We start from the raw sequence: 72,089 nt of genomic DNA, 5'->3' as shown, positions 1-72,089 counted from the left end.
AACTTAATGTGTTTAAGATCCATGATTTGTCGAGGTATTGACCGAAATAAGTTTTCGGACAAATGTAACTCTACGAGATATTCCATCTTACAAAATAAATTATCAGGTAAAGCCCAAATAGATTTTTTTGACATATCTGAATATTCTAAATATTCTAATTTCTTGAAAAATGCTTGTAACATCAAAGAATATTTATTATCGGCAGGGTAAATAGCCGAATACAATTTAGCGTCTCTCCATTTCAATGTTTTGATTTTTCCGCTATCTATCGTATCTTCTTGGCCCAATGTCAAATGATAATGACCATTTAATAATAATGTTTCCAAGTTATTAAAGGAATTCTTTTGAAAGAATAGACTACTGAACGACGAACCAAATGATATATCTAAGTATTTCAAATTGCTTCCTTCTGGAATTAAAAAAAACTCTTTGAAAATCATAACCTAACACATTACTTAGAAGTAACGTTTCAAGGTCCGAGGGAAAATAATGACGTCAGAAGATTTCTTTTGTTGTTTCTCATGGACAAAGTTTTGACCCGGGTTGTTGTACATCGAGGGATATCGAATTGGAATATATGAATAATCAAAAGTTTTGAAGTTTTTAGAATTTTGAAGAAAACTTTTTAATTCATCCATTTGTCTTCCTTTTGAAAACGCGAACCGGTAACCTTTGAAGAAAATATTTTTTGAACATTCTGGTCTCTCAAACGACGGTAACGAATTTTCGTCAAAATCAACTATCCCGTTGTCGGATAAGTATAACGATTCCACACAAATAGTCTTCAAGAATGGCATCATGCGTTTTGTGATTGTCAATACGTAAGGATATTTCTCATTATTGAATATAGCACAGCTTAATCCGCTGAAAATTAGTGTAAACTTCTTACCAGTATAAGGAGACAAGATATATAGAGCCTGCAGATGCATACACGTTCCTTCCAGATTTAACTTGGTCAACCTTGGAAATGGGTGTAGAATGTCAATGTGCGTGTGAACAAAATGTAAACGGCATCCAATCAAATTAAGTTCATGTACCTCTGAAGAAAAGTTTTCGAACACATTTTTATTAAGATATTTTAAATAACAACGTTCAAAAGTCAACGATTGAAGTTTTTTCAATCTCTGAAATCCTTTCCCAAAACTTGGATTTGAAGCCATGTCTAATTGCAAGGACGATAACTCTTCTAATACAGCAAATGCGTTATCAGGGTAGTGGTACACCTTTGTATCAACCGGTTGTTTTATGTTTCGTCGAATATCTAGCTTGGTTAAATTTATCAACGGAAGAAATATTTCAGAACTATAGCTATGCAACAAATTCAGATTGTTCTCTGACATATTCAAAACGTTCAGTCTTTTCAATCCAAAGAAAATGTTTTCTTCTATATGATGAATCTTATTTTTCTTAAAGATCAATTCTTCTAATAATCTGTATGGTCCAAAAGCATTATTGTAGATATTTTCAATATTGTTTCCACTAAGATCTAGTATGATGATATCAGTTGGAAGAAATTGTGGAACTTCCGTTAATCCTATATGTTTACATTCGACTATCTTGACCTTGCCCTTTGTTTTTACGTCACATTTTAGAGTTATTACGAATGGAATCAACACAAAATAAGTAATCATTCATTTATCAAAATGCATATTTAAAACGTCACGTATTTGTGTGATTTTTCCTTTTTTTTTTATGTGTATACAAATAAAACTTTTCAAATCCCTGAAAGAAATGTTCAATATATATAAGATGCGGGAATGAGTGTCAATGACATATATAATTTAACTTAAACGTCTTTGATAAAACAGTAAGGTTTAGGTTACTGAATAGTTTAGATTATGGTAGACCTTTAATTTGATGATATTTCGTAACGACTTTATTTTTTAACAAAGAGTAAAAGGTATTATTTCCCTGTATTTGTTTCACTCAAAAGTAACAGATGGTCAGCAAAGTAAGATTTATCTTTTTTTTTTCTTTAGGTTTTTTATAATTGTCAATTGACTCCTTTAAAACGTGTTTTTCATCAGACTGTCGGCATTCCAATGGGAACAAATTATGCCCCACTTCTTGCCGACTTATTTCTTAATCATTATGAGGCTGACTCCATACAGGGAATTCTTAGGAAGAAAGATAAAAAGTTAGCAAGATCCTTTAACTCTACTTTCCGCTATATAGATGATGTTCTTTCACTAAATAATTCAAAATTTGGTGACTATGTTGAACGCATCTATCTCATCGAACTAGAGATAAAGGATACTACAGATGCAGTTAAGTCGGCATATCTTGACTTACATCTAGATATTGACAATGAGGGTCGGTTGAAAACAAAACTTGACGACAAAAGAGATGATTTCAGCTTTCCAATTGTGAACTTTCCATTTCTAAGTAGCAACATTCCAGCAGAACCTGCATACGGGGTATATATCTCCCAATTGAAACGATATTCCAAGCTTGCATTTCCTATCATGATTTTCTTGATAGAGGGTTGCTGCTCACAAGGAAGCTATTAAAGAGTTCCAAATGGTGAAGTTGAAATCATTCCTTCGTAAATTTTACGGACACCATCACGAGTTGGTTGACCGTTATGGAATAACCGTTTCACAAATGATATCGGATATGTTCCTTACGTCGTTACTACAATTCCATTCCCTTTTATGAATGGGACCTACCGAACTAGACTATTTCCCGGATTTGTTATCACATAAGCAACACGACGGGTGCCACATGTGGAGCAGGATCTGCTTACCCTTCCGGAGCACATGAGATCACCCCTAGTTTTTGGTGTGGTTCGTGTTGCTTATTCTTTAGTTTTCTATGTTGAGTCATGTGTTCTATTGTTTGTTTGTTTGTCTTTTTAATTTTTTAGCCATGGCGTTGACAGTTTATTTTCGATTTATGAGTTTGACTGTCCATCTTTCGTCCCTCTTTTAGGAGTAATTGTCCTTTACAAACATGTTTTCACAATTTGTTCATCTAGTTTGCTTACTTTAAAACAATCGTCTCCTTTAAAACTCGTATAAATTTAGTGTTGTATTTCCTTGTATGTCAAGAAACATAGCCATCACGACTAAAATTGAATAAAGGTGTAAAATGTGGGGTTTTTTGTTTTTTTTTGCTTTTGAAAAAACTGTAATAGTAAGTTCAAAGATAAGTTAATATTGGTATAAAGAGACCCTTGGTTAAAAAAGGATTTTGAACAGCCTTTTTGTAAGGCGGTCTTTTAATATCAAAATTAAATTCTTCATTGAAATTTTACTCACTTACAAACCGTAAAAAAAAAGCATAAGAAAAGTACAAAAATACACTTGCAAAAGCCTCATTCCCTTGAAATGGAAGAGTGTTCATATATTGAACTCAAATCTTAAATGACAGTTAAACCATACTCAGACTCGTAAATACAAATAACAGTTACCTTATTGCTTAGGAAACGGACCGATTTAGTAGCAGTACATGATTTAATTATTTATCTTTTGATTTTGGGCAATCAAATTACACTATAGCATAGCTGTTTTTGAAAATTCACGGATAACTATATATTTTTGAATTCCAACTATTCAAAATAACATTATTTTACTTTATAAATGAGTAAATCAAAACCCTATACCGACCCATTTACAACTGACCAACTGTCTGCACAAAAACTTCTTGTTATATATGCTAAGAAATTTTGAGAAAAGTGTACATGAACGCTTTATTTTTATGTGGTAATGTGAATGCAATGTAAATTTTAAAGATAAATGTAAAAGTAAAAGATGTTACATATCAACATTTACAGTGCATACAATTTGTACATAATATATGTAATGTGAATCATTTTAATGTTGAAAAAAAAAACTTGAATTATGACTGTTTCAAACTAACTCATGACAAAACACATTGTGAAAAATACATGTATGATCACTGGAACAGGCACACATGAGACGATGATGTACACAATAATACAAATTCACTTTTACACAATAGAACCACTTTATGCACTAACAAATATACCTTTTCAAAAAAAAAAAAAAAAGGGAAAAGCAAAAAAAATTTATCCAAATAAGAAGCAAATGTCAAATGTTCAATTTTGATAAAGGGAGATAACCCAAAGTAACACCAAGATCGAAAGGCAAAGTACACAATTAGAAAAACTCTAGTCATTGAAAATATATTTTTATTAGAGCTGCATTGTACTAAGTCTAAGTAGGGTCTGGTTAGCTCTTGTTATACGTGCTTGTTATGTACTTATTGTGTTAAATAATGTCATATTTTTTTTTTATATATTTCTTACTTGTATGATCTTGTATGCATTTACATGTACATTGTACCAGTTTACATTTTCAAATATTAGCCATAGTGCTACCTACTTCTCTGCTTTAACAGCAAATGGGATAAATCACTATTATATTAATCAACTGTCAGAATTTAGTCAATAAATTCTCATTTATCTTTTATGACAACTTCTATTTTTCTTACCTTAATATAATGTGGACTGTACAAAGAGAGACAACTCTTTTCTTACAAATTTTCCATGTACACTTCATACATTATAAATCCAAAATTATTAAGTTACTTTTATCCATATTTTTTCATTTAATTAACAAACACAACTGATATATTGAAACTACATTGTATCTAATAAGAATTAAGCCTCTGATATAATAAGGATTAAGATGATTAATAGATTTGAAATCTATTTATATAATTATTCGTGCATAAATGACAGTGCATCATAAGCCTATAAAGGCTGGTTGGTATAAATATACATGTTAATTGACTGCTTATGTTTAAAATTGTAATATATTGTATTTCATGTATATGTACAAAGTTGTACTTTAAAAATAAAAATATCTATCTATCTATCTATATGTTTGATGTTTTTATGGAAAGCCTCAGCTGTCATATATTAGAGATTTACAAAACGTTATGCTGAAGCTTAAAATGTAAAGTTAAGACAGCGTGAATTTGAATTGAGTCATCAAAATGCGAACTCTGAATTACAATATAAGTTGAATCTGCGCAATGTTGACTTGCAATGACAAGTGCTGTAGTCGTGATAGTATAATGATAAGTCACGATGTTGTGATGATATGCCAAACACACGTTACGTTGAGTTTAAAGTAAATGATGTGAAGTTGACGTTGCATGATGTTAGCTTGCAGATGGATAATGCTCAGTCATCCACTTCGTTTGCTATGATAACAAATAAATTGAACAGCTACAATGTATGGTGCTGACTTGTTATTGATAAATGTTTAGCTGAAATAGTACGATGTTATCTCATTGTGATATTGCGATAGGTTTATTATGCAGTCTGTTGATTTAAAACACCATGATGTACAGGTGTAATACCACCATTGATTTCCCCTATTAGTCTTTGTTAAATTTGCACTTTTCAAAAAATTGTGCAGAATTTATCTTTGTTTCAAATAAAGAAATACTTGGCATGAGTTAAGTTTTATCCTGTCCAGTTCTATAGAAAAAGTTTCACATAACATTTCATTGCATATAAAAAAAAATAACCATCATTGGAAGTTAACCAATCAAATTTATCCCCTTATTCTATCTGTGTACAAGGTTTAGTCACCATGTAACCTCAAGATTACAATTTTTTTTTTTATAGAAATCACAAATAAAAAATAATGGTGTTTTGAAATACCCAAGACATATGTTTATGACACAGAAATAGTTTTACTGCAATGAAATGAAGGATTAATTACCTACAACGGTCAAATTCAAGGGAATATTTTTTTAGTCCTACTTTCGTATGCAACCGGATGTGACGTACCATGATTTGGTGGTATTACACCTACAGTTGAAAGTACATGATGTTAAGTTAAGATAACACGATGCTACACCACTATATATAATTTTGCTATTTATCCAATTTTGAAATATAAGGCTTTTTTTTTTAAAACTTGATAAATTTATTTCCCCAGATTACTTGTTGTCGAATAGTTCAAAAGAATTCTGGGTGCTCTATTTTTTTGTTTTTTACCCATGTTTTTAATATATTCAAATAAAATTCTGGCAGCTTATTTAAACCAGGAATTGAGTTAATACCATCAATGTTCATATGAAAGATAAGGAAATTCTTGCCAAATTTATTAAAATAAAATAATGGTATTACTTTCCAGTTGGCAAAATCTCCATATATTAATATTTTAATCCACCCAATTTTTAAAGATTCTATGTATTTATCTATGTCAATCATTTTAAACCACCATCGAGCAATTCATAGATTAATACATTACGTTTAACTTTTTTCTGTTTTGCTTTTCCATAAGAATTGAAATACATTTTTTTTAAATTTATCAATATATTCTTTTTCTATGTGAGAAACAGATGCTAAAAAAGTAATATTGGGTAGAATCAGTGATTTAATAACTGTTATTTTTCCCAATAAGGTTAGATTTCTTTTCTCCCAGTTTTTAATTATCTTCTCAGATTTTTCTAATTGTTTTTCAGCATTGAGCTTTTGACAATCATTTTTATTACCACCAAAAAACCTCCTAATCATTTTACTGGTTTGTTTGTAAAGTTTATGTTTTCTTATTTTTCTTTACAATGTTTGTGTTTTCCTAACCATATGCCTTCTGTTTTTCATCTCTTTAATTTAAGTCCTGATAATGTGCCAAAAATTTCAATCACATTTAAAACTTTTGAAATGTCTTTTTGTGATTTTAGAAAAAGTGTTGTATCGTCTGCAAGTTGGCTGACTTTTAATGAATGTGTTTTTCCATCTATCTTAATTGCAAAGCCTTTAATGTTATGGTCATGCCTTATGTTACAGGCTAATATCTCTACTGCAATAACAAAAATTAATGCACTGCACGGACACTATTGTCGTGTACCGCGTTGAATGTTTATGGGTTCAGATATCCATCCATTATTTATTACTGAGCTTTTTATATATCTCCATATAAAGTTTTAATCCATTTAATGGTGAAGTTGAAATCATCCCTTCGTAAATTTTACGGACGCCATCACGAGTTGGTTGACCGTTATGGAATAACCGTTTCACAAATGATATCGGATATGTTCCTTACGTCGTAACTACAATCCCCTTCCCTTTCATGAATTTGACCTACCGAATTAGACTATTTACCGGATTTGTAATAACATAAGCAACACGACGGGTGCCGCATGTGGAGCTGGATCTGCTTACCCTTCCGGAGCACCTGAGTCAGCCCTAGGTTTTGGTGGGGTTCGTGTTGTTTATTCTTTAGTTTTCTATGTTGTGTCATGTGTACTATGGTTTTTCTGTTTGTCTTTTTAATTTTTAGCCATGGCGTTGTCAGTTTGTTTTAGATTTACGAGTTTGACTGTCCCTTTGGTATCTTTCGTCCCTCTTTTAAGCATAGAGTTTTGGAATCCAATTTTTTTTAAAGCTAAAAACATAAAATCCCATTCTAAAGAGTCGAATGCTTTAGAGGAATCTGAAAATAGTAGTGCCCCCTCTATGTTAAATCTTTCTGCATAATCAATTATATCTTGGATTTGTCTAATATTATAACCTATATATCTATTTTTAACATAACAATTTTGATCCTTATGTATTATATTTGGTAGTATATTTTTAATGCGTTGAGCCAATGAATATGCAATTAATTTTGTATCAATATTTAATAAAGTTATGGGTCTATAGTTTTTTAGGCAAAGTGGATCATTCTTTTTATGTATAAGAGAAATAACTCCTAGTTTTTTAGAACTTGTTAACTTCCTTTTTTATACGAATAATTAAATGTAGATACAGAAAATTCTTTTAAATCATTCCAAAAAGTCTTATAGAACTCAACACTAAGAAGACCTTTAGTGTTAGGCAGTTAGAAATGGAGGAAACGGAGGAATACACAAATCTAGAAGTAAGGAAGGTAAATGGAGGTAGACCAAGGTTTGTTTCAGAGGAACGATTAGAAAGTCGATAAAGTGTATTTGCTAAAGAAATTCAACATGAGATTAAAGATGGTCACTGACAATTGAGAAATGACTTTAAAGATGAAATTGGTGAGCTCTCCACAGCATTAAAGGGAAATTATCCAAATAAAAATGCTGGATACAGGAAACAAAATGTCAGTCGTAAATTCTCTTTGAAAGATACCACATGTTTTACTTGTCAGAGAAAAGTACTGTGATCTTAATAATGGGAGACAGGAAAGCCAAAACCGTGATAATATACAGTATAAAGGTAAAGATAGAATAAAAAGTAACATGGTTTCTTCTGTTCAAGAAGAGTTAAACTAGAAAGGGTTAAGCCTAATAGCCAAGACTTAACCCATGCGGTTAAAGTTGAAGAGAGATGCAGTAACACTTCAACTGAAATGTTGAATGTTAAAATTTTGAGTTGTGATAACAAAGGGGGGAATGAAGATTCAAATTCAAGTCCAGTTATAGATAAATGTATTGATAATAATTTTAAAATAGTTGACACTTTAGGTGTAGCAGAAGTTTCTGTTGAAATAGGACCATTAAATTTGTTGTGGTCAATTTATGTGGCTCCCATAGGTGATGATTTGTTATTAGGCTGTGATGTTATTGATAAAAAAGACATTACTTTTAATACAAAAAGGGGATTAGAAATGCAAGGGGTCTGGATTGATTTTGATGTGCAGAGAAGATCAGACAATGTAGCTAGAATTTTATTAAAAGAGACTGTAACTATCCCTCCTAATTCAGAAGTAATTTTAGTTGGTCATGGGGTAATTTGTGAAACTATAGATAGACAGTTCTCCTGTGAAGATTCGTAAGAAATATTTGTAAGGGGAAATTCATCCTGTTGTTAAGTTTGACAATTTTGTATATGAAGATAGACATAGTAGTAATGTTTCCAGTTCAACTGAAGGAATAAGTAATTGGTTTGAAATCGGTAAAGGTATTAGTCAGGGTGATCTGATTGAACCCCCTTATATTCCTGATGATTTAAAATGTTAAGAGGTTTCTAGTGTAGACACTATTAACAGTGGAGTTCAGGCCGACACTCCGAAGTTACAGGGTTATTTGAAGGATCTATATGACAAGAGTTGTGTCAAACTGAATAATTCTAAAGATAAAATTAAGTTGGCTGAGGTTTTGATTAAAAATCAGAATGCGTTTGCTAAGAATAAAACTGATTTAGGTACTTGTTCATTTATTGAACATAAAATTGAAACAGCAGGGGCAGCTCCTATAAGACAACCGTTGAGGCGCACACCACAAAATTTTGAAGGGGAATAAGAAAAATATTTGAAGGACCAACTTGAGCAAGGTGTTATCAGACTTTCAAAATCAGCCGGGGCATCAGGGGTGGTTCTCGTAAGAAAGAAAGATGGCTCAGTACGCTGGTGTGTGGACTACAGAAAATTAAACCAGTTTAGTGTACGGGATGCATACCCACTTCCTAAAATATCTATGTGCCTTGATTGTTTAGCTAACGCAAATTTATTTTCAGTCTGCGATTTTCAGTCAGGTTATTGGCAACTTCGTATGGCGGAGGAAGACAGTCATAAAACTGCTTTTATAACAAAGTACGGGTTGTATGAGTATATAAAAATGCCCTTTCGTCTTAGCAATGCTCCTAGTACATTCAAAGATGTATGGAGTTGATTTTTCGCGGGCTTCAGTGGAAAACATTGCTCTTTTATTTAGATGACATTATTATCTATAGTTCAAATGTAGAAGAGCATTTTCAGCGACTTGATGAAGTTTTGTCAAGATTGGAAAACTTAGGGTTAAAATTGAAACCATCTAAATGTGATTTTTTGAAAAATGAGGTTCACTACTTAGGACATGTCGTGTCCAATAAAGGAGATCATCCTTATCCCAAAATTGTAGAATCTGTTAAAAATTGGAAGACTCCAAGCACTGTGAAGGAGGTTCAGCAGTTTATTGGCCTCTGTAATTAATATTGACAATTTATTATTTTGAAATTTAGTGAGGTTGCATCTCCATTAAGCAGACTCACTAGAAAAGATGTTTCTTTTGTATGGAATCCAGAATGTCAGACTGCTTTTGAAAATCTGAAAAATGCTTTGTGTAAAGCTCCAATTTTGTCATATCCTTTACCAAATATACCTTTTATTCTGGATACTGATGCTTCTAATGTTGGAATTGGTGCTGCATTGTCTCAAGTTCAAAATGGAAAAGAAATGGTTATAGCATTTGGTTCCTAGAAACTTGATAAACACCAACAAAGGTATAGCGTTACACGGCGTGAACTTCTAGCTGTCATTACTTTCATACATCAGTATCGACATTATTTGTCTGGTCAGAAATTTCTGTTACGTACTGATCATGGCTCACTTAAATGGTTTTTTGGATTTAAAGATACACAGGGTCAAGTTGCACGATGATTGGAGTTTGTTTCTCAGTTTAGTTATGAAATACAGCACAGACCAGGAGTAAAACATCAGAATGCTGATGCCCTATCTCGTAAAGATGGTGAAAATCTATTATGTACACATCAGAAAGATGGCCAATATAAAGAAGATTGTAGTACTTGTCAATCTGTTGTAAATGACTGGTCTGAATTTAATTTTACGGTGGATAATGATGGAAATATCAGTCAAAATACATTTTCTTGAGGAGTAAGAGCAGTGACTCAAAGTCAAAATAAGAAACTGATGCAATCAAATTGATTAGATGGTTATACAACCAACGAAATTGAAACATTTCAAAGAGAGGATAATGATTTGAAATTTATACATCAGTGGACGGATAATAATATTGTATCTAAAAGGGATGAAGTAATGGCAAACAGTCCATCTGTTAGGAAGTACTGGTTAAATTTTAATCTTTTACATAAAGAAAATGGAGTTTTATATCAAAAAAGGTTATAACCAAATGATGGGATTTCTTATCAGTTATTAGTACCTAAGATTTTGAGAAAAGAAGTTGTTAGTAGTTGTCATAATACTTTATATGCAGCTCATTTTGGAGTTAATAAAACTCTAGAGAAGGTTACATCTAATTTTCATTGGTATAAGATGAATGAAGACATCAAAATACATATAAAAGGTTGTTCAGTTTGTAACAGGAACAAAGCTTTAGGCAAAAGGCAAAAAGCAGCTCTGTAAGCATACATAGCTGGTTACCCTATGGATCGGGTTGCTTTAGATGTAATTGGTATTTACCAAAGACAAAACGTGGTAACAGATTTATTTTAGTCATTGGGGATCATTTTACACGTTGGATGGAAGCGTTCCCACTTCCAGATCAACAAGCAGAACAAGTTGCTGAGAAATTGGTCCAAGAGTTCATTTCCAGATTTGGTACACCCCTTGAAATACATACAGATCAAGGCAGAAACTTTGAAAGCATAATTTTCATGGAGATTTATAAATTATTTGAAATTAAAAAGACAAGGTCAACTTCTTACAGACCCTGTTCTAATGGTGTCATTGAAAAATTCAATGCTACACTTGAGAAAATGATTCAGAATTTTGTTAACAAAAATGTAAATGACTGGGATGTTTACATCGGTATATTGATGTCAGCTTACCGAAGTATGATACATCCCGCTACTGGATTTACTCCAAATATGATAATTTTAGGTAGAGAAGTAATACTTCCTAATCATATAATTTTCCCATTCCCTGAACAAAGTATGTTCACAAATAATAATGATGTTGAAAAGTTGCAATCACAGCTTGAAGAGATATATCAGCTTGCTCGTGAAAATCTTAGTGCCAGTGCTCAAAGACAAAAGGTGATGTGTTTGTACATCTTACTTTACTGAACATTCTTGCTGCTAACAATTATCTATAATGAACTTGGCCCAGTAGTTTCAGAGGAGAATATTTTTGTAAAAGATTACTAAGATTTACGAAAAATGGTTAAAAGTTGACTATTAAGGGCAATTGCTCCTAAAGGGGGCAACGTACCATTTCGATCATATTGACTTATTTGTAGATCTTACTTTGCTGACATTTATTGCTTTTTACAGTTAACTCTATCTATAATAAAATTCAAGATAATAACAAAAAAACTGCAAAATTTCCTTAAAATTATCAATTCAGGGGCAGTAAACCAACAACAGGTTGTCCGATGCATCTGCAAATTTCAGGGCAGATAGATCTTGACCTGATAATCAATGTTACTTCATGTCAGATTTGCTCTAAATGCTTTGGTTTTTGAGTTATAAGCCAAAAACTGCATTTTACCCCTATGTTCTATTTTTAGCTGTGGCGGCCATCTTGGTTGGTTGGCCGGATCACGCCACACATTTTTTAAACTAGATACCCCAATGATGATTATGGTTAAGTTTAGTTTAATTTGGCCCAGTAGTTTCAGAGGAGAAGATTTTTGTAAAAGATTACTAAAATTTACGAAAAATGGTTAAAAATTGACAATAAAGGGCAATAACTCCTAAAAGGCTCAACTGACCATTTCGGTCATTTGACTTATTTGTAGATCTTATTTTGCTGAACATTATTGCTGTTTACAGTTTATCTCTATCTATAATAATTTTCAAGATAATAACCAAAAACAGCAAAATTTCCTTAAAATTACCAATTCAGGGGCAGCAACCCAACAACCGGTTGTCCGATTCATCTGAAAATTCCAGGGCACATAGATTGTGACCTGATAAACAATTATACCCCATGTCAGGTTTGCTTTAAATGCTTTGGTTTCAGAGTTATAAGCCAAAAACTGAATTTTACCTCTATGTTCTATTTTTAGCTGTGGCGGCCATCTTGGTTGGTTGGCCGGGTCACGCCACACATTTTTAAAACTATGTACCCCAATAATGATTGTGGCCAAGTTTGGTTTAACTTGGGCAAGTAGTTTCAGAGGAGAAGTTTTTTGTAAAAGATTACTAAAATTTACGAAAAATGGTTAAAAACTGACAATAAAGGGCAATAACTCCTAAAGGGGTCAACTGACCATTTCGGTTATGTTGACTTATTTGTAGATCGTATTTTGCTGAACATTATTGCTTTTTACAGTTTATCTCTATCTATAATAATGTTCAAGATAATAACAAAAAACAGCAAAATTTCCTTAAAATTACCAATTCAGGGGCAGCAACCAAACAATCGGTTGTCCGATTCATCTGAAAATTCCAGAACACATACATGTTGACCTGATAAACAATTTTACCTCATGTCAGATTGCTTTAAATGCTTTGGTTTCAAAGTTATAAGCCAAAAACTGAATTTTACCTCTATGTTCTATTTTTAGCTGTGGCGGCCATCTTGGTTGGTTGTCCGGGTCATGCCACACATTTTTTCAACTAGATACCCCAATGATGATTGTGGCCAAGTTTGGTTTTACTTGGGCAAGTAGTTTCAGAGGAGAAGATTGTTGTAAAAGATTACTAAAATTTACGAAAAATGGTTAAAATTGACAATAAAGGGCAATAACTCCTAAAGGAGTCAACTGACCAATTCGGTCATGTTGACTTATTTGTAGATCGTATTTTGCTGAACATTATTGCTGTTTACAGTTTATCTCTATCTTTAATAATGTTCAAGATAATAACCAAAAACAGCAAAATTTCCTTAAAATTACTAATTCAGAGGCAGCAACCCAACAACAGGTTGTCCGATTCATCTGAAAATTTCAGGGCAGACAGATGTTGACATGATTAACAATTTTATTCAGTCAGATTTGCTGGGTCCGGGTCACCGGACACATTTTTTTAACAAGATACCCCAATGATGATTGTGGCCAAGTTTGGTTTAATTTGGCCAAGTAGTTTCAGAGGAGAAGATTTTTGTAAAAGTTAACGACGCAGGACGACGACGGACGACGGACGCAAAGTGATGGGAAAAGCTCAATAGGCCCTTTGGGCCAGGTGAGCTAAAAATTAGCAACTCGAACCCCACAAAACACTGGGGGGATCTCAGATGCTCCGGAAGGAATATCAGATCCTGCTCCACATATGGCACCTGTCGTGTTGTTCATGTTATTACAAACTCGGTATATAGTCATATTCTGTAGGTCACATTAATGGTGAAAAGGGAAGTGGATTGAAGTTACGACATAAGGAACATATCCGATATCATGTGTGAAACGGTTATCCCATAACAGTCAACAAACTCGTGATGCCGTCCGTAAAATTTTCAAAGGGATTATTTCAACTTCACCATTTGGAACTCTTCCTTGTAAGCAGCAAGCCTCTATCAAGGGAGTCATGATAGAAAATACAAGTCCGGGAATATCGTATCAAATTATAATTCTGGTACCTTTGATAACTAATTATTATCCTCTAGACATGTTTTTTTTTAAATTTTAGTTTTATGAAGCCATGATTATAGACTTGTACAATGTTGTGATGCAAAAATGTTCATGCACTTTCATGAAGACCAAAAAAAAAAAGATCACAAATTAAGATTCAAATCATAATTTATAAAATACGTTCTCCCTACCCCTGCCGTCAATGAACAAAACAACAATTTAAACAATTTCAATCGTTCGAAACGCTTTTCTTTATATGCCTTCAATAAATGTCGCGATGTTGTTACAAGCAACAGGTACTGAAATAACGATAGCAACAACGTTGAATGTATTTCAAAGCCACAAAACTACAGGACAAACAAATTCAGGGACAATGTTGTATTATATTGTTTTATAAATTTTGATATTGTGCTATTTTTATTTCTTATTCATTTTTGACAATGCGAGAAAAAAAATGTTATAATGATCTTTCAATATTGAGAGTAAACGTTTTCTCCCGGCTAGAATTCAAAATAGCAAAATTCCATGTAGATTCCTTTAGAAAATGCACTATTTCAGAGATACCTCCCCTTTAAATTCCAATACAAAAAAAACCAGTAAAAATCAAGCTAAATTTATTCACACTTGTAAAAATATTAATATTTATAAGTTATAAGCTAATAAATTTGTTCTTTTAAATGCAAATTCACATTTATTAACTGCATTCCTGCATCAATTTTTGCGAACTTGATTGAACATCAACCTTAGATTCTCTGTTTTTCACAATGGAAGATAGCGAAAGACACCCAAACCACATTAAATAACGAGAGTGATAATCAATGTTCACAAGTTGTTGAACCTCTTTCTTTTATGGTCATAACTCTCAATGTGAAAAAAAAAATCCGCCAAATGTTGATCTAGTTTTTTGCACAATCTGAAAAGACGTCATATGCCTTTTCTTGTGTAAATCTTTAATATTAGAAATACTAAGAATTTTTGTACGCCTCAGAATGTGCGCACATTTTTAGAATGAAGCGCTTACGCGCATCAAACATAAATGGACTTGGGTCAACGCTTTTACACCCCAATGCAGTTACAAAAAGAAGCATTCAATTCTTTAAAAATATCAGTAGCTAATGAGTACAAACATGATTTTAAATTATAAAATATATCATAGTTGGGGAAATACACAAGGAAGTGTTACAAGATAAAACTTTTCCAATTTCACATAAAAAGCATGGTATGAATAAATTTTAAGTTGTAAAAGAAACTAAATAACATGTTTTTTTTAAAGGAATCATGAAACCTTATACAGATCAAGGACATTAACACCAAAGAAATTTTTGAACCTTCATGATTTTAAATTTATAAAAGTGTTCCTTTCAATTTTTAAGAGACACCTGTCGTTCTAACTAAATAATAATAGTATCATACAATCTAATAGAGCAAATCATTGCATATCCACTTTCTCAATTTTTGCCATGTTAAGTCATGATCATGACAGTCTTCTGGCCACTGGATAAATAATACATAATTCCAAATATGAGTAAGCCCTTCAGGAATATCTTTTAAAGTTATATCTTTAGATATGACTATGACATTTTCAATGTTCTGCATACTTATTTCATGTTTCACTCTATCAATTTCAAACAGACAGTCTTGCGAGTCTTTAAATATTGGAGTTAGTAAAAATATAACATGTCTACTGTTTTCTATGCTCTCTGCCTCTGCATCATAAAATGAGTGTCCGACGTAAAAGTCGCGATCTTTTACGCATATTTTAAGTTTCCATTCGTCTTCTAACTTTGGAATGAAGTAGTTCTTTATCCAAGGTATGCTATCCCCTTCATATGAAACAAAAACATCAAAAGCGTAATTTTTACCGTATTTCTTTTCAATAATTTTTCGGAATATGCGGTAAAACAATATAGCTATGTTCCATCGTCTACTGTATATAAGAAGTAGCACAGTCACAATACAACCTGTTCCTAACAAAATGGAAGAAACCATCAGCCATATTGAATTTCTACAGCTGGAAAACAAATCATGCATCTGAGCATATGCTTCGAGTACGGTTATAAGAGTACCGTTTAAAAGTGTACATTTGTATGATCTGCTGTCTAAATTTACTTTGGTTTCTTGTATCCACTTTATGAAATTCAAATTATCACAATTACATTCAAATGCATTGTCAGCAAGAAGAAAATATAAACCATGTTTCTGATTCATTGCATCCGCCCAAACACGAGTTTTATAATCCACTGTTGGTAGTAAGTTTTTACTAAGGTCAAGGCTTTTAATATCCTTTTGAGAGATTATCTCTCTTGGAATGGCCTGAAATAAATTCCTAGACAAAGATAATTCTAATAGATGATTAATATTAAGGAATAAATGTTTTGGTAAAATATAAAGACTATTATCTGACATATCCAAATGATTGAGGTATTCAAATTTTCTAAAAAGTGCTATAAATCTTTTAAAAAACATATCATCTGAACGAGCATGCATTATATGAAACAACCTAGCACTTCTCCACAAAAGATATTTTACATTTATAAAATTAACAAGCTCTATTGTGTACAATGTCACGTGATAATGACCATCTAGGACTAAAGTTTCAACTTTGTTTGTTGCGTTTACTTCAAACAGGACAGCATTATTTGAATAACCGAACGATATATCAAGATACGTCAAATTGCTTCCTTGACGTATATAAAATATTCTAGTTATATCTTCACATATTATATTACTCATAGCTAATTTTTCTAAAGAACGTGGTAAATAAACTAAACTGTTAGAAACATGATAGTCTTTTCCTTGGTGATAAAAATCTTTTTCTTTCAGCTTAAACCGAACTGGAATATAAGAATAGTCAAATGTTTTCAATGTAACAGATTTGTTAAAAAATGATTTTAACTCTTCCATATGTCTTCCATAAGCAAACGCAAACCTGTTTCCTTTAAAATATAAATGTTTTAAACACTCTGTTCGATCAAATAACAATAGCGAGTTTTCATCAAAATCAACTATCCCGTTGTCTGATAAATCTAAAACTTCTACACAAATTGTTTTCAGATATCTCATCATGTCACTAGTGATAGTTAACGCAAACGGATATTCTTTACTATTGAAGATAGGACAGTTAAGACCTCGAAAATTCAATATTTCAATAGTTTTACCATTATATGGCGACAGCATGTTAAGAGCCCGTATCAGATGCATGCATGATTCTTCAAAATGTATTTTGGTAATATTAGGGAAAGGGACAAGAGCATTGTTTTCAACTTCCAAAAAATTTAAATGACATCTAGTCAGTTTCAATTCGTCTAGATTCGATGAAAAGTTTTCAAATGTATATCCGCGAAGATATTTTAAAAAACAAAATTCAAACGTTAACGATTTCAGATTTTTCAGCCCTTGAAATCCTATTCCGAAAATCGGATTTGGAGCCATATCTAATGCTAAGAATTCTAGCTTTTTTAAAACTGCAAAAGCTTGATCAGGATAATGGTATAAATCCACTGTTGGTTGATTCGGAATATTCCGTCGTATATCCAGATTAATTAAATTTTGCAACGGCAAAAGCATTTGTGGTGTATAGACATATCTTAGGTTCAAAATATTTTCACTCATATTCAAAACCATCAATCGGCTTAATCCATAAAATGCATGATCCTCAATAATGTGAAGTTTGTTTTTAGCCAACGATAAATTGTGCAATAAACTGTAATTTTCAAAAGAGTAATTACTGATATGACGAAATTTGTTTCCACTAAGATCCAGAACGGTGATATCACGCGGGAGTGACTGTGGAACTTCGCTAAAACCTCTTTTACTGCAGTCAGCTATCTTCACTTGTTCTGATAAATGATCATGAACTGTAATGTTACAGTCTTGAGTATATACTAAATTAAGTAACGTGAAAAGGCCCGGCACTATATGACAAATACAGTTATACATCCTAATAATTGTGTTTAAACCCAGACATATTTAACTTATATCGTTATAATTCCATATTTAATACACGCACACATGAAAAAAGACCACGAACAGATCACAGAATCATTTGTGTTGTGGCTTAAATTGATTCAGATGTCAAAATTGTATCTGTCCACAGTCACGGTAAATAACTATCGTACACTATTTCAATTTAAATATCTTGGCAAACCTACTCTTTGATATGTGGATTGACAAAACCTATTAAAGGGATCTACCATACGCTTTAACTAATAGCATTTAATACCTTTCTTCCGGGTAACTCTTTTTATGTTAATTTCAAAAAATTATGTAACCACGCAGGTATAGAAATATAAGCATCATTCGTAAAGCGCTTGACCGAGTTCAAATACAAAAAAAAGACAAATCTTGTCAAGTTCTTGAATATGATTTTCAGATATACTGGTATTCCCTGTCAATGGATTATCTACATTTTTGTGAGTGCATGTATCTAATATATCATAATGAACTTTTGTCATTTTGTTTGTTAAGTTTCTTTTGTTACCTTTTCTGACATCGTACTCGGGCTTCTTCCAAACTGGGTTTACTATGCACCATATATATCCTAATGAACTTTAAATGTATCAGGATACTTACGGACCATCAGATGACGATGAAATATTGTATATAAAAAAAACAAGAAAAAAAAAGAAGAACAAGAGACCAAACTTCAAATAAGGTTGACATTGATTGTTGTCCTCAAACCATAACCAATTCAAACGTGATTATTCCAATATTTCATTGTTGCATTCCCATCGCAAAGTGGATCATATCCTTTGCCCTGTCGTTTGGCGTTTAAATATTGCCATTGATATATGTAACGCTAATGTATATTCATTTTATCAATTTAGGAAAATGGCAGTTGTTATCTTATAATTCGTTTCTATGTATGTTGCATTGACGTTTGTTTTTGTTGCACTTCAATATTTATTGTTCCGTTGTTTTTTTTTATATAGCTGATGTGTTTCCCTCGGTATTAGTTTGTAACCCGGATGTATTTTCTCTCAAACCGACCGTGCAAGGGCTGTATAGCCAGTCAAGGTCGTTAAAAACTTCCATTTGTTGTTTTCTCTCAACCGATTGATGATTTTTGAACAGCGGTATACTACTGTTGCCTTTATTTACCGAAGTCATTTTCATAAGTGTGTCTTGACATAAACAAAACCGCTTTAATATCAAGGAGATTCTAAGTACTAGTAACTGAGAAGTCTCTGTGGCCGAGTGGTCTTAGTAGTAAAACTGTTGTATTACTAGCCTGTTAAGTCAAGTGTCAAGTGTGTTCGACTCAAACCTTAATTAAGTAGAATTGTCAGGCTCGAATCGAAAATTAGTGATTATGGCTGAACACTCCGTCTTCCTCAATCTGTAAAAATTGATCGGCAAGAAATACCGTATTTTTTTGGTGTGTGTTTATATTTCGCTCTGTTCCGGTCTGTTAAAGAAAAGGGAAAATATCGGGGATATATATTAAGTAATCAGATTGAATTAATCATGCATGTGTAACCTATACATTGAGAATGGAAGGCGTATAGCTGTTATCTGCATTGGATCTGCAAATGACAGATTATCGTAGACTTTCAAGACTTTTTCAGTAATGATCCAGATGTTGTTTTTTTTAATACTGAGATATAAACATAAGATGATGTGGTATGATTCCCAATAAGATAAAAAAAAATACACCAAAATTGTTTGTTCGCAATTCAAAATGTAGGTTTGAAATATCTTAAATAAGGAGCAACTATTTATTAAATTTTGTTCTGCATACGAATCTTCGTTTGAAAGATAAAAACGTAAGTAAAATTTATATTTAAGATATCAGTGAGCGGTCTCTTTAGTGTTTGAGTTATGCCGCTTTGTATAACGTTAATTTTGAATGATGATTTTTTTTTAAAATAATAATGCTTTCTTTAACTATATTTGCAACAAAGTGACTAAAACTTTCGTTATTTTCAAATTGTATAAGTAATATTGAGAATTACTTAGTTAAAAAAGAACTATAAAGATAACACGGATTTTTTAATGGATTTCGTGTGTTGGTGAATTTGTCAACCTTTCAGATGAATGAACTGAAAAATAATTTGGGAATAATAAACACAAATGCAAAAACAGTATAATCTACATTTAAAGCGAAAATAGATATTCATGTTGGAAGATATTGTGAAGCTTATGTGTTGTGGTTTTTTTTCAATTTCAACCTTTAGTTTTCACGATAACAATTGATTATTTTCACTTCATTTAAATTTTGTTGAATAGACTAATATTTTCTTTGTTCCGTTGCATATTAATAAATAAAATCATCATAGATACTAGGACTAAATTTTATCTAAACGCCAGACTCGCGTTTCGTCTACATCAGACTCATCAGTGACGCTCGAATCCAAAAAAGTTAAAAGGGCCAAATAAAGTACGAAGCTGAGGAGCATCAAGGACCAACATAAAGTTGTCTCTTAAGCAATCCGTTAACAAATCCTTTTTTCAATCAAACTTTCTCACCTATGAAAATTGCAAAACAAAAATTGTGTTTCAGAGACAATAACTCCATAAAGGATCTTAATGAGATTATTTGAAAATTTGCTGCCACTCAACTAAGCACGCGGAACTAAAGAGTGTGACATAAGGCAAATCTGCTCGCAGTGAATAAAAAGTATAATATTGATTCATTTATTTCCGTGGGTACCAATTTTCGTGGATTGAGGAAGAACTCTAGTTCCGTGGATATTTAATTTCGTGGTTTTGCCAAAGTCTGCTGATAAGTTAACTATGAAATTTAAATTCGTGTTTTATCGTCATCCACGAAATCGATGGGAACTGTTGCCTTTTTTCAAAACTACCTATACCTTTTTTTTATTGGGAAAATATGCTTCGTTTTCATCAAATTGGGAAATTTAAAATAAACCATGAATTTGACTGAAACTTCAATTTACACACCCATTTCTAAGAGTCAAATCCTGCTTTAAAATAAGACTCCATTTTGTCAGTGATAATACATAAATAGACCCTCAAATGTGCACAAATAGCCATTTTAGGCAAGAAAATTGTTTAAATTAGTGTTTTTCAGTTTGTATTTATGCACAATTACCACTGAGACTGCACTGTTTGGGAAAAAAGTTGTCTTTTTGGGAAAAACTTTAAACCATTTTTTTTCGAATTGGAATTCTTCTCTAGGGGAAAAAGCCTTTATTTTCCACTAATTTAAGGCAAATAATATCACTGACTGGTACGTCTCAGATTTAAAAAAAACACATTGGAGTAAGTATATAATACAATGTTGACAGCTGTACCCTATTTTTGCCTTTTTTATACCTTTTATGTCTGTTTATTGTGTTCATACATTGTTGTCAATATAATGGAATTGTATACGACTGTCATACAAGTGTGAGGTGTGGCTAGCTAAAAAACCAGGTTTAATCTCCTGGACCAACTCTCTACATAGGAAAATGCCTGTACCAAGACAGGAATATAACAGTTGTTATCCATTCATTCGATGTGTTTGAGATTTTTAGTTTGACATTTGATTAGGGACTTACCGTATTGAATTTTCATCTGAGTTCAGTATTTTTGTGATTTTACTTTTGTGTACACCAAAATAATATGCCTAGCTCTTCTTTAATGTGTTAATCCATCTGATTGTATGCACGGTTATATGTATTGGAGAAATAAAAGCATGTTTGTAACTTATATTTGAATTTTGAAAATTTTATTGAATTCTATGGACTAGATTTCATACAAGAACACAATTGATCACAATTCATTTAAAAAAATCTGTTTGATAAAGAGGTTTGATATCCGGTTCGTCTGCTGATTCCACGTGCATATTTGCAATGTCGTCCCTAGATTCAGGTGGTTTGTCAATTATGTCTAAATCTAATAAGTGTTCAAAATCATCCTCACGTAGACTATGCAACCAATTAAATACTTTCAAATTTCTATGTGCTCGGTTTAATGATTGGCCTCGATTCCACCATTCTAAGTCTCTGATTTTGATTTCGTGATATCTGGGTCGACCCATTCTTACCTTTATGTCTGTTCGGATCACATTACTAAGGTATGGGGATATTCTCATTTTCTGGATGATTTTTGGTTTAAATCCGTAATCATCATCAACAAGATGCGGGAAATCCTCGCATCTCCCAACTGTTTTTTGTAATGCATTATTTTCACCGTAACCGGTAACACGTTCCAAAGCAGACGTAGTTGTTTTAATCCTTTTTTGAACACGTGTAGTTAGGCCACGCCTTAAATCCATCTCCAGGATTTCCTTATCCCCTTTCCACATAGTTTCCGGTTTTTCGTATGTAGTTGCAGGTGATATTGAGCGTATTGACGGCGTTGTACATGAAACATTTGAACTGATTTCTGAACGCGCGGATGCTAACCGTGAATGAGTAGATCTTCTTCTAGGTCTTCCACTTCTACTTTCCTGCCTTTGACGCGCCATGGCTAATTGACGTTCTCTTGCTAGTTGTTGTCTAGCCTCCTCCAAATTTAGACCCTTACTGAGAGGTTTATGTCCGGCAGATAAAGTACGTAACTTTTTCTGTTGTCGTGGCAATGGAATATTTATGTTTAAAGTAGTTGTACTTCCACTTTTCTTAAGTTCTTTGTTGTATCTTATTCCACTTTGTTTTCCACAATTGAATATCATTTTTCGCTCGTTGGGATCCATCAACTCAAATGCCTCTGATTCAAATTGACCCTTATTTGTACCAAACGTATCAACCTGAAGTACATTTTGAGCTCTCATAAATTTTTCAAATGCGCCTAGACTTCTCTTATTAGCAAGTTCTACCCATTTACTAGGAACAGATTCTGGCGATTGTCGTTCTTTTATTTCATTTTTATGTCTCCCCCTTTTCTTAGATTTCAAACCTTGAAAAGTAACAACATCGGACTTTTCTTCAAGAGACGAAAGTTCAAATAAAGATGAATAGTGAGTTGAAATAGAATCGTCACTAGGTGTACGTTTCAGACGTCCAGTTTCATTTCTATGTTTTTGATGGGGACGCTTCCCTTTCATTTCACTCACCGATCGTCGAAGTTTAAAAGAATCGTTTGGACGTTTTTTAAATTTTGAATCTTTTTCCATGGAGGTTCCCTTTCTTTCGCTTTTAGACCGTTTAATAACACTTGGAACACGCCTGGTTCTATCTACACTAATTTTCTCTCTATCTTTTCCTAATTTTCCAGAGAATATTGGTTGCAAAGCAGGTTTGTCCATTGGCTCGATACTTTTTATCACATAGTCCGACATCCATGACTGTAAAGCGCGCGAAAGTCTGCCTTCGTCAGTTTCCTCAATACCCATCTCAGAGAAAGCCGATGGAAGCCTGGTTTCGTCGAAATCGTCAGAATAGTACCAGGAAAGGCGGGAACTAGTCTGCCATGTCTCATTACCGTATCCTTCTTCGCTGCACACGTCCATTGGGTATTCATATGTATTCAATGGACCCATAATTCCATATAAACAAATAATGAGTTAAGTAATTGTTTATTGTTTTCTAATGGCAGTTTCTTTGTAAACATTAATGAAAAAGATCCAAATATATCTATTTACACGGAAATACTATTGATTGTATGATGTTACCAAACATCTATTTTATATGGTAATTGGAGAATAATTTTCTCACATCAACTCTATTGAATTACCAGGCGGTTTTAACTTTCAACCTTTTTTCAATATTGATCACAAATTAAAAAGCATTTGGTTTCATAAATCTTTATACGAAGTGTATTTAAATACCCCCACAAATTTAATCTTTCTATTCTAAGTAGGTTCAACGCCGAAACACGGTTACGACAAGTGGCGCGTGTAAAAGTTTACCAAAGTTCACTGTCATTCAAATCAGGTGGTTCAAACAATTTTGATTATATCTGTATTGACTAACTTCACTGTATACATATTAACAAATTCCATTTCTAAGCTGATAATCAATGTTTGTATTGTAATTCCCTATTGAGATTTTATTTGAATACGACGATTGTTTGTTGTTAACGTATGTCTAACGATTACTTGTTATAACAATCACTTCCAAGGCGTCGATAACGGTCTTTACACAGTAGATTTCCTCAATTAGTTCAAAGTCTTTTTTTCTTCCTGTGAAGTAAGAAATAAATATGTTATCTTTCAAAAATAAATAAATAGTAAATACATAAAATAATAAAATTTAAAGGAAATAATCGGTTATTGAACCAATCTTGCTGTATGGAAGGCCCTATGGTTACCTACTTTATAGAAAGAAGGCGATATGGTATTATTGCCAATAAGACACCGGGGAACAATTGTAAAACATAGTTGTAAATTACTTAAAACACAATAAAACAACTAATATAAACACAAAAGAAACCAGCTTGAAAGTAGTCTATATAAAGCTACAGAAAAACTAGTTCAAAGCCAAGTACAACAGCCAAGTCGTGTTGGAATCGGGACGATTGCAAATGACGTGTATTGTTGGCGTGTCACGTCTAGTTGTTTAATGCATGTTTAATACGGAAAAGAAAAACATAACAGTAAGTTTGTTCTAGCAACATGCCCTCTCTGGACTCCTTAATGCCCGCGTCACACTGTCCCGATTTTTATATACGATGGACACACGAATGCGAAAATTGTAAGTTCGTACGAAGTAGTTCCCGATCTCGTTAAAATACCAAAAAGTGACCGAAGCAAGTACGATGAATAACGAAGTCTATACGATGATGCCGAAATTATATACGATACCAAAAGATGGACATACGAAGGTTAACCGAAGACGGGTATTTAAGCTTCATATCTCAGCCGAAGCCTACACGATGGATAATGAAGGCTACGCGATGGATTACGAAGGCTACACGATGGATTACGATGTTAACGCGATGGCCATACGAAGTCTAAAAGACGTCGTGTATGTAGCTTACGATGCATTTAAATTAAATGCCGAAGTCATCACGCGTTTTAAATTGTTTGATCAATATTGAATATATATTATATTGTATTTCATTTCTGGTTTCATCATAAGACGGAAGACCGTGGGCTTGAAGGGTAAAACTTAACTCTGAGTCTGCATATAATGCCACCAAAATCAGGTAGATAAAATTGGTATGGACACTCTAGAACCAAAATGCTAAAAACGTGGTATGGTGTTACTCGTTGAGAATTATATCTTAAGCACTATTAACTTTAAAGTTCAAAGGTCGAGGTCACAGTGGCAGTTGTAATACAAGGTTATATCACCCTTGTGGACACTCTAAAACAAATATGCTTCAAGAGATTTTAAACTCATTTGATATATTTTCCCTCCTTGTAATGATTTGACATTTTTTACGTTCAAGGCCAAAGGTCAAGGTCATGCAGATAGACTTGTTTTTTTCTCCTTGAAATAGCATTATACACGGGAAATTGGTTGCTCGTTTTTTTACCTGCAGGTTCTAAAGACAATATTATAGGTGTTTCCAGTTACTGAATGTTTTGGTTGATTTCTAAAAAAAATAGTTTATGTATCAAATATGCATATTCCACTTACCATTTTCGGCATTTGTCATATACAAATATAGTGTCCATATGTGTCCCTAATACGTTACATACAAGGGAATGCCACGCTCGGCATTGTCTTGTTTGAACTGTAAAATGTGTGCACTAGTCTGAATAATCACCCATAAATATTCCCATGTTTACTGATCTATCTTAAAGGTAAGGTAATGTGTTCGTTGATGCCTTTTTTTTTAAAAGAGCTCTTTCCAGGAGAATATCATAATAATATAGACAAAAGGAAGGAAGTGGAGAAGCAACAAATGCGGCAAAATATGGCATAGAGAAAACAAAATGGTTATGGAGTAAACATTCGTGTGACAACAACTCAGACGATACATAAAAAATCAGAATAATGAAGAAAAGTTCGTTTCTCTATATACGTGTACCTGCAGTGTTGGTGTACGAGGCGCGTTTATGATTTTCATTATGTTACTTGATATGAAAAATTTACAAAAAATAATATTTTACTTGTAAAAGTAAATCCTGAGCCCGTAATAACGGATTTTCTTGTTCCATTTGAATTAATAGAAACAACTATGTCGCCTTTCTTGTTCTCATATAATCATATGATATAAGCTCCATGTTTTGTGAACGTCTTTCTTAACTGTCGTAAAAGACTGACCAGTGCATATCGCGCATGGCACTTTAAACGTATTTTAACTTACATTAAGATGGATTTATTGCCGTCAATGTTTCATCTTGTCGCCTTCGTACTTTTATTCGATGGCAATACGACGGGATTACGAGGTATTCACGAAGTCGTGTTGCCATCTTAAGACCTTCGGGTAGCTTCGTGATTCATTCGTGTAGACATCGTAAAGTCAAAATTGCCCGATGGAAACGATGGAAACACGAATGCAATATGCATTCCCGGTGACCATACGATGGTGAGGATGGTGATACGAACTCAATACGAACCCTCAACATCGGACGCACCTTCGGGGATTTTTTTAACATGTTAAAAAATTCAGAACCCTTCCCGAAGTTGTCTCCGAAGGCTAGAAAAAGTGGCCGATGGTTCTACGATTGTTAAAGATGGCACTACGAATAGCCCGATCTGGGTACGATCAGTCCCGATTTTGAAAATTTCCATAATCGTGTTACAATCGGCGTAAAAATCGGGACAGTGTGACGCGGGCATAAAGAATTGTTGCAAGTATCTTTCACGTGCAGATAACGTTGTCCCCCTTATTATGGCACATCAAGTAGTCTAACGTCCCCATTACGCCCGACGTTGCTTCGTATTTATACACCCTTACTGCATAATAGACGCCCACTTTATTTAGGGATTTAGTGCCAAGCGTGAGAATTCCAGAAATTAACATGTGTTGTATTTCTATACCCAGCCAACGCTTTCGATAAAAGATCTTTGATAAAATGCCCTGTACTAAGTCAGGAATATGGTCATTGTTATATTATAGTTCGTTTCTTTGTGTATTACATTATACATTGTGTCGTTTGTTTTTTCTTATTTTTGAGTGTAAATTCACATTGCGATAAGACGTGTCACGGTACTTGTCTATCCCTAATTCATGTATTTGGTTTTTATGTTATAAATATATGTTATATTTGTTATTCTCGTGGGATTTTGTCTATGTGTGTTACATTTTAGTGTTATGTCGTTGTTCTCCTCTTATATTTAATGCATTTCCCTCGGTTTTAGTTTGTTACCCCGATTTTGTTTTTTGTGCATGGATTTATGAGTTTTGCACAGCGGTATACTCCTGTTGCCTTTATTTGACAATAACAACAACCAAATATGGGAAGTTTGATGCAATGATATATTTTACTTTACTTATAAATTTCCATTTTGCTTCTCATTTCGTATTGCTTTTACGTTATTGTTTATTTGTTTCATACTGGTTTAACATTTCTTATTGTTTATGAAAATGAAGGTGTCAGTGCATATCCGTGGAACCGCATGTTGACGTCACGTATGTTGAATTTATACATTGTTTTTGTAGTGTTTGGTCATGTTGATGGTCAATCCCCTAGGCATTTTTTATGTAATACTTAACTTAATATCGGATCAACGCGATGTAGTGTTTGTCCTTGGCCAATAACAACCTGCTTAATCGAAAAACTGTATTTCAATAATCATATTTAAGTTTTAATCTTTTAATATGATGCATATCATTAAAACCATTTGAACTCCCCTGGTTGATCGACGGAATATTTTAAAAAAAAATAGCAAGGAGGGTTTAAATCGAACTGTTGCCAACAATCTACTTAGCATTTTTTACGCAACCTAAATATTATTTTAATCCTTCAGGACGGTGATTGACATATTCCTTCAAAAATGTTGTCGACGTGCTTAACAATTATATCAGATTATTAAATTTCTAATTTTTATTTTACCTTTAATGATTTTCATACTGATAACCTCGTCATGTTAATCTCCCAAGTTTAAACAAATTTCCGTTTCAGTTATTTGATTTTAAACCTTTTGTTTATAGGTACTTAAATGCCAATATCCCAAAACGCTCATGGGAATATGGTAAATTATCGAACTAAACATGCATGAAATATTTGCCACTGGACATTAATCAGTCAGCAATCAAACGGTTAATGACAAACTCAATACACATAAATACAAAAACAAATAAGTGTGCAAATACACTGTCAAGACAAAATATCCTTAAACATTGAAAAATGAATTAAACAGAAGTTACTATAAAATATATTCCTGACATTTATTAGAATAATCTTGAAATATGTATAAAAGTTATTGGATGGGTGTACTTGACATTCTAGAACAATTTTATTTGGAAGCAGGGTACATGGCCCTGGGTTCCTAGTCGAGGCGCAGAAAAAGCTTTAAAATATAATATCCAGAATCTATTCCCCACATAATGAGACTGCTCTTGATAACCTTTATGCGATTTAATAGTCAAACTAAATGTAGTTGGTCAGATACCTTGATGCGAGATAAATACAGGAAACCTTATATTTGACAAAATATATGGAATTTTGTTTATTCTACCCAACCATTTATCAGGTTAAAAAAGCATAGATTCATAACGTGAATTGTCACTAAGTCTAGTCTTGTCATATCTAATTTTTATATTGTACTTTTTTCTTTGTATATTGTTGTTTTAAGATACATGCAGTCCTACCAAGTTTTCATCATTATTCCTGGTGTATGCTTATATTTTTATTGGAAGAGGGTGTCTCTAATGTTTCTATAACTTGTGTTTAATCTCTTTTTTTTTTTTTTCGCAAATATAATATGTTTGAACGAAGCCATGTTTTATACTAGGAACGAGAAATAGGATTTTATTTAATTGTTAGAATTATTAAGGTGTCTATGTAAGCGTTCGATAATAAGACATCGTACATGTACCCTTCAGTCTTTAAATAAATGACGACCTTCATCAAAGGCCTTAAATCAAATGTTTCATTCTATTTTTGCGAGAATCTTTTTACTATATGTAACTCTGAAGTTATGTCAAGTACATGAGAGTTTTTATGGGCTTTTCACAATAGAGTAATGGACAAAATCTACAAAAAAATTGACAAACATAAATTTTCATTTGACGGACAGACGGAAAGATGGACAGACGGACTGATGGATTAACAGACGGACGGACGGTACGACGGAAACATGGGACCGATTGACAGACGAACTGACAATGGTATACTATGATACGCCCCGTAAACGAACTAATAAAAAGTAGAGAAAATGACATGAACAACTACAGAATACAGAAATAAAGGACCCGATTCCGGACCCGAATCCGGACCCTCGTACATGCAAAAATATGTTTCTATGTTCTTTTCAACTTTTGTCAAGAGAGGTTTACAAATCAATCGAAGAATCGTTCTAAGTAGAAAAAAAATAGAATGTACATATAGAAAGTCTACTTCACTAACATGAATCATACAAAACCTTGAAATGAAATATTAAAATCATAAAATCAATTTCATTTTAACAATTGAATTTAAAGTACGGTAAATGAAAAATTCAAAAATGTTTACATTCAACTGTGAGAACAAGCAATACTATTATGCATAAATGAAAAGAAAACATATAATTCTTATTTTCTAAAAAGCTTCACTTACGTAACTGCCTTGGAATTATTCATTTTCTGACAATGGAAGCTTATTTTTTTCTGAGTACGCAGACTCTGATGAGTACGTATGACCTCCACGTTTTGTTTAACTTTTTTATAGTGCAGAAGCCATTTTGTACAAAATTCCGGATATTTTTTTAGTTTGTAACAAAATATTCCTTATATTTAGTTGGCTTTTAAACATTAGGTAATGATATAATTCTGTGTGTTTTATACTAGTAGTATAAACCTTTCAATCTACAATATGATATTTTGATTAATTCGAAAATAAGTGATTTTTCTGGCGTGGGCTCAGATCAATGCACTGAACTAACGTATAAAATCAAGATTCAAACAATTCATATTGAATTCAAGACCTTAATATAGATTTCGTGATATGAAATATTGGAAAATTGATATTTAATGAAATGATGCTCACGCACCGAGATAATCTGAAATGACGTTTTCTGAAATTAACAACCCAAGAATTAGTTGAACAAACACCATCTCGGTTTACATAAAATGTTCTCAAATATTTTTTTATTAAATATATGTTGCTTTGAACTTTAGCTAGGATATAGGTATATAACACAAATATGTCAAATAAACCTATGATATCAATGTTCTGAATATAAAATAAAGCTTTTAAGGTTGACAGATAGAAACAATATGTTATAAATCTGCTTCCTCGTCTCAAAGTTTAAAGGAACATTTTAGTCGTTGATAGCAGAGGCCTGTTGGAACGTTCTTCATTGAGTAAAGAATACAGCAGAAATTGGTCATACTCCCCCTCCCCCATGTGAATTTTATGAATAAGTATCATTATCTGAGCTAATTTGGAGAATTTTCAAAATATTTTCTTGTCTTATTGGCAGGAATCGAGGGTCTACATGTTGTATGTGTTTAACATACAAGTTTTGTTCTTTATCAAATACTTTCCAATCTGGGAAGTTAATTTATATTCAGCTATTATTCTATTATACCTTTGATTTAAAACCTCCTGGGTTTAAGAATATGAGCAAGGTCTTGTAATATATACATTAAATGAAAAAGAGGCGAAAGATACAACAGGGTCAGTCAAACTCATTAGTAAAAAATAAACCGACAACGCCATGACAAAAGAAAAGATTAAAAGAAAAAAAACATCACAAAAAACACAACAGAAAACTAAAGACTAACATCGATCACCATTCCACGTAAGTCACCATAATATCGGCACAATATCATTTTGGATGAAAAACGTAAAACAAATTAACAAAGGTACCGCCCCCCCCCCCCCTCCTTCCGAAATAACAAAAAAAAATATCCTCAAGTAAAGAATCCGCCCCCTGGTATGAGATGTCATGGTTAATTAAAATGATATGTCTGTTCAATTGAAACAAATAGACTAACTTGCAATTCGAAACGGTCAGAAGTTATCGAGTACATTTTGATAAAGTTTAAAACATTTGAAACATGAATTAAATACTAGATTAAAATAGTAAGATATGAGGGTAAACAAATAAACAAAACATTGACATATGATACAAGGTATATTCAATTTTAGAAAATACATATTCAATTTTCTTACCTTCATTCTAAGAGAACAAATTGTTTTGCTTCACATTGTATCGATCGCTGGTACCGTTACCATTGAAAACAAATCTATTCAAAACGAATTGGAATTTAAACTCTTTCATATAATTGTATATACTGAACTATTAGAAGTTTTAACACATTCTTTTGTGATTTCAAAACAAGGTGATAAGATTTAAAATCGCAGTTCAGAGGATTATCATTAAGGTTTAACCTTAAACCACTGACATGGAACAGTTTGTCAACAAATTCAAACTTGCTCATTTATATGACACTTGAGATTTTAACTGAATTAAAGTTGTTTTTTAAATACATGATATATCTTTGTAATTTGAGGAACTTAACACGTATATAAACTATCGCATGTCTTACATCCATCACTGGATATAGAGTACCTTTACAGGCTTTAATTTTATTTTTGTCGCATTCAAGATATTTTTAAACCTAATTAACACGTTTTGGTCGATGGTTTTTATAGATGCTATAGTACACATCATTCATGTGATTTTTATAAATATATATATACGTCCAAAATATTTTTGGATAACTGCAGGACATGCTTTCTCTGTTGTATAACCTCTTCGTTTAACCTATGGTTATATACATGTCATATAGGGCTAAAACTATTATATTTTCTTTTTTTTTTGGCTTTAGTCCGGCAATGTTACATCTAAGAATTTGCGTTAACAATTTTTCTTCCCTTCATGGAATTTGAACCTCCTGCTTCTATGAAATCGTTATGACTTCGTCTTAACTGTGTCCACTCGGCCAAATAGGTTATAAAAAAATACATTTTGTTAGTTGAGCAATGCCTTCTCAGTAGCAAATATTTCATGCATATTCAGGAAGTGTACATATTAACTATATCATATCCATTTCTTATTGTTTACAATGTACCTTGTATGTTTTTGTCGAGCATGCATCCATTGTTGCAGAAAGCGAGACAAGGGATAGTGATCCGGCGTAAATGGGCGTATATGCGTACTTTGCAAGGTCCTCATGTCTGTCACTAAATGCTTGTCAGGAGCCTCTGGTCTTTGTTAGTCTTGTATTATTTTCATTTTAGTTTCTTGTGTACAATTTGGAAATTAGTATGGCGTTCATTATCACTGAACTAGTATATATTTGTTTAGGGGCCAGCTGAAGGACGCCTCCGGGTGCGGGAATTTCTCGTTATATTGAAGACCTGTTGGTGACCCACTGCTGTTGCTTTTTATATGGTCGGGTTGTTGTCTCTTTGGTACATTCCCTATTTCCATTCTCAATGTCATTGACATCGACCTCAATCGGATCGGTGAATGCTCAAAAGAAGTAAACTCTGTGATAAATTGCTTTTCAATTGAGGAAAACTGTAGCTTCAACAAGCGAAACATATTATTGAACAAGACTGTTAGAAATAATAATTATAACAATTTCAAAATATTTTCCCCAAACTAAACCAAAAAAAATATATGAAGAACATCATCTTCCTCCCTACATTTACAAAAAGAATTTGACAACACTATAATCAATGGGAGATAATTCAGATTCATTAATCGACACCTTAGCAAAATTATCTTATTAAACCACTTAAATCTGCTCAGAAAATCTGTTATCCCTTAATGCAACTTCAAGTCAGGTCAAGAATATTAAAAAGGTAGAAATAGAAAGATTCAATGTAATCTGTTCAGGAGAGATGGTTTATCAAGGTGAAACACGTGCAAATATTAAACAGATCACGAACCACACACGGCAGATATTTTCCATCATATATGTTTCAAAATATAACTTGAAATTTCAATACGAATAACTAAAACATATGTAAACGTGCTAAGCGATCATTTATTATGCTAGATATTATTATAGCAAATCATTTATGTCTGAATTGGACAAGGAAACGAATGTAAATGGGATTTGCATGTGCAATGCATACATTTGAAGATAATTTAGTGCAATATGAATGACTTTTGTTTAAAAAAGTTTTGAATGATCAATTTATTCTTTAGAGCAAATGTCAATGTTTAATCATTTTTATCAGAAACTTATACTCTACCATTTATAAGCACGTCATGTTAGCAAATCAAATATGCTTTATAGATTGTTTGAGATTTAAACTCATGTGCCGGTCTGAAACCAGGAACCTTGTCAGTGATTAAGACAGAGATATTGTATACTTAGATATAAGAAGCATTGGTATGAGTTCCAATGAGACAACTCTCTATACAAGTCACAATTTATAAAAGTAAACCATTATATGTCAGAGTATGGTCTTCAACACGAATAACCATCTATTATAGACTGCATGTTACCTTTAAGCTGTCATGTGAATATCCTATTGAGGTCAATTCATTAGTTTTGAAAAGTTTATATCAAACCCTCCAAAAAACAAAACAAAACAACAATTCATATGAATAAACTCATCATAGATACCAAAATTAAAATTTTATATATAAGCCAGACGCGCGTTTCGTCTACAAAAGACTCATCAGTGATGCAGTTTCTGTTCTACTGCTGCCGCTGCAACTGTCGTGTTTCTCGTCGCTAAAAAATCATGTTCTAAGCATGCATTACCTGCAATATGCTTCCAAAGAAAAATCCATTAGGGAGTTAAAAAAATCCAAAGCTTAGAATATTAAAAAAAAATAAAAAGTGGACATTCAGTATATATTTCATTGAGAAGCCTTCGATAATGTCGAGATGTCCATCGCAAGTCGATGTAAATAAACATTGTAAAATTTGATAGATTGTTGTTGGCCAAAATATACACTTTTGATGTGATATTTTCAGCCGTTCCTCCAAAAAATCTTTTCTGAAAAAAGAATATTGGTTAATTGGTTGTTTATAGCTGAAAATCCAGTGGCAAATATTGAATGCGCGTTCAGGATGACAAAATATCAATTGATTTATAAGTTCGTAGATTTGACGAGGTAATTCGAGCGGGATAAAAAAAAAAGCAGGAAATTGAGGATAATTTGAATAAAAATAGTATTTATTATACAATGGGAGACAACTCCTGGATTTTTTCCGTACATGTAGAAATTGTCAATACAAAAATATAAATGTACGAGTCTCAGTGTATTGACAAGGGGGATAACGAAAATTCAATTCAAATGAAACAGTGGCGAACTGAATGCTAAACTTATAATGATAAACATTATCTACCTATCTGGAGAAATTTTATTTTGTACGACCTCTTCCAGTCTTTTCTCTTGATATTTCCTGTTGTCACAAATGCTAGTTTTAGTTTCCCATTCATTTAATTTTTACATTTTGAAGTATTAATTTGTTGTTGTAAAATTGTTCATATCAGAGGAAAGAGCTCAGTTGTACATTTGTCTTATACTAGATATGCTTGAAGAAATACTTTAGTTGGTTGTTGTCTTCCTGACATTGCTTTGCTGAAATAGTAAAATTTGTAGAAGTGTTACAGTGTTTTTCTGTCTTGGACTTTGTGGTGTTTTAAAAGATACTTGTTAAAATGAATTGCAACTTGGAATAAATCTTCTTAACGGTGGTTTAAATTGTGAAGAAACAAGAATGTGTCCATAGTACACAGATTTCCCATTCCCACTATCATTTTCTGTGTTTAGTGGACCGTGAAATTGGGGTAAAAACTTTAATTTGGCATTTAAATTAGAAAGTTCATGTCATAGGACACATGTGTACCGAGTTTCAAGTTGATTGGACTTCAACTTCATCAAAAACTACGGTAGTACCATGCCCAAAAACTTTAACTTGAAGCGTGACGAACGGACGGACGAACGGAAGGACGAACGAACGAACGCACAGACCAATCATTTGATTGGTAATGGGTTTTTTTATTAACGCTCTGCGGCAAATATTTCATGCATATTCAGGAGAAAAAAATAAACGATAGGTGGAATCTTCAAAGTAAGTTTACCAGAATGGTGGGTGGTGAATTCCACATTCCTGTTAATGTTGCATGGTGTGTTAAATAGGGACAGACGTTTTTCCTTGATTGCAATAGCGCATCTTCTGACCGTACGTGGCTGCGTACTTGCACATCCCATAAAAGCCTTCAGAGCTCACCATTACCACTGTCAATAACAGTAAGATTTATATAAACTACTGCAGTACCGGTTACAATTTACGTAATTCGTTATGCCTAAATAAAACGTAAATCATTGAGCAAACCAATTACTTTTATTTGAATGCACCGAAAATCCGTTTAAGATTAAAATATACTATAAATTTGAAATGTAAACCTTTTAAAACATGGAATCAATATATTGTTGTGAAATACTTGATAAACCAACAAGGAAACGAATGATGTTGTGATTTAAATTAATGCGCTGTGTAAATAAGAGATATAGGTCATGCAAAATAGATTTATTTTGGTTAAGGTGGATAAGAACACAAAAAAGTCATATAAGCATTGACAAATATAACGATGCACGTTTTGTTGTTTTCTCCTTTAAACTATTGAGTATCAAGAATATGTCTCGTCTTGAAACATTACCGACAGTACAAAATTCAAAGAGGACTAAAGCACAGGCCATTATCTCTGAAAAAACGTTAATGTATATATGGGTATATGTAATTTTGTTCAGAACCAAGTGCCTGTCAACTAAAGCCAGAAATTCTCAGTGTTGATGACAATACACTTCGAACGTTGTTTGCTATATACACCGACGGACACTGACGGTAAGGTAAGCTGAGAGAATAACTCGACTTGTACTTATCAAATTATATATACATCTTCTAATATATTGTGTGTAGATTTGATATGTAATATAAAGTATAAGTGTGTACACTAATTATACTTATAATCAAATTTACCATACTCTCCCTGATTGGGTATTATATAAATGACTAGAGTTTTTGGACAAGCAATGCTTATAAAAATAAGAAAAATGTGGCATTATTGCCAATTAGACAACTCTCCAATTGTGTTCAGATGAATTTGAGCTAAATTTTAAACTCATCTGCTAATATGCAATTATGGGTAACCGTGTGGCCTTCAACAAAGAGAAAACCCATACCGTATAGTCGGTTATAAATGTGGCGGAGTTCAACTTATGATTTTGAGTCCTAAACCCTAACCTTACCTTGTACAGTGGTGCAACAGCACAACAAACTATAATAATTTTGCTGTTAATTGCACACTCAACAAAAATGACGACAAAAATCAATAAAAGTATTCCTCTCGATACTATCTTTTGATTGTCAGAAGCTTCTGTCCAAGTTTGGTAGAAATCCAGGATGGTTTAAGAATCTTAAAAATGTTTTAAAACTGTAACCACAAAGTGAATGTTATGTTTCCTGGCAAAAAAAATCCATTTATAAGTAAAATACAGAAAATTGGAATTTTATTTTCACAAAATTCACTTCTGATACTATTTTATGAAGATTAACAAGCTTCTGTCCAAGTTTGGTCGAAATCCAGAATAGTTCAAGAAAGTTATATAAATTTCAAAAACTTTACAGAGTCAATATTTGTGGACGCCGACGACGCAGACACCGACGGAATGTAGGATCGCTATGTCTCGCTTGTTCGACTGAAGTCGAAGGCTCGACAAAAATCAGTTTAAAAAGGGGTAATGATTATTCTTCAGATCGATACAAAACAAAAACAAAACGTACAACAAAACACGAACACCGGAAGTGGCAGGGTATTTATCCACCCCTCATCCATGACAACAAAAAAAGTACCAATTTCTTCACCTAGTTGCGTTCGCCTGTACTATTTTGAAGGATACTAACGAATGTGGAAGTCTAATTTTTGAACGAAACATCAAAGGGCCCGGTTGCAATAATTACGATAAATGTAGCAATCATTAAAGTATACAACTTTAAATATTATTAATACTCCAATAAGTAGTGTGTCAATGTGACACCGTACGTACTACCTTCGTTGCTTATACCTTAAAAAAAAGAAAAATATTGGTTTGCTTAATCGGAGTGTTATTTTCTTTATTAGTATGTATTATTCAAATTTAAGTCAATATTGTACATTTTATTTTTAAAAGTATACAAAAGACCTCTGATAAATAAAGCCGTTAAATGGGTGTGCAATTAAATGCCGTTACACAACAATTGAAAAAAAAAGATTTAGTTAAATCCCATAGAGAAGTTTGGTAAAACACAATAGGAGCTAATGAATGAAATAATTGTGTGCCATAGTACATATTGTGTATTGATGTACTTGTTTTAAAAATACGATTTATATATGCCATGAACATAATAAATTATCAAAAAGGATCATTCTGAGCGCATGCCAATATGTATTTAATCTAAAATAGATAACGTAGTGGAATGTCTCGGACTAGTTGTGGAGTTTATAGTATAAATTGCTACAAAATATTAACGGATAATACAAGAAATTATTAGCAGGTGAGTTTAAAATTTAGCTTAATTTTCATGTGATAGAAAATATTGCTTTGATTTACAAGCCGGAGAAATGAAGGTTGATGCATTAGAGCTAAGATACAATTTGATATGTTAAATATGTGTTGCAATGCTACAATTGCATAAGTACAATCTATGTTAATGCTTAAATTTGATTAACTGTCATTGGTTCAGTATATCCTAACTCGACATTTTAAGCACGATTTCTTACATCCGTAATGAAAAAAATACAGAATTTAAATTATTTTAGTACCTATGAGTTTACCCTCGATAGTTTTTGTTTGCTTTTTGTGCCCTATCTTGATATATATCTGCATCTGCTCAAACACACCTTTTACCATAATAGCGTTAACTGAGCTCTAAGTCTTTAAATACAGAAAAGACATTATAACTTAAAAACCACATGAACACTACTGTCATGCAAACATGAAGTTACATGTACTTGAAGAGATTTGTTTTGATTAATTAAAAGTTGTTTACTTTACGTCCAGTGGCGAATATGTCATGCTTGTTTTAGAAGATTATTGATTTGTAAACTGCATGGAACTGCGCAAGTATTATTATTCATTTGCATAATTTTTGATTAGGCATTTTCTAATATTGAGATACTGTAAAATGTATCAATGATCAGATATCAAAATGAAGCAAGTTAAACAAATGTATTTCTCATTAGAGAAGAGATTGATGACCATTTGTAGGAAAATTTAAAATCACTGCCTCTATCTGACAAAAAAACAGTTCTTTTATTAAACTGGTACCTTTGATAACTATTAGCATGTCGAAATGAAATATTATAATATATTTTTTATTTGTGTATTTCTCTACCCTGAGTGTTTTGCATTATTTGTATTGTAGTCGTGTCATGTAATACTGTCATTTTAGTTCAAGTTATATTTAGCATTGTCATACAAGCGCGAGGTTTGCCTGGCCATAACACCAGGTTTAACCCACTATATATATATATATTTTTCTAAATGTTCTGTACCAAGTCAGGAAAATGGCAGTTGTTACATTATCTTATAATTCGGTTCTGTTTGTGTTGCATTGTCGTTTGTTTTTGTTGCACTTCAGTGTTTCTGTTGATTCGTTGTCTTTCTCTTATAATTGATGTGTTTCCCTCGGTTTTAGTTTGTAACCCGGATTTGTTTTCTCTCAATCGATTTTTATCTTTCAAACAATAGTATACTACTGTTGCCTTTACTTATCCGAGCAAACATATCATAACTTTGATATTCCAACTCAAGGTTTCAAACAAGTGCCATAATTTCTTTTAAAAGTACCACCCAAAAATAAGCATTTTTATAAGTTGTATATGTAAAAGGGCGTCATAGGGTACATGTAAAAGGGCGTCATATGGTACATATATGTAAACTTGACTCATTTGTTGATTTTCTTCGTTAAAAAAACTCTTAATCCTGGACTTTAAATTCAAATACTTCATAAAATATACAATTTATTTTGAATTACATGTTTATTCTCTCTAATTCATTTGGTGTGTTGATTGTTTGACACTTATTATACAGTCTCTACATGTTATTGAATTGAAAATAAATCAAGCGTTAGAATTAGATGCAACGTGTTCTTGTTATACTGTGCTAAGACTTGTTTGGTTTTAATTGATCATCTGGTGTTCCGACTGAATTAAAAAAAAAGCTAAGGAAGACAAACCAAGACCAATTAAAATAGATATACAAATTGTTCATTCTTGTCCAGAACATATCTGGGTTCACATCATTTATCTGAACGTAACTATTTACTTTTAGGGCATAATTTTGCTTATCTTGATAACTTAAAAAATAGATTAAAAATTTCATTAGATAAAGCTGACCTAATCAAAATGATTGTTTTTCTTTTTCATGAGTCCTTTTTTGGTTATAGCTCCTCAATTATATTCATGCACTTATACCGGCTTTTTCCGGGTTTAAACATTATTGTTGAAGGTCACTACAATATAGGGGCCATGCAATAATTAATTTAATATTCATTTATTTATTTCTATTTTGGATGCAAATTTCCGTCTTAAATGCTTCTCGTATAAAACCGGTCTTCCATTTTTGAGGATAAAAGGCTTTCAAGAAAGGATATGGACTAAATATTTATAAAAAAACAATATCTCGAAGGGACAGCACTTACGCTACGTTTTTTCTTTCTTTCAATTTATCAGTCATGAATAGGTACAGTTCACTCATTGCTTCAATGTCACATAGATATCATAGCTGTGCTATTGCAAAATTTGTATAGACTTAATTTTTATTATTAATTATCAAGTTATGACCAATTTACTTGTAGTAGTTGTTTTTTGAAGACACTGTTGGTCCATTTTTATTATAATTTAAGACAGATATTTGCATAATTAATTTTGGTCGCCATCCCTGATCCATATTGTTTTAATGTTTCTCTGAATTCTGAACATTGGTACCTCCGAGTTGCAAAATATTTTAGATCGTAGCTTGCAGCTAATATTTTCTAAAGCTTTTACTATTCAAAAATATGTACAAAGTCATTGTTTTTCTACAAATTCTCCAACATGTGCTGACTTTGGATCCCATATAATATACAATAATAATGATATGTGTATACCAACCATTGTATAGCTGACTATGAAGTATTGGCTTTGCTCATTGTGGAAGGCCGTACGTCTGTGTCATTTTGGTCTTTTGTGGATAGTTGTCTCATTGGCAATCATACCACATCTTCTTTTTTTATATAAGGGATTTTAAATGAAATGGACCCATTGAAGAACCAAGTTGTGGTTTTTGTGAATATCAAAATTGAAATTCTTTACAATATCTCCAAAAAGTGAACTTTGTCCTTTAATCAGTCTTTGCCAATTTAAAGGCATAACAAATACAAACAAAAAGAACAAAGTTGCATCATCAAGGTTTTTTACATAATGATGCCTCGTGGATTTGTAACCCTCATCTACTTTTAGATATAAATTGCATAAAAACAGATTTGATAAGGAGAAATAATGGAATATTTTCCCAGTAACTCAATAACCTAATTAAATCATGACTAGAATGAGAAAATATATCAGAACGAATGAAATATTAGATGTCCAAATTTGTAGATTTTTAATAAAGAAGATATAACATTGCTCAATATGCCTTGTATATTATATCAAGTATCGTAATCCGAGTAAATACAAGGTACATACAGTTCTTCAATTGGAATCAAATCACAAAAGACCAGATCCTCTTTTGATAAGCATGAATAGAAGGTATGATACTATCTAACTTTAAAATGACACAGCACATGACCATTCTTAAACTTTAAATACTCTTTATTGTTCTGATTTTTCATATCTTTTCTATGTCCTACGTTTTTTGCTAAATAGTATACATGTCTTCGTTTTATATGAATTAGAATTGACGGTTACATGGATTAATATCATGAAATTGATCAACGATCGAGTCTAAAGCTAGAAGGTCGTAGTTAGTTGTTTTAAGAGCTCTAAACCAACTAGACACTAGTTATATTTCTCCGGCTTACATTGGATTTATTTGACTGAACTGATTATGGTCATTCTAGAAGTCCGTGGTAAGCATGGTCATTTCTTGTCACGTTTATAATAAATCACATAATATTGAATTCCGTACATTTGACATGTTTTAATTATTCATAAGACTGAAAAGGGGGGGGGGGGATTTCATACATAAAACTTTCGTGCGCAGCATAACCAAATTCGCCTCAACAGAACTTGAGAAGAGCTACATGTGATAACATTTGAAGACCATTTTGTTGTTGCTTGAAATGGTTTTAGTCTTGTGGTATTTGCTTGGCATAATCTAAAAATTTAATGTCAAATTGCATCAATTAGTCAAAATACTAAAACACTGGTTCCTTTGTCAAAATTGGTTATACAATGTTTAAATTTTGGTATCACGAGAGACATATAGGAGTTAAATAAGTTACTATACAAAATATTGCATTTATAAAATTATGTACAAAAGTGGTCCCTCGTCAAATACACGACAGAGGGAATAAAACCTGATTGGGGAGAATAAATATCTTAAGGTATTCAAAATGCATCAAAAGTTAACCACAAAAGAACCTTAAGAGCATATTTAAAACCGTCTAAGGTCAACTATTTCTAAGGTAGTTACAATCTTCGTTTTAATACAAACACCATTTAAATCATGCCAGTACCGAAGAATCACTTTGTCTAGTTAATTAACTTCTGAGCTGATGATATCAAGGATATTTAATCTTGCTTTACGTTTAGTTGCACTTATGTTTGTAGAACTATCAATTTACCGCACCCAACTGTTTGAGTTTAGTAACCTATTTTCTTTAGTAAAGAACTTTCTTTAAGTTTTTCTTGGCTTCTATGGAATGGAATGATTTTATATATGGTCTGTAGCTTAATTGTGTTGAGTGGTAGCATGTAAGCTTCAATAGATTGATATTTAACGACTCTCGGTGTACATTGAAAACAAATACAGAAACAAAGCAACAGTCTTAGCTCTTATAAAAGGAAACGACAACTTACTTCAGTATACATGTTACCTCATTCAATAGAATGCTGTAAAGCAGGTCCACATCCGGTATTGTTCTTGTTGCATTTGATACATGAACATTGGCAACAATTAATCTTTTCCGACCGTGCAAGGGCTGTATAGCCAGTCAAGGTTGTTACAAACTTTCATATAAATGTATATACAATCAATCTTAATGCATATATCTAGCAGCAGTTAATACGCCTTTTTTTAAAGTGCCCTTTTATTTTCTTGGGAATTTGTAACTATATTATTGATCATACAACAAGAAAACGCACACAACATTAATCACGAAAATAAAACATTACAAGGAATATTTGATGAATTAATAAATATGTACATGCATATTTAACAAGCAAATCAATAACTTCTTAGGATATGCAAACATTGTTGTTTTTTCTTTGGCTTTATCTTTGTATTTATTAAGATTGCTTCGCCTCCAAGCTGTCGCAGAGGTTAAACTAAACTTAAAATGCATAAATAAAAATCAAGCACGTTAAAAGAATGTAAGTGAATATGAATAAATAACACCATACAGGTGTATGATAAACATTATTGATGATGACATTTCTAATTGAATTGCGAGAAAAGTCAAGGGAAAAAAATGGTGTTTATTTGGCCTTAGACATGTTTATCCCATGTGAGGTTTTGGTTATTTCTATATTTGACTTATATTGATTGACTGTTATAGTTCTACAACCTTCATGTAACAAGTACGACAAGGTATAGTTGATTAAATATTTGGATAAGATTTTCCTGTCTTAACTGTAATTTATTAGTGTTTCAGTTTTCATACCTTTGGAAAGCTATATATACAGATATACAGATATTTACAATTATAATTGATACACATGTATATGCTATCTACTGAAAATGGATTACATTGCGCATTTTTATAATTTATTGTCACTAGTAGAAAGCCGTGTGTTGTAAGTATTTTAAAAGTTCTATCAACTGGACGGTATTTTTCTCATTTTTTTGGCAACATTTTGGTTGAGCTAAAACTTACTCTTCTATGATTGATTAAATGTATGCACAGCTGTTTTGTGCTTTATATTGATGAAACAAATCTTCAACTTTTTTTTATATAAAAATATAATGTACTATAAGAATAAGAGTTAAGGAAACGGGTGATTTATAGCATTTTCTAAATGTGGTTGTTCTCTTTGTAACACTCTAATAAATCTCATATCGAAGTGGTGATTTGTTAACTGAAGAACTTATGCTGAGTTTTGATTGTGATGAAAATGAATGAAATATTTGCTACTGGACATTAATCAACGATCAAATAAAATAAACTTTAAAAATGTTGCCAAACAGTGGATATTTGGAAATATATTAATTATTCTATTGATACATCGTCCCGACAGCAATTTTCAGCTGGACATTAAAGGGGCACTAGCTGTAAAATTCAAGTTCACAGATTTGGCTCAAATTTTTATTTTAAAATTATAACATATTAACACGTATACCAAATTTATAGAAAGTCTAAAATAAAAAAAATGTATAGTGCATAGGATTGAAAACATGTACCAACATTTCGTGTCTTGACGCCATCTAATCAAATGTCGCGGTGACCTCTGAATAATTCCGACGGTCATATAGCTGGATTTAAACATAAATATAGATATAAATAGACAGATAGACAAGACAAGACAAGACAAGACAATATTTTATTTGAGTCTCACCTCTTCTAAAACATTTACATAATATTACAATTTAAATATTACAATATAAAACAAGAGCCACTCTAAAAAGAGTTATGAGAGACTATAAAAAAAAAAGGTATATACATTTACATATATATATTTACATACATAAAACATAAAACAAATTAAAAGTATACAAATGTTAAGAATAACATAAAGCAGATAGCGAACTCGGGAGATTGGATTTTTCTAGGTTTGTTTGATTTAATATCAAATATTAAAATATGTGTTAATTATCGTTTAAGCCTTATAAGTATAGCCATTGAGTTTTTCGGGTGATCGAATCAGTCAATCAAATCGTTTATCCTTGTTTCACTTGCATTGTTGACATTCTTTCATTTAAATAACTGATAACGCATAATCCATGCATAGCCCATCGCTAGCTAAGGGGTTAAATTGAAGTTAACATGACTACGGATTTAATAAGGTCAAATTATTCACTTGCAAGTATATAATTCACCGGCGATATTTCGTATTTTATCTTTTCATAATTGAACCTACTTGCTTCTAAACCCAATTTTTATTTCACTATTTCACCCTTCATTAATAATTGATAAAAATAATATATTTTGTTTATTTTGTATCTCGTAGCCATTGTCCCTTTAAGCAAAAATAGTAGCTAGTGTTGACAGTGGGTTACTTGCTTTTAATTTTTAAACCCCTTCCAAATTTATTTATTTATGTTTTATGCCTCAAATTGTAAGTAGGGGGTTAAAATTACACTGTAAAAAAATTTGGGTCCAGAATTTTACAGGAAAGTAGTGATTTGATCCTGCTGAAAAAGGTTTAAAATTAGCACTTTGGAAGCTATCAAAAGATTTCAAGACACCCTAAACACAAAGTTGTCCATATTTTGAGTTAGAGCTGATGAAGTTTTCTATAACTTTGATATAATTTGTCCCAAAAGTAGTACAACACACTGTAAAAATTTCATTGAGAAAGCGCAGGTGGGATTTTTTTAAATGTTCATTTATGTTAATAAAGAAATGCACTACGAAATAATTGTGGTCTCGGACCAATAATCAAAATCCACTTGTATACAAAAATCTTTCGCTATATTTGAGGTATGATTTTTTTTACCATGTACATGTATTGACGATAGTCTTGTGCCGCAATTTCATTGACTAACTTCAATTATATCTTTGAATAATAAAAGAAGATGATGTCATTATCGCGGCATAAACTTGAAAATAAATGTTTATGCACTAAACAGTTTTGCTTTTATGAGATATCAATTAAGGACTAAGCGAATTGATTGTTTGTCCTTTAAAATAATTCATTTCCATTGAGTATTGCCACCTACCGTTTCAATATTAAGAGTAAATTAAATACACTGAACAAATACATTTAGGTAATTAAATGCACTTATTGTACACGTTTCGGCAAACTGTCAACAAAAAACTTAGGATGAACAAATACCATTAATAAAATAATTAAAGAGAGAAAATATATGTTTAATGCAAAATACAATTTCTTTCAATGTATACGGTAAGCATATTCATAAATGGATGAGGCTTTTTTTTTTTTAATAAATTGACATTCTGCATGTACATGTACATGTAGTGAAAATCTTCGTTTTCTTTTTAGGGCTTTGTCAATTTTATATTGACTAAAGAGTTCGAGTATCCCATTAGTATCTTTCGCTTCTCATTTTAATCTGGAAAGCAAGGTCGCAATGTGCTCTCTTCTACAATAAGACAGTTTAGAGTAAGATAGTTTGTTATAGAAATTGAGCTGAGCACATATGTATGTTTTGTGCATAATCAAACAAAAGGTATCACAATTCGTAGTTTTTCGCACTTTGACACATTCTTATCTTTTATTTACGAGTATGACCTCGATATTCTCATATATCTATATACATGTACAATTTTACGTATCAAATTCATTTAGCTTATTATATATATATAGATAATTACCACTTGAAATTAATTCTTTACAGTAAGGTTGAATGGTTGTCATTATATACCGAACGCCTTTCATTAAGTTCTATAAAATTTATTTATAAACTGGCAATTAAACTTTTAAATGTTATATCATATATGGTGAAATTGTCAGCATTTGAAAAGTTCTCTTCTTACTAACATCTAAAGGAAATATGGCGGACTTTATGTTTAAGCAGTACCAGTTCCGTGACGGTGACAGGTTTGTTTCTTTGACTTTTGTCATTATTTCAGAATTTAGAAAAGATTTTGACCTTCCAGGATTCTTCTGATATTTGAGTAAATTGAAAACTGACCGAAGAATATGTAGATTCAATTATTCTGATTACTTGCTTTGAATGTACTTACGAGAAAAGCCTCGAAATAGATTAATTATGGTGATAAAATGGGGAAAATGAAAACAGATGAATTTAGTTTTTCCATTAGAATTGCTTAGTCTGATAATATGGAACACAATGTACTTGGTCTATGTAGTATAAGAGTCTATACTTCAACATTCATGTGGTAGCCATGGTTAATAGTGCTGATAAAATGTGAATACTTGAAAAGGGATTTTGTTCCTGAACAACGATCTAATGAGATATTACCTTCATCCCATAAATTTAGTGATTTGCAATATACTTGACCAATCCTATCGCAACAAATAATGCTCACATTATAACGAATTTTTGTCCAAATATAATGACAAATATAAAAATACGAATAAAATATGAACTACCCTAATATCATAAAAAGAGGCGAAAAAAACCACTTAATTGGACATTCCAACTCATAAAATCGAAAATAAACTGACAACGCCATGACAATTAAGAAAGAAAAAGAACAAAAAGACAAAAAACAGTATACAAAACACAATATTGAAAACTAAAAACCTAATCAAACGTTGTGGTAACTAATCTCAGATGCTCCGAAAGGGTACGCAGATCCTCTGCTTCTCATGTAGCACCCAACTTGTTGTTCATGTATAGGTACAAATCCGGTGATAAGTCTACATGTAGGTCAATTCGGAGAAAAAGAGGACGGGATTTTGGTTACGACTATTGTAACATGTCCGTCGTCATCTGTTATCATATCACAAGTGATTGATTATATAGTGTATATATACTAATTGCGTGTACTAATTTCATACAAGTATACATTTGCCAAAACTATCAGATCTTCGTAAGTCGTAAGTCGTAATATGTTGTTACATAGTGGCATAAGTATGTACCGTAATACCGTAAAGCGGGTTATTTTCGCGGGTATAAAATATTGAAATTTCATTGAATATGGTATACGAAATATTGTTACGGCTAATATTTTGTCGGATTCTTAACTTTTATCAATAGCTTTGCATGTTCACTTTTAAATTGACGGAATTTATTTTGGTGATTTTTATCTATCCGCGAAAATAAGCGAAAATTTACACCCTAGAAAATAACCCGCTATACGATAGTTTGGTAAGTTACGATGCACCACAACTGTTCAGATACTTATTCAATCGATTTTTAATAACTGCAAGTCTTTTCTTTATTTTAGGATTTTAGTTGTGCCAAAAATGTTGCGGGTGTGCAACTCGGCACACGAGCCTCTACATACTCCACGCACGCCTAAATCACCAAATGCGGAAGTAATACGTAAACAGATAGTAGGCATGATCCACGAAGAACCTGGCAAGGAAAATGATAAGCCTTTGAAAAACCAAAATCCATTGATATATCAAATAAAACGGAAAGGTAACACTGGAACTATGTTGAAACCTAGTGATAAAAATGAACGACAATTAGAGAGAGTTAAACGATCTCATCTCAAGTTTATAAGAGAAGCAAATAGCAGTAGGAGTAAGGAATTCCCATCAATTGAAAATTATGTCTTGCATGGGGAATCAAAAGATCCTAGCTACGTATATAATGTAGAAATTGAGGATCCAGATAAACGTCACTGGAGTCTGCCTGGGGACCTTAAACAAGAAACAAAAATTAAAAACGTGAGATTTCATATACAAGAGGAAAACAAAAAGAGCAAAATGCAAGAGGACTATGAACCTAAGGAAAGAGAACATGCTCAAATAAGTTGTGAAGTGCGCGGTAGTGCTATTCAGTCCAATGAAAAGCCTGGAAGAATGAGCAAACCAAGTCTGAGACATCGGCGAACTGAGGCAGCAAAACGACAGGCAACAATTCATACATCACTTCAATTGTTTAAAAGACGATTGAAATTAAATCATGATCCAACATATTTAACACCATCCGTAAACACCAATCATGATAATGATTATATCATAAGACGAGTTCCCATTAAAAATAGTCTAAACGCAAATATGGCGGTACCACGTGCTGCCTCGGCACCAAAACCAGTCATTGAACCGAGATTAACCGTAAACACTACTCAAAGACCTAAAAGTTCATTTACACCTTGTTTAAACGCACAAAAGACATTTTTGAAAGCTAGACCACAAAGTAGTCCTGATCGCTATCCGAATGAAGGTCATCTTTTGCGACCTCGTTTGCATGAAAATTTGCATAATAATGAGATGATCTTCTTTCAGGAGGAAGAAGAACAGGAACCGGAAACGATAGCAAATGTTGTAAACACTTATTTTGTAGAACAAGGCAAACCTAAACCTAAGGAAATTTATCAGTCTTCCCTCAGTTCGCATAATCTCGATGTACACAATTCACTAACATCATGCCCTGACGCAAGAATGAAACATGTGAACAGTAACCATCATTTTGACAATCGTTTTATGAGATGGCTTGAGGAATCGTCTGCAAATTCAGAGGAGGCTCGCCGAGCAGCAATGAGATCACACCCAGAACCAATAATTCAGGAAACACCAAAGTCACCATTACTTCCCCCGGATCATAATGATACCGAACTGTAATTGAAAAATTTGTAAAAAAGATTAGGTAAACTAACACTAATGAAATTTCTCTCTTTATACAGTTAAATTGTTTCACTTAAAACACATAATTCTGAGTATTTTACATAGTACACGAAGTATTCAAATTATTTGGTTCAAAATATTAAGATTTGTCAAAGAAGAGTAATTGTTAGCGAACCAGAAAATAATTTGAAGAAACATTTGATAAATAATAATTGATAATAATAATAATAATTCTTTATTGTCATATAAGTAAAATTGTACTTGTGACATAAAAGCACCAATTGGGTTTCAAATTTAACTGTAGATGAGGTTTTATTTAAATATGAAAGATTCACATAGTTTTAAAATTTCCACAAAAGGAATTATCGCTTTTAATATTTATTTTCTTTCAAAGATAGGATGTTATACATTTGTATTTAAGTTATAACTATAATATTGCAAACATTTGAGTCAAAATTGGTGCATGCAAAATTATGTATTATAAAAAATATTGATAGCTGTTTCTAGCAGATGGAAATGGAAAAAAGGAATCATAAGTAAGGGGTTACTTGCTTTAATTAACGGCAAACTCAATAGTTTATTACTTTTCTAATTAATTGTTCTTCTGTTTCTAAGTTTATGTTGAATTATGTACAAAATGTAATTAATGATGTTTTATTGCATTTTGACTAACGTGTATGTCGTGTAAGTGTAACAATATGTTTAAAATACATCCGTTGTTTTTGTCTTGAATGATTCGGAAATCTAAACGAATTTTCTGTCTGCCACTATTCCAGCTCGAGGATTTTATCGTCCCCATCAGATCCGAAAGGACATGGCTGTGTATTATAAATCCCGAACAAAAGACTGCCTCAATTTAAAGAAATCTTTTTACATGGATTAAGGATGTATTCTTCTGACTTTTCAGTATCGTTCAGTCTCGTTGAAATCTAGTTCTTGAATTACTTCCAAAACATGTGAGACAGGTGTAAAATATCGATGGATTTAAAAAAAAAGTATAATCAAACATAACTCTGTGAAAAAGTTGTGTTTTTTACAATGAACAGTTTTTGAGTAATCCAGTTTTCAAATTTTACGACCAATCAAGTCATTATTTTTGGCCCAAATTTTGAGAAAACGGGTTAGGGATACAAAAAAATGATTTTAGAAGATTCATGTACATCCCACATCATTTGGGTCTTGAAATGTTTTAGATATGTGTTTTTTTAATCATTTATAACAAAAAAGTTGAGATAATATGCATTTTGTTCTTAAAACTGAGAAAAATCACAAAAATACAAAATTGACAGCATGGTAAATTTTACACAAAAAAGCGTCAAAATATGATAAAACTTTCTTATATTAACACCTATCTAAAGTTCTTAAGTAAAATTTATTCAGATTGGTCCACTTCATCTTTATAGAAAGTATGAAAAAAAGTTTAGTTGTGGAACTATGATTTTTTCACGATAATAGCCCAGAAATAGGTAAAAATCGATGAAATATGGGAAAAACATCACAATTGGGCATTTTCAATGGACCGTAGCAAAAAAAGAATTGACCCCGAAATGATTTTTTCTTCACAAATTATTTTGTTACAATCTTATAAACCCAAAATTCAGGTTAAGAAAAATAAGTTTTATTCTATAAATTTTTGGCTCCTCAGTGGTGTACATTTTTACATCCTTAACTGTCGCATTTGTGAGGTCGTGGTTACCATATTTATATGTCTAATTCAATAACCATTAGAGGTGGCAAGACATCTTCAATATCAGTTGCTATAACAGAAACTGCATTTGTTATTTTTATCTCCGCAAATTTAGATTACTGGCGACGCGTTAGCGGAGACAGTAAACGGGTATTTGCACCATCAAATCCCCCATTGATGCCGTCGGAGCTTAAAATACAAAATTATTATCTCCATTCTAATGAAACTGACAGAAAACAACGTTAAAACATGTTTTTAAAATCTGTCATATGCCGTCTGCACTTGCGCGTACGTCCCGTAGCATCAACTGTCAATTGATGCCATGTAAATAAGTGACGTTATCAAATAAAAATGAACGTTACAAACGTTGTTGCATTAGAATAAGTTTTTTTATATCACAAATCAGACTGTTGATTCTTTTATGAAGTTGTTTTTATTGTGTCATTTGTTTGGCTTTAAATAGCTCATTGCTAAAGGGTGCAGTGTGGCATGTAGAGGGGAGTAATATCATTTACTCTACTAGGATTGCGTTCAACATCATAGTAGTCAATTCTAATGCAATTTGTATGTAACAATTATTTTCATTGGCTAAAAGTTGCCGTCAAATCCACAGTTGACCAGGCGTTACTAAGGAGGGACAACCATTTTGAAATGATTGAATCAACAAATGTTCGATTACTACAATATAAACGAAAATAAATCAACACCTACCTCGAATTCGCCGTTTTAATGTAATTTTATCCGAATTTGAAGCGTACAGGTAACGTAATATCATCCAGTTTGTAAGTTTTCATTTGTATGACGTCACGTTTACCAATGACGGCTTTGCGCCAAAATCGTTCATGACGTTACGCGGATTTTTTTTTATTTGTCAAATTTAGACATTTTTCAAAGTTTTATCGTATTATTTCTTTTTGTAATGCATTAGAATCGGAATAACAGTACTGTAGTTGAAGAGTTGCCACCGTCAATTTTGATTTGACGGTCGCAAATCTCCGTTTTACTGTCTCCGCTACGCGTCGCCAGTAAAACTGCATTTGCGACCGTCAAATCTACAATTGACGGTGGCAACTCTTCAACTACAGTACTGTTATTCCTTAAATAGGGCTACCGACGTAAATTTTTGACTATTGAACGTGTAGCTAGCCAAGCTGCGACATAGACATATATTGATAGCAGCTAGGCTAGTTTATCGTTCAAAGTCCAAAATATACGTAGCTTTATGTAGATAAATGTAGCTGCTACGATATTGAACGCAATCATGTCAAATTTCCATGATTTCAAATTGATCTTAATCGATTTTTCAATGTTGAAAACTAAAGAGCATTGCAAATTATGAATGATAAAACGAAAGAGCACCAACGATTTCAATGACAAAACTACAGAACAGTGACGACTTTCATTGATAGAACTAAAGACCATTGAGAATTTTCAATGATAAAACCAAAGAGCCTTGACGATTTTCAATGATATCTACTAAAGAGCCTTGACGATTTACAATGTTAAAACTTCAGATCATTGACGATTTTCAATGATAAAACTAAAGAGCATTGACGATAATCAATGATAAACTACAGATCATTGACGATTTACAATGTTAAAACTTCAGATCATTGCATTGACGATTTTCAATGATAAAACTAAAGAGCATTGACGATGATCAATGATAAACTACAGAGCATTGGCGATTTTCAATGATAAAACTAGAGCATTGACGATTTTCAATGATTAAACTACTGTAACAGAGCATTGACGATTTTCAATGATAAAACTACAGATCATTGACGATTTTCAATGATAAACTACAGATCATTGACGATTTTCAATGATAAAACTACATAGCATTGACGATTTTCAATGATATAACTACAGAGAATTGGCGATTTTCAATGATAAAACTACAGCGAATTGACAGTAACCTAGTAAGCATAATGATATAAAACCACAGTAGTAACCTAACTAGAGAAAAAGGTACAGCATCTTCAACTTACTTTAAACTTTATGATAAAAAGTATAAGTTTATAAGTAGACAAAGGTCTGAAAAACTGCCATCCAAATAAACAAAACAGCAAAAAAATATATTGGACAAATAACATAGTTTCACAAGAAATATCATTCCGAGCTGTTAAAAGCTCTAAGCCGCTCGAGTCAAAAACAGTTGTAAATTTTAACAGAGACGACTTCAAAGAAACGCAAACAAGACTAAACACAACAAAGTACAGAAAACAACCTATTTAGAAGACCACATACGTGTTGCATGCGCATGAAAACATCTTGGGGTTAGATGATTTCTTGAAGATCTCGACCCTTTCCCTTTTTTAGTTTCTATCAGTAGAATGAAGAATGGCATTTTAAAAAAGAATAGCTTTTGTCTATATACTATCGGTCTTTTGGAGAGAAAAACACTGTAAAAGCAAAATAATAATCCAAATTCCTGAAAGCAAGCTAATTGAACTCTTACTAACTGTGGATACGAAAGCAACATTTTCGTTTTAATGATATGAAGTATTATTGGAAGTGATTTGGAACACTGTATTTTTTTTGCAGTAGAAATCAGTTAGCCTTTAACTCGAGTGATTTGCAGCTATAGACAGTTTCTGTTCCACTATCTAAATTTTGCTGAAATCCTTCGATCAGTTATATGCCTTAAACATAACTAAATTCATTAATCATCGGTACATGTTAATCCGTTAATACTAGTATATGCTATGATTTGACTGTTTGAATAAAAAATATTTTTGACACTGTCAAGTTAACTATACTAGGTTATAGGGATTTGTGGTGTTTTTGTTGTTTATTTGCTTTTTTATCTTACAACTTTGACGATGAAAAAATACAGGACCAGTAAAAACAGTTGCTGTAAGCAAAAATAACACAAACCACTTAACCCTAGCGGTAAACTGCTGTGCCCTCAAAGGTAGGCAGTTCTGGTTCGACTAATGACAGCCTCCTCTTTGCAAGTAAGACATTGGGTCATGTCACGATCGAGGAAAACAGTACTGAATTGTGACTAGATATTCCTTAACGCTTTAAAATATTGATGGAGTCTGTGAAACTTTCGAAAAGATGACTTCAACCGTAACACTACTATTTAAAACCCTGGGTTCCAATCTTCTAGAATAACTTGAACATTTACTTAACGCTGAGAAATTGAAAGAAACGACCATGTGCTTTTGATGTCTCTACACAATATAAAAAAGGAAGTGGTATGATTGCTAATTAGACAAATGTTCACCAGAAATAGAAGTAAGCAACAATGTTTCACTTATTCGACCTTCAACAACGAGGAACATTCATACCATTATAAAATTTGTTGCAACTATAGGCCACCGTACGGTCTTCAACAATGTGCAAAATCCATACCATTATATATTTTTGTAATGTCTTTAACATGTTTAACTTGAATAAAAATTGAGACTAGAAACAGGGAATGTTTCAAAGAAACAACAACACGACAATGACCAACGGAAAAGAAAGACAACTGGAACTCACTTTTAGAAATGTTATCGATTATCAAGTATTAAGTTACTTTGTATTTAGAAATCAAATTCATACCTATTAAACTATTATTTATTTTAAAGAGCTTACATGGTTGAGTGCATGGAGTGTATGGGCTCGAAAGTCTGTACAGAAAATATGTGTGATTTGCTTTTAAAGATTTCAACATGGAATAAATAAATAATACTGGATTTAAGTTTTTTTACATTCTCCGTAGTTTCTAACATTAGATGATATGTTAATATAAGATATAATGAGGTGTCCACGACTGAAAACAATTGCGATACTAGTATTTTGTGCATATTTGATTTCAATAGTGATTGCATTTTATTTACTGCATAATATGCATACTACACAAGATAGCAATTTCAATATACGACCAGAACAAGTGATTCGCCACATGAAAAGCCATAGAAGACCAGAACAACTTCGAATCGGTCATCCATTATTTGATAATTGTATGCAAAATCAAGATTACGAAGAACTCTTATTGCGACCATACCATACGATTAACAGTGTATATGTTTACTCGGCTTTCTTCGATAACCGCACTGGGATACCCCATGTACGAATGATATCAATGGTAAATGTTCGAGAAATGAAACAGAACAGTAACCTTTCATGTAAGTTTGCATATGGTGCTAATCAAGACAAGTTCTTTTCCGAACCGGTATTATTCTATGAAATGTGTGAAAACCACCATTTTACCCATGGTGGATGGATATTATCATGCAAAATACCAATAAATGAATTGAAGACCATTCCTTGTAATTTTGAAGTTATTAAAAATAATGACATATCACATGGTAATCATCTATCAACTATGATTCCATTGTTAAAGACGAGTTCGTATAGAAGAGAAAAAGAAAAGGAAGACAATGGAAAGTTTGGACTTTGTATTCCGCCGCTTTATGGCGATATAAAACCAACTCAGTTTCTTAAATTCATATCTCTAACAAATGCACTCGGCATAGATCATTTGATATTTTATGTGTACAATATTTCTTCGAATTTGAATTCCATATTAGAATATCTAGAGGACCGTAGTACCATTACCATAATCCCGTGGGTACTTCCGGTTGAAAGCAATCACGTTTGGTATTATGGCCAATCCGTTGCCATTAACGATTGCTTATACCGAGGAATGTTTTATTTCAAATATCTAGCATTAACGGATTTAGACGAATATATCGTCTCTCACAATTCAAAATATTCTTTGCGAAAATTGATAGAAATGAAAAAATCTACAGACAGACAAGTTGCAGCATTTAGATTCCGTACTGCATTCTTTATCAGAAATCCAGAAGCAAAAGGCAATACTACTTTTGATGTGCTCGAACATAATTATAGAACCGAGGGTACCAGTAAAATTCGTAGTAAGTTGATAGTCGAACCTTACAAAATATTTGAAGTAGGAATCCATCATGTAAGCAGGGCGTGGCCAGATAGTGAGAATTATACTTCATATGAGATGGATCCCGAAGATGCCATTGTGCACCATTACAGAACTTGTACATCAACCCTTGATCTAGCATGTACTTCATTTATAACAGACTCTACTATAAGAGACTGGCATAACTTCAATTTCATTACAAGGTACAACTCCCGTATGAAGGAACTCAAATCGGTTTTTAATATTACAGATGATACATAACTGTACTTTCTAGTATAGTCGCTTATATTTAAAAAAAAAAAAACGAAATATGGCACTTTTTTCAATATATGTCGTTCAAGTACAGAGTTTGTCTTGCGTTTTATTTATTCATCTTTGAAACCTGTATATTGCCCTTTTTCAATATCTGTCATTCAGTTTGTCTTTTGTTTTCTTTATTTATTTTGTTTACTAAAGATTTAATAACAGCTTATACTGTAAAATACTTGTTTATTGACATGAAACAATTGTAAATGTGACCCTACAACTTCGGACATTGTTCCCTTTTATTTCAGAGATTGATAAAACAAACCGAAAATGCATTAAAAACTATCTGAAATCGAAATTCAACAATACAATTTACAAATCTCAGGAGTAAGAAAACGGTCAATTGGTTTCGTTAGAGATGCGTTTCTTGTGCAAACTAGCTTTTAATAAAGTAAACCTCGTTAAACAAAATAAAACATAGTCATTTACGCACAGCTTACTGTACTTTTGTTGATAGTTTTCAGGCTGTTACTCTCTAAAAAGTCATAAACGAAATTTAATTCTAGATACATCAATACAAAAACTCTTTGTTTACAGTTTAGTAAGCACATCCAAAATGCTGAAAAAGCAATATTAATATAGATTAAGGATGCATTGTAAAATTAAGCGTTTGTATTAGATATATACATGTAAGTACACATACTACGATAAAATCACGGAAATACAAGGAAATGTCCAAGAATAACAGGTGCTTTTATTGTTGTTCTTCGTTGGAACATTTTATGGATCATGATGCAGTTTATTTGTGTTTGTGTGGTGAGTGTTACTTTTGCAAATACATTTTTCATGACAAAACAAGCAAGATAGTCATTTGTTCATGCACCGTTTTATAATAAAAGTTGATAAATATATATATAAAAACAACAACAAAAACAGTCTAAAGCAGGAAACTCTAGACTACTTGATTAAAATGAAGAATGACTTTGCGTACAACTTTGACAATACCATCATGAAATTCATCATAATTGAGTTTTTCAACATAAAAAGTTTGTTTTGATTTTGTTTGGTTATGTCATTATTTAGAACGATAAAGATTGCGAACATTCGATTAGAAAAATATTATATGTTGCTTTTGAAAGTTTGCATTGTAAGCTATACAGATGAACCCAGCCTTATATGTACAATGCATGACTTCTCAGCTGAAAGATTTCAATCGACAGTCAATCATGGCTTCAATGTCACTGATAAAGAGGTCTGATAATAATGATATAAATCTACGATATTTTAATGAAGTTTGAAACGCGGTGAAGTTCACCACAATTCTATGATATTGTTATGATTTTGTATTTCACAAAAAGGCTTTTGAAATTGTCTGAAGTGAAAGCCCCATTTTGATGAAAAGAAGTTTGTGATATTTGTTTTTGTGACAGCTAATATACATTCGAGTTCACTGAAACTGGTATTGATCTATATATGAACGACGTGCATTTATCGCCCTGAATATAACACTGACCTCAAACTTATGTTTAAAAAAAGACAAAGGATTACTCTTAAATCGAAATTTGGAGTGAAAATCCTCATGATAACAATGACAAATACCAGACAGTTTGAGACGAGAGAAGTAATATTTCAACATTGGGTGTAGAGATGTTACAAGAAGATACTGGTCTCAACGTCAATGTTAAACGGAAAACCATTATACAAAAAACCAAAAGACATCATGGCCATTCGTGAGTACTGAAAGTAGTTTTAAGAATAAAATGGAAAGCAACTGTCTTTTATCTGTTTCTACCGGATTGTAAACACGTTCATTTGTGCAAACACCAAGAGACAATACTCCATCATCCACAGGAAAGCACTTTTTATCAAGTTAAGACAACAACAAAAATTGGTAATTTTGTCTTATACTTTTCTGTTCGAGGCAGAATTCAAAATCTTATTTCTAACCATGTTTATAATGTACTCTTATTGATGAAAAAATTACACTGAGATAAACGAAACTTCTTTTTCTAAAGATTTTATTAGTAAATAAAGAAACACACAAAACAGAAGTCTCTGAGTCATATTTTGTTTAAATCTGAAAGTGAAATATGCTAGCAAGCACGAAAGTAGCATACACAGCGAAAAAATCAAGAACAAAGGATTTGATCTATAAAGATGAGGTTAAAACTGAGGAAGAATTAAAGCTTCAAACTTTTCTACAAAATCCTGTCTTTGAAAGATGGGAGAAAAGAACGGAATGTTAGTTGTGTTGATTTGATTCCTGAACAGATTAATTAGGTGCTGGTAAAATTATTCATTTTCTATTGTCGAATGCATGTTACTGAAATGCAAAACTACTCACCTCTTTTGCAATTTAAAAATTCAGAGCGTTTCCGAGAGTGCAAATTGAGCCGAAGAGTGTTGTTTTGTTATCACATTTTTCAGACTCAGAACAGACCATTTGTATTCTGCTTGTAATCTGTTGGCGCGGAATTCAAATTTGTTTTAATTTTTCAAGTTTAAAAAAGTCCATTGAAAGCTTAATAGCGCAGATCGATGATTTCAAAACAACCCGGCCGTTCGTGATTAATACGCATCCCATGTCAGGTATTGAGACGATAAAGTTGAATTCAATGCTTCATATATACGTGGTGAGTGCCACGTTCATTGCACGCCAAAGAAGCCTTGTAACAACTTTTTGAAGCGTATGTAGGTGTCCGTATCAAATTTGGTTTCAGCCCTTGGAAACTACAAGTATTAAATCATTTCTTCATACTTGATCAACAGCTGAATAGAGTTGTTAAAACCAGGGGCGGATCCAGCCATTTTGAAAAGGGAGGTTCCTAACCCAGGACAAAGGGGGGTTCCAATTACATGTCCCCATTCAAATGCGTTGATCGTCCAAATAAAAGGGGGGTTCCAACCCCCGGACCCCCTCCCCTCTGGATCCGCGCCTGAGAACATTTATATTAAACTGTTTAATTATGTCGGTTGTAAATTGTTTTGACTCGAACTATTACATCATAACAAATGTAACAGATAATTCGATAATTCAGCTTGTTTTAATATGATGTAAGTCAACTTAGGCAGGTCCGGGATTATATGCAATATATTGGTATAAGTAAATAAATATATTGAGTACAACGGAATTTACTAAATTTTAACTTTAAGATATATAAATCAATATTTCAATGTAACAATCATTCATTAAAAGTACTTTCATCTAGAACGTCAATAAAGTTATTTTCAACTGAAATTCAAATATTAGAAACGTGCATTATATATTGAAGAATTATTACTGATTTTGGACTTAAATGGAACCAAAAGAATTTTACCGAAAACCAATTTGGTATTGTGTAATCGTCTAAAAGTGATTCATTCCACTGAAATTCTGAGAGAGAAAAAGACATGTTTGGACTGTTTTATTGTAAGTATATTTCTTGCGTGTAAAACAATTGATTGATTACTTTATTTTACGTCGCATCGATCAACATTTGGAAAAACATTTCCGCGTTTGTGCAACTTTCTTCCTATGAAACATAAGGTACAGCTAGCTTTACTGTAAACTGTTTTGTTGGTGTCAAGTGCTATTATTTTAAATCTTCTGAGACAAAATATTATAGGTTGCAGCGACGGTAGAGGCTGACTTGAATGGTAAGATGCCTTTTGATTCATGCTAATTACATGATATTTTTGTTTTCATTTATTCCAACATTTTGTTTTCGATATTTTGGCTAAAAGGAAGGTCAAGAGACAAACAAACTAATAGGTATACCCAAGTAATAATGCGCACGTGCAGGAACTAAAATAAATGCCAGTCTCTGTGGAAATCCTTTCGTTAAAACATTTATAGGAAAACAAAATAATGTTATAGGGGTGCTGTCATTATATAGAAGTTCCGACACAATATTTGTTTTAATTGGAACTTGAGAAATATTCTGGAATGCGATTAACTTCTACTATACTTCAACAACAACAACAACAACAACAACAACAACAATACTTTATTTTAAGAGGGTTACACATTTAGCTATATAACTAATCTTCCCTGAGGCCCTCATATATACTGATAATGAACATTTGATTAATGGATATACACCTAGTAATGGACATTTGATATTACACTATTTGTAACTAACGGAATGAAGGGTGTAAAATATTTGCTACAAGAGTTGTCAGAAATTAATATGAAACAGTTTATTAATAAGAAATTTTTCACTTTAAAATACGGAACTTAGAATGCGCTCCGTGTCTGTGTATGGCTTTACAGATCTTTCATAACTTCCGGTTATTTTATTTAATGAAAATCCAGTTTTTCAACTCTAAATGTTTTACCTGTGAAAATGCAAAGGCTACAATGAATTCATTTGATTCACAAATTTTGGAATAAAGTAAAAACTTGAGATGTCAGACAAACCATTGGTCATAGATGTCAATGGTCATGATAGCAACGATTGCCTTGAAAATGGAATGGATAACGATTTGCTCAGTCCTAGGGATGCCCCAAAGCCATGTATGTTTACAAAGTAACATTTCGTTGATTTAACATTAGGGAACGCTCTGTTAATTTAGTAGTGGTTATGTTTAAATTTAGATATTTAGAGATCTGTAGTGATACCAGCTGCAGAACATGCAGAACTGTAGTCCAGATTACTCTGACGTTCAACGGCTGAACATTTTACCAGACAAGCTGGGGCTGTGGGACGTCAGAGCTCGTCCCAAATCAAAAAGTGAATATTTGCCTATTCAAAATAGATGCACTGATTAATATAATAATATAAACTTCACAATCCCTTTCTCCCTCACAAATGTTTAATTTTTTCATCTATCAATATACATGATATAATAAAAAAAAATCTGCTCGTATATTGAAAAAATGTTCTTTATATATAATTAAAAACAATGTTTTCTTGTCGCTAAATAGTCTTCTTGGTGCTTCTTTTTATTCTTCTTGTCGGTTCTTGACACTTCTTGTCACTTATTAGTCAGACCTGATAAATATGATACAATCTGCCTTCGAAAGAAGTATGCATTTTTGTTATGGTACTTTTTTTTCTGTTGAACTAATCATCTAATCATGCAATCTTCTTCCCAGGCCATTTTAGCTTACCACACTATTTTTTTTCCCCCATCATGCTGTTTTAATATCTGCGAAGCTATAATTATTTTGAATTGGCCCTTGCAGATTTAATCACTCTAAATTGCCTCTATCATTTGTCTATTGTCCAACTTGAAGAGATTACAATTAAAGGTGATTTAAATTTTAAGAACATAAGTGGTAATTATCATCTAACCAGAGACCAGCATTATGTATATACATGTACCTGTATTATAAATAACTCTGTTCTAATTTCTATATTAACTTATAATTGATTTGAAATAAACATGTCATGATGATAAAGTGCTGCGCATGCTGATTAATTAAAGAGACAGAAAATAAAATCCATTATCATACCTATATTCTTCAAGTAGTCTGAGTTTGTTTTATTTTGCTTATTAGCAATGATTAGTATTTCAGTTGTTTTTCTTCCTTTTTTAGCTCACCGGGCCCAAAGGACCAAGTGAGCTTTTCTCATCACTTGGTATCTTTCATCGTTGTCTGTTGTGGTTTTTACAATATATTCTTCTTTCCTGACACTACTGGGCCAAATTTAACCAAACTTGGCCACAATCATTATTGGGGTATCTAGTTTAAGAAATGTGTCCAGTGACCCGGCCAACAAACCCAGATTGCCATCATGGCTAAAAATAGAACATAGGAGTAAAATATAGAGATAATTGTACATGTTGTAAGCAGCAAGAATGTTCAGTAAGGTAAGATCTACAAACACATCTCCATCATGTCCATCTCCAAAAACAGAATTTTGTCATGAATCCATCTGAGTCCTTTGTTCAATATGCACATAAGACAAGGTGATCGACACACTAAAGAGCCTCTAGTTAATTATTGCAAAGTGATTTTATTAATTTTTTTGAAGCAAGGAAAGTGTTTAAGATTATAACACACACTAACATATGTATACATTTGTACATGTATGTAGGTCACATACATTTCTTGCATACATATGTCATGTATCTTTATTTCCCTCCTAATGAAAACTGCACACATCATGTTTTGTCAACACACTAAGCTCATTAACAAAACTTTAATACTCTAATGAAAGATTGAATAAAGGTTCAAAAGAATATATATAAAGAATAATTACTTAATATCAGGGTTCTTTTGAGGCACTCACACCACATCTTCCTATATCTATATCTATGGCAGGTCCAGCAGTGAGAAGATGAAATTTTATTGATACATGTATATATATGATATTATTTCAGTCTGCATGACAAAGTAGAGCAGGGAAATGACATCAGATTTAGATTATTCTTTAACTTCGTTCAGTTGATATAACTTCTTACCTCTTTGATGCCTCTTTGGACTTACAAGTTTTTAAAATGTTCCAGACAGATTTTAATGAGTTAAGGACTAATGGACTCACCTTACCAAGAACTCTGATTAGTTTACTTACTTATTTCTTTTATTCAGCTATGCCATGGTTTGGTATGGACATTGGAGGAACACTTACCAAGTTGATATATTTTGAACCTAGTGATATGATGGAATTAGAACAACAAGGGGAAAAAGAAACGCTAAAAACTATACACAGGTACTTGGTCGGCAATATAGCCTACGGAAATACAGGTATTAGAGACACACACCTTGAAATGACAAATCAGCAGATTGGTGGTAAAAAAGGAACATTACATTTTATACGATTTCCTACCAGTGAAATGAATGCATTCATTAATTTAGCCAAATCTAAAAACTTTTCAACTTTAGCATGTGCAATATGTGCAACTGGAGGTGGTGCATATAAGTTTGAAATGGAATTCAAACAGGTAGGTCAATATATAAATTAAAACAGGTATATAAATTAAACCTTTAATGAAACAGTCATTTGCCTATGATATAATTACAACAACATAAAAGAAAATAAGAAAATCGGAAATCAAATGAAAAAACATACAGGAATTATTAAAAAAAAGAAGTTTTAAGCAAGGAAATAAAATGTTCATCTCTTTAGAAACAGTTTATTTAAATAAGCAATAATTGAACATTAAATTTAAAGTAGAGTAAGAGCCTTGGGTAATGATTGGTCAATGAATAATTTGATTTGTTAAGGTCAAAAGGCTAAATTCAATTTTTTGGTTTGTTAATTTCTTAAATTATGGATATCATCAAACTCAAGTCCAATCTTATTTAGGGGTGACTTGTAATTGATCATGTTGATATTTATTTTTTCAGAGAATTAATTTAACACTACATAAGTTTGACGAACTAGACTGTCTCATCAAGGGTATTCATTATATAGATCGTAATTTTCCATTAGAATGTTACTATTGGAAGGATGCCGACAGTGACAAACCAAACAGCTCAAATAAAGTTCCGTTTGACTTCCATAATCCTTATCCTTACCTGGTTGTAAATATAGGATCAGGCGTCAGTATCTTAGCTGTTCGAGGACCATTTGATTATAAAAGAGTATGGGGATCAAGGTAAAATATACTAAATAAATGTGTTTATAAATATTACACTGTTCCTAAATAAACATGTAATAAATACTGAGAAAATCATATGAATTTACAGGCAGATTTTCAGTTTGATGAACCAATTAAATATGTTTACATTATGAACAAACTTGTTCGAGAAGAAGATTTTAATGCCTATCTTGGTGAGTTTTCAACAGGATCACAAGAATTATAAGTGATGCTTAGGCAAAACACTTTGTTTTCTGAGGTTGTTAATTTTGGAGTACTATGGATTTATTATTTAGTGGGTGCCAGTTTCATGGATTTTTTTGTATATAAGAAAACCACAAATTTAAATGATAGTTTAAGTACAAAAATAAATGAACCAATGCATAGTATTAACGTTTTATTAGTGGAATTTAAATATACTGCTTGTTATTTTTTAATAAAGGGTCGGTGGTAAACTTAAAAAAAAAAAAAATATATAACGGAAAGACAAGGGATATGGATATCCATCCATGAGACAAAATCAGTACATACACTGCAAATAAACACTAAAAAGCAAAGGAACAGATATTTAATTGCTATTCTTCATCTAAAAATCACATTGAGGCCCGTCATCATGGAGCAAAAAAACTTTCTACAAGTGTATGGCAGCCCCAAGCACAGTTTATTTGAGTTGAATTCTTTGCCAAAAAATATATATATGTTTATTTTTTATATTAGTTTAGGTGGAGGAACATTCCTAGGTTTATGTTGTTTATTAACTGGCTGTACTACTTTTGAAGAAGCCATAGCGTTAGCTGCTGAAGGAGACTCACATAAAGTAGACAAGCTAGTCAAAGATATATATGGTGGAGACTATAGCAGATTTAACCTCAAAGGTGCAACTGTAGCTAGCAGGTAAAGTTCTTAAATAATTCTCAAATCGCTTTATGAAAATAAGTTGTGGTCATGGTGGTATGATTGCCAATGAGACAACTCTCCACAAGAGACCAAATGATACAGAAACTTACAACTATAGATCATAGTATGGCCTTCAACAATGAGCAAAGACCATCATGCATAGTCAGCTATAAAAGGCCCCGAACTGAAAAATTCAAAACAATTCAAAAGAGAAAACTCAAAGGCTAAGACAAATCAATTAAAAACAAATGTGTAACACATATATACAAACGACAACCACTGAATTACAAGCTCCTGACTTAGGACAGGCACATACATATAGGGGGAGGGGGAACAAATTAAAGCATTTCAAAAATACATATACATGTACAATGAAATCCATCATTGAATAAGTAATTTTATCTCTAATTTCAGTTTTGGTCAAATGAATATAGAAGAGAAAAGAGAGCAAGCTTCCAAAAGTGATTTAGCTAGATCAACCCTTGTAACAATAACCAACAATATAGGTTCTATAGCGAGAATGGTCGCTACAACAGAGGTATGCATATAAAGAATAAAGATTTTGTTTTACAGAGATTGTAAACAATTTACAGTAATGCCATACAAACAACTGTTGGTGAAGATGCAATCTTTTCAAAAGTACTGTAAATTCAGAAATAATTGAACTAGCTAACATTTCAATATTGAAAAAAATACAAAAATGAAAACTTAAATTTTTGTTTGTAGGAACTTGCATTCAAATTTAAAGCAAAGAAACATTGGCTGCAATTTTATTGATTTAACCATTATAGCAAAAAGACCTGGGAAATCTTAAATTTTTATTCTTACAAATAAAGGACAGATTTTCATGTTTGATTTCAAAAAAAGTAAAATAATTTAAAGCAGTAGGTGTATGTGGTTTCTTGAATTTGGATTTAAGGACAAGAAAGTTGTTATTAGTATACAGCTTTCACAAAATATATGCAATATAATCTAGTTTTATTTTTTATTTTTTCAGAAAATAGATAAGGTTGTGTTTGTAGGAAACTTTCTACGTGTAAATACTATATCAATGAAGTTATTAGCCTATGCTATGGAATATTGGTCAGATGGTGCTCTAAAAGCTTTGTTCTTAGAACATGAGGTTTGTGAAAAAATAATGATTAATAAAACTATTCAATAGTTGTTTTAACAAGTGGTGATGATAAAATAGTTCCTTCCCTTAGGCTTAGCACTATGCTCAAGATTACTATGTTTGTTTAGTTTGTGCTCCAATTCTCATCAATAACTAGATTTTAATGGATTAACTTTAGGAGTATTGACTACAAATAAAATAATAACATTAAAACCAGGGTTGCATTGATTATTGTTATCATTATTTATAATAAAATAAAAGTAAATAGCATAAATTGATTGTTGTACATTTTGTACTTTAAAATTATTGAAATAGTGATCGGAAGTAACAGTTTTAAAGTTTGCAAATTAGCTAACTCATTAATCTTTTCTAGTTGCTGTTTCTTGCTTTAAAAGTACACAATTAAACAGCTGTAAAGGGAAAGTTTACCAGTAGCAGAGAAATTATTAAAAAAGAAATAATCCTGTTTTGTCGAATTTGATCCAGAGCTAAAAATGTCAAGAACAAAACTTGCATATCACATGACACCATATGAAACCAAGCTATATCATTTTATGTCATTTTTTGTGATACATTCTTATTTCCTTTGTTTTTTTCTGTTTGACAAAAACTTTTTATGCCTCATTTTTGGCATTTTGTTTTCTGGTCTGTGGGTCCATCTGTTCGTTCGTCCTTTCATCAGTCCCTTTGTCTGTCTGTCCAGCTTCAGGTTCAAGTTTTTGGTCAAGGTAATTTTTGATGAAGTTGAAGTCCAATCAACTTGAAACTTAGTACACATGTTCCCTATGATATGATCTTTCTAATTTTAATGCCAAATTAAAGATTTTCCCCCATTTTCACGGTCCACTGAACATAGAAAATAAACTCATCATAGATACCAGCACTAAATTTAATATATACGCCAGACGGGAGTTTCGTCTACAAAAGACTCATCAGTGAAGCTTGAATCTGGTACCAAGTTACTGAGCATTGAAAACCAAAATTCCTAAAAGTTTTGCCAAATACAGCTAAGATAATCTATGCCTGAGGTAGAAAAGCCTTAGTAATTCAAAAAATTCCCAAATTTTGTAAACAGTAAGTTTATAAATATAACCATATCAATAACAATTCATGTCAGCACAAAAAGTGCTAGTGATAGTGCATGTGGGGCATTCAAGTACTGGGAACACATTCTATTTGTATAATGTCTGGCATATAAAATGAAATTGTAATTACATAATTCTTAGCAACTATTTTGAAATACTCTATATGAATTAAACAGAATTTTTCTCAAAATTATAAAAAAAGTCTAAAATGAAAAAAATGCAATAATAAATGTAAGGATTAATTACTGAATTAACATTAGCTATTTGTTAAATTAAAATATTATAATGTTGATTGAATTTGATGAAGACAATTGATTTAGCAATGATTCAACTTAAAAAAGAATTTAGTATATTTGATATATTCTATGCAAAGTTTATGTGGTACCTGATCACGGTAAGAAATTACTACAACTTGATTCAATAAGACTTAAATAGGTTTTAAAGGTTTAAAGCTGATTCTCCTGATATTCTCAAAATGCCAATAACATTCAAATATATTTTTTTTCCATTTCAGGGTTACTTTGGTGCAATGGGTTGTATAATGGAGTATGTTTCTATGAGTCAAAATTTCTCTAATATTAATTAGCATTTAATAACAATGAACTGTGATACTTGTGGGACCATTATGGAAGTCAGAAGTGGTAAAATTCTGAAAAAAGTTGTCATCACGCTTGAGATGAGATGAACATACTTCTGGGTTTAGTCTTTTAAATTGTTTTAATGGGCATGATTGTATGACAGATAGTCAACAAAATAGTTTGTATCAAACATTTATATGGGATAAATGTTTGAGGGATGACTTATTCAAGTATGTATGTATGTAAATTTCGGCATAATCACACTGTATTTCTTACTTTGTTTTAAATCACATTACTTACAGAGTTATTTCCCTTGCAAACTTGAATGTTTTACAAGGCAAAAAAATGAACCATTTTTGTTTATTTTCAATTTCAGCATGTACTTAAACATCTTTGCACAGACAGACATATTATAGTTGACATGATCATTTTATTGTCTGAATTTAGTAAACAAAAATTAAAAAAAATGTTTTAGTGTAAAATTCTTCAGAAGATGTTCACCTGCAATTGTAACTGATGGCTAATGAGTTCTCTGTCTTCTTTTATCATATGCATTAACATGCATTCAATGCATCAAGGCAGACAACTCTAATTAACTTTCAATTAAAGGTGTTTTTATACAGAAATGGATAAAAAGAAAATGTTACAGTCACAGATATTATACTGTTTGAAATATTTCTTTTCATCAATTACAATAAACTTTGTCATTGTTTAAAAATGCAAAAATAGAATAATTCAGTAAAAGATATTAATATTTTTGAAATTTTTCATTTCATCACTTAAAAAACCCGTAAAAAACCTGTCATGTCATGGTTTTCAGCATGTAAAATTTTGATCAATCTCCTACTTAAATTTTATGTAGCATAGTCTTCCAGTTATTGTTTTTATATTAGACAATTCATTTTTGTAAGAGGCTTGAGTGATGTTTTTATAGAGAGTGATGACTAATTTTATTTCACTTTGTAAAAACAACTACCGGTCTTAAAAAAGTCCAGGTTTTTTTTAGATATTAAGAATTAAAAACAAATATAGATAACTGAGATTATTGATAGTGCAATTCTGAATAGAGATTTGAGATATGTTGCATATAGATTTTTTCCCCCAAAAATTCCTACTTTTGGTTTGCTGTATTATGTTTGTTTCTGACAGTAAGGCTGAACGTGAGTGAAAGGTACAAATCATTAGTGTATTCTTAGCAAGGGAAATAACTCTCAAAAATAGAACTTTACTGTGTTAAATCAAAAGGGGTATATTAATTGATTTGTTTTGGTCTTACTGTTTTGATATATTTGTACCAGTATTTTATACTGCATGGGTTACACTATATAGATTTTATTACATAAAAAAGCTATTTGGGTTCAAGGTTTTTCTTTTATTACAATGCATTTACTAGTTTTAAAGCGATATGTCAAAAGATCTGTTTTAATTTTTTTTGTCAGTTTGACATCGGTTAAAAAACAAATCAGTTTTGTTTGCCTTTAACATTTTCATTCATCTTATAAATTGTAATAAAATCCTTTTTAATCTTTAAATTTATAGCTGTTTGTGAACTAAGCACAAAACAATAGAAATCAAATTTTTGGCAGCTGGTTTTTAATATATCAACTTTAAAGGGGTTATTTTGCATCTTGTTTTTGTATAATTTTTGTATCTGCTTCAAAATGTTGAGAGTCTAGTGTCATTCATAATAATCAGTGCATCAGTTAGTTATTTTATTTAATTGCATCACAATAGTGTTAATACAATTCAAGGTATAAGACAACGAAAAATACAACTGAGATTTATATTTTAAATAAGTTTTCCAAAATAATTGATTTTGATCATTCGTTATTACATACACAAAAGCATGAATCATAAATGAAATCTGTTGCGTACAGAAGTTTTTAAAATCTCTCTTTTTCTATTTGTTATCAAGAAGTCGAGGTGATCATTCCATGTTTAATTGTTTATATGTGATTTATTTTATATATGATTTGTATAGTTATTTAAGGTGGAACCTAACACTACAGGGAGATAACTCTGTAAATCAGCTAAACGTTTTAATTACGTTGTGTTGTTTAAGGGATATTAAGCTTCTCAATAATCAAAATGAGTGTTTGTCAAACTGCTATATAACCAGTGTAATTTTTCTGATAAAATGGTTATAAATTTTTATATTTTTGTCAAACAGTTAAAGTAAATACTTAGTCAAAATTTTAAGAAAATTAAACTAGCCAAATTAATTTTAGTTAAAATGTGGGGTACCACCTTAAGATACACAGAATTAGTGAGAATATAGTTTGTCTTTTATTTATTGGATTTACGTTGTGTTTGATCATCATTGTCTTTAAACCATTTCACCAGCTTTCTCAATTTTTCATATCTCATTCAACAATGGTCAAATAAAATTTATATATAAGTATATATAATGTTAATTATATTCACAAATACCTTTAAAACGAACTAGAATCAGCATAAAAAGACTATACTCTTTATTCAACTTGTTTACAGTTAAACACATTTTCCTGTATACAAAACTTTGAAATTTTTGAAAAACTAAGGATTTTCTTATTCCAGGCATAGATTCCCTTAGCCGTATTTGGCACAACTTTTTGGAATTTTGGATTCTCAATGCTCTTCAACTTTGTACTTGTTTGGGTTTATAAATATTTTTGATTTGAGCGTCACTGATGAGTCTTATGTAGACGAAACTCGGTCTGGTGTACTAAATTATAATCCTGGTACCTTTGATAACTATTTGTCTATTGAAATAAATATTCAATGATGAATTGCTTGGCAACTCTGAAACCTGCTGGTATTAATAGTGTCTATCCCCCAATGGTAATTGAAAATGATTGCCAGTTATATTGTTAAAGGTCAGTGTCTTCCTGTACCCAAAAATTCTGATAACAATGATAAAGCAAAGGGTAGCTTAAGTGGTGTAAATCACTAAAAACAAAATTCTATGAAAAATTCTAACATCTTGCATTTGTTTAGAGTGATGTGTTAGTGTAGATATATATAAGAAGATGTGATGTAAACTTGGAAACTTGTATTTTATATTTTTTACAGCAATTTAAAAAAAAAAATTGCTGTGAAAAGGTATGAGTGTCAATTGGACATCTGCATTCAAGTCACCTTAAAAGTAAACCTTTATAGTCTTCAACACAAGAGCATTGGCTGACATCCATCAGCAAGCTATAAAAGAGCCAAAATGTCTGGTGTAAAACGATTCAAACAGGAAAACCACTTGGGTTTGGTTTGTTGTACTGTCCAAAATGTTTAGTAATTCCTGATATCTCTTTCAAGTATGTATTATCTGCACATCTTGTGGCAAGGATTTCCATTAAATTCCAAAACAGGAAGCTGCATTTATTTTCACTAGGCATTCTTACAAAAATCTGAAATACTATTCCATCCATCATTAAGCTCAAAATTGATTTGAAACACAATTAAGAACTTATGAATTTCTTATAAATCTTATTATAAATCTTGATAAATTTGAAGAGCACAGTATTTAAAGGAGATTGAAGTCAATTGAATGCAATTATAAATCGTTCAACAGTAATTGTTACTCATCATAAATTCATCTTTCTATTTTATTTCTATTTCATTTTTGTTTTTTTTGTTTGTTACATTATTTTTTTAGAAGTGTTTATTTCTTTTTTTACAACATTTCATATTGAGTTATTTAGTAGTTGCAAAAATGCAATATACACAGCCTTCATTCATTGGCTACATGATTATACTCTATTTAAAAAAAAAGATATTTTGAGTGCATTTCTGGACAGTTTGAATAAGCTTAGTGCCAATAGAAGGAAAATTGTCTATAGTGTGTTTCTTAATTTGTTTATACAAATTTTCAACAGTTGGTTTTCATCATTTTATGTGAGATGTGTACTATTTATTACAATTTAAATTAGATGAAATATATGATAAATTTACATTAAAAAAATTATACTAGTGTTTATATCATCAGAAACTGAGAATGACTAAGTACAAGGATATAAGGAAATACACATTCATTCAAGACCATTTGGCTTGCAATGGTACCAAGTTAATTGAAATCCAACCAGAAGTGATCTCGAATATAATTTTTTCAACAATCATAACATATGAAATACAAATCATTGAAGGTAACATATACTTCCATGATACTTAATTCAAGTGCTGCATTGTGTAATAGGGTTCAGATTCATCAAGGGAGACTGGTACAAAAAATGACCATAAGGGTACTCACCTTAAGGCATAATTTGTTATTCATCTGTTCACTTGTTATTTACTATCTTTGACTCTTTGTATGTTACTATAAGAAAAAGAGTGTGTCATGGAAAAAGTACTTTGGTTATAGCAAATTCAGTTGGTTGGAAGACCTTACTGTTACTATGATATGAAAAAAATGCTTCTTTATTTATTTAATGGGTACAGGGTTTATTTTATGTAATGATTATTTATACCATATCCTTGTTTTGCACCATCATGTATCAAACTAATTGTCCATATGTACCTTTCTGTTCAAATAATAGGTGTCATTGTTGATTTAAGGGAATAGCCATTGTGGTCAAGAAATGGACCTGGTAATATGTTTGTGTGTACCATATTAAAAATAAAAATGCTTTGTCATATATTATATGTAAACAGAATTCAGATTTGTAGATATGTAGAAGAAACTAGTTATGTAGAATTATACAACCAGACTATAGATTGAAATTTATACAATCAGACTTTAGAATTATAGAATAAAACAATCCGACTTTAGATATGTAGAAATCATTCTAACCAGGCAGCTTAATCTTAATTGACTATAATTACCTGTTTTCCTACATGTGGTCATGGTTCTCTCTGAACACTCTGGCTTCTTCAACCAATAAAAATGGTCAACACGGCCCACGTTATAGTTAAAACTGTTGAGAGTGGTGTTAAACACTATCAATCAATCTGAACACACAGAAAGGATCAGAGAGCATAGACATTTTTCACCCCAAAGAACAACTTTTTTTCAGACATATTTGTAATATATGGTATATTTGTGGCAAAGACCACATTGTAATTATGGCCATTCAAATGTCTGACATAGGTAATAAATTTTATATTATTTTTTATTCAGTTTTGTATAATTTATTGTACAATTTTATTATCATTATGGTTTGAAAAGAAAGGATGATAAATCATGTAGTTATGTTTTTATTTCCACAATGATTGTGGTTGCAAGCAATTGATTAATGTATGTCCTTTTCCGAGAACCACAAGTTATTTTATATGCTAATATTATATCTGACCATATCTAGATAAAACGAAAACACACATCAGATGGCGCTGAAAGCACAATAGCACTTAAGAGTTCATTTGGGGGGGGGGGGGGGGGGGGGGGGAATCACAAAACTACCGAGGAAATTCAAAACGGAAAGTCCCTTACTAATTTCAAAATTAAAAGCTCAAACACTTCATAACAGCTGTCGTATTCCTGACTTGGTACAGGTATTTTCTTGTGTAGAA

The 72,089-nt window shown here is 31.9% G+C and overlaps 5 protein-coding genes across 10 annotated transcripts; 3 read left to right on the top strand and 2 right to left on the bottom strand.

Annotated features, from left to right (window-relative positions):
- Positions 1-14,244: 14,244 nt before the first annotated feature.
- On the bottom strand, positions 14,245-18,232 carry LOC134714550 (toll-like receptor 3). Its single transcript, XM_063575889.1, has one exon. The coding sequence runs from the start codon at positions 18,073-18,075 to the stop codon at positions 15,553-15,555; it is 2,523 nt and encodes an 840-aa protein (XP_063431959.1). The 5' UTR covers positions 18,076-18,232; the 3' UTR covers positions 14,245-15,552.
- A 3,577-nt stretch (positions 18,233-21,809) lies between these two features.
- On the bottom strand, positions 21,810-31,417 carry LOC134714549 (uncharacterized). The gene is made up of 2 exons (XM_063575888.1): positions 31,238-31,417; positions 21,810-24,205 (listed from the first exon to the last, which is right to left on the bottom strand). Exon 2 carries the CDS (start codon positions 23,561-23,563, stop codon positions 21,860-21,862), a length of 1,704 nt encoding a protein of 567 aa, XP_063431958.1. The 5' UTR covers positions 23,564-24,205; positions 31,238-31,417; the 3' UTR covers positions 21,810-21,859.
- A 5,903-nt stretch (positions 31,418-37,320) lies between these two features.
- Positions 37,321-49,319, top strand: LOC134714547 (uncharacterized). Of its 3 annotated transcripts, none has more exons than XM_063575886.1 (2): positions 37,321-37,575; positions 47,260-49,319. In XM_063575886.1, the coding sequence occupies exon 2, from the start codon at positions 47,279-47,281 to the stop codon at positions 48,602-48,604; it is 1,326 nt and encodes a 441-aa protein (XP_063431956.1). In that variant the 5' UTR covers positions 37,321-37,575; positions 47,260-47,278; the 3' UTR covers positions 48,605-49,319. The 3 variants fall into 3 exon arrangements, with proteins under 3 accessions (XP_063431956.1, XP_063431957.1, XP_063431955.1); XM_063575887.1 differs by lacking the exon at positions 37,321-37,575 and adding an exon at positions 41,071-41,130; XM_063575885.1 differs by lacking the exon at positions 37,321-37,575 and adding an exon at positions 45,852-45,943.
- A 4,324-nt stretch (positions 49,320-53,643) lies between these two features.
- On the top strand, positions 53,644-55,560 carry LOC134713703 (beta-1,4-galactosyltransferase galt-1-like). The gene has a single exon (XM_063574995.1). The coding sequence runs from the start codon at positions 54,046-54,048 to the stop codon at positions 55,444-55,446; it is 1,401 nt and encodes a 466-aa protein (XP_063431065.1). The 5' UTR covers positions 53,644-54,045; the 3' UTR covers positions 55,447-55,560.
- A 3,053-nt stretch (positions 55,561-58,613) lies between these two features.
- LOC134714544 (pantothenate kinase 3-like) lies at positions 58,614-71,761 on the top strand. 4 transcript variants are annotated; one of them, XM_063575882.1, is made up of 7 exons: positions 58,614-58,840; positions 61,949-62,301; positions 62,708-62,958; positions 63,658-63,834; positions 64,252-64,375; positions 64,835-64,960; positions 66,551-71,761. In XM_063575882.1, the coding sequence occupies exons 1-7, from the start codon at positions 58,822-58,824 to the stop codon at positions 66,620-66,622; spliced, it is 1,122 nt and encodes a 373-aa protein (XP_063431952.1). In that variant the 5' UTR covers positions 58,614-58,821; the 3' UTR covers positions 66,623-71,761. The 4 variants fall into 4 exon arrangements, with proteins under 4 accessions (XP_063431952.1, XP_063431953.1, XP_063431951.1 ...); XM_063575883.1 differs by lacking the exon at positions 58,614-58,840 and adding an exon at positions 58,939-59,067; XM_063575881.1 differs by lacking the exon at positions 58,614-58,840 and adding an exon at positions 59,671-59,926.
- Positions 71,762-72,089: the final 328 nt, after the last annotated feature.

Source organism: Mytilus trossulus, chromosome 4 (genome assembly GCF_036588685.1).
Source record: "Mytilus trossulus isolate FHL-02 chromosome 4, PNRI_Mtr1.1.1.hap1, whole genome shotgun sequence".
NCBI lineage: Eukaryota > Metazoa > Mollusca > Bivalvia > Mytilida > Mytilidae > Mytilus > Mytilus trossulus.
This window is presented reverse-complemented; position numbering and strand designations above follow the sequence as displayed.

Coding starts and splice junctions, on each gene's coding strand:
- LOC134714544 (XM_063575881.1), top strand. CDS start 59,818: ATGTCAGACAAACCATTGGTCATAGATGTCAATGGTCATGATAGCAAC. Junction 59,927..61,948: donor TAGGGATGCCCCAAAGCCAT/GTATGTTTACAA, acceptor TCTTTTATTCAG/CTATGCCATGGTTTGGTATG. Junction 62,959..63,657: donor AAAAGAGTATGGGGATCAAG/GTAAAATATACT, acceptor TTTTTATATTAG/TTTAGGTGGAGGAACATTCC.
- LOC134713703 (XM_063574995.1), top strand. CDS start 54,046: ATGAGGTGTCCACGACTGAAAACAATTGCGATACTAGTATTTTGTGCA.
- LOC134714547 (XM_063575885.1), top strand. CDS start 45,897: ATGGCGGACTTTATGTTTAAGCAGTACCAGTTCCGTGACGGTGACAG. Junction 45,944..47,259: donor CAGTTCCGTGACGGTGACAG/GTTTGTTTCTTT, acceptor TCTTTATTTTAG/GATTTTAGTTGTGCCAAAAA.
- LOC134714550 (XM_063575889.1), bottom strand. CDS start 18,075: ATGTATAACTGTATTTGTCATATAGTGCCGGGCCTTTTCACGTTACTT.
- LOC134714549 (XM_063575888.1), bottom strand. CDS start 23,563: ATGGGTCCATTGAATACATATGAATACCCAATGGACGTGTGCAGCGAA.